General features: G+C 41.5%; 1 protein-coding gene across 2 annotated transcripts; it reads right to left on the minus strand.

The window, feature by feature from the left end:
• Nucleotides 1-28,660: 28,660 nt before the first annotated feature.
• Nucleotides 28,661-33,642, minus strand: LA1 (La protein 1). Of its 2 annotated transcripts, XR_015694684.1 has the most exons (10): nucleotides 33,475-33,642; nucleotides 32,860-32,938; nucleotides 32,631-32,780; nucleotides 32,366-32,508; nucleotides 32,021-32,166; nucleotides 29,859-30,333; nucleotides 29,471-29,618; nucleotides 29,268-29,340; nucleotides 28,940-29,195; nucleotides 28,661-28,851 (listed from the first exon to the last, which is right to left on the minus strand). XR_015694684.1 is itself a non-coding variant. In XM_087699007.1 (9 exons), the coding sequence occupies exons 1-9, from the start codon at nucleotides 33,520-33,522 to the stop codon at nucleotides 29,027-29,029; spliced, it is 1,431 nt and encodes a 476-aa protein (XP_087555133.1). In that variant the 5' UTR covers nucleotides 33,523-33,642; the 3' UTR covers nucleotides 28,839-29,026. The 2 variants fall into 2 exon arrangements, 1 of the variants encoding a protein (XP_087555133.1); XM_087699007.1 differs by having other exon boundaries at nucleotides 28,839-29,195.
• Between the last annotated feature and the right edge of the window lie 38,447 nt (nucleotides 33,643-72,089).

Raw genomic sequence — 72,089 nt, forward strand, 5'->3', positions numbered from 1 at the left:
ACATCGGACAGGTATTTCTTTTTCCCATCCTGCATAGACAAATGAATTTTTCCAATCTGCACAATCGGATGTGCAGTATCATCACCAGTCTCCACAAATCCTGGTTTTTCCATTTTCCTTGCATCCTCCATCCATTCTGCATGACCTGTCATGTGGTTTGACACACCTGAGTCAACATACCATACATCGTTGCTTTCTTCTGCACTTGTCACAGAATTATTCATGTGCTGCACCATAAACAAATGCTCATTTCTGTCATCACCCTGTCTACTAGAAAATGCATAATTTCCTTGTTGCAGTTTTCCATTCATGATGTCATTCTGCTTTTTGTAGCAGTCTTTAGCCATATGACCTATTTTACCACAATAGTAGCATTCAACATTATTGTTTGCATTTTGGCCTCTTTGCCATCCACCACGACCTCTTTGGCTCCCCCTACCTCTAGAGTTACCACGTCCTCCTCCATAGGACTGGTTTTCTTGAGTTTGCTGCATATTCTGATTTCTACCACGGCCTCCAAATCGGCCTCCTCTACCTCTGCCTCTACCTCTTCCAGCATTTGAGTAGAAGACAGATTCTTTTGAAGTTCCTCCTGAAGAAGATGCACCACCATTTCTCTGCTCCTCAGAAATTAGAAGAGCAATCAACTCCTCAAAATCAGGAAATCTTTCACGGACAGAAATGGATGTCCGAAACTGCGCATAATCCTTTCCTAGACCATTCAAGGTCACAGAAACTAAATCATCATCTTCCACTGGCGACCCAATGGAAGCAAGTGCATCTGCAATCTTCTTCACCTTCATGTGGTAGTCATTGATTCTCATATTTTCTCTTTGCACATTATGCAACTCTTGCTTGAGCTGCATCTTCCTGGCTTGCGTATTTGTGCTATACATCTTTGACAGAGTATCCCATGCCTCCTTTGGCGTACTTGCATCCTGAATATGCACAATCATAGAGTCTGAAATGCTGATAGATAGCCAGTACATAACTTTCCTGGCTCTCTCATGCCATGCTTTAAATGCCTGCATTTGCTGTTGATTGGGAACATCAGGAAGAACTGGTTCTTCTTCATTTCCTGCAACAAATTCCCAATATCCTTTTTCCATAAGGAAATTCGTCATTCTAAACTTCCATGCTTGGAAGTTGTTCTTGTCAAGCTTTTCAGTGACAATTTGTGAGAGAGAATCAGACGCCATTACAGAACACTGCAAAAAATTCTATCACTGCAAACAGCACAGCTTCAGCCTCACAAAGACAAATCTGCAAAACTAACGAAGGTGGTATTTGACCACACAGTCACTTCCTAGGGACGATTTTGCATCAACAGGCAACAAGGATGATTCTGTAACTCCCAATGTCTCTGCACACAAGCATACGATGCAATTTCTACAGAAACTTTTCACCGACCTGTAGAATAGTGGCTGCACAGCATAAAACTGGGCCTTTTCCTGAGTGCGTGCAAAAAACTTCCGCCTCCAAAACAGGCCCCGAAATGGCCTCAAATTAAAAAAACAAGGTCGCCCAGGGCTAAAGCCCTATCCCGCAGCATGTACTGCCCTCTTGCTTCACCGCGAAGGGCGTCTCAACCTGAGACAATGCACTCCTGCAATTTTCGGCTGTGCTACCTGCAGAGATCTGCTCCCAAAACAGAAAATGAAAGCAACACTGCTCCTCTTACCAGACCACCGCGAGCTTGGCTTGCTTTCTTGAGCTCCTTACCACGAACAAGGCTCTGATACCATATCAAGATTGTGGGAGAGAAGGAAGGAGTCTCACTTGTAGCTTTCTTGCTTGCACAATGGGGGAAGACACACAAGGGTGGAGGCTGAAAACAGTTTTTCTCTTCTTAGTTGTGTAAGCCAAAAGAACTCTCATACAAAGAAATAGAAGAACCCTATATATGGGTCTCAAACCAAACTCAACTAACTAAGGTGGCATACTAATTAAGCCACGAACTAGAGTAGATAAGGATAGCTATCATGTAGCTATTATTCATGGGTGGTGTACCAACCGCGTCTGCAACTGACAAGTCGGTGACATAAATACACAACGGTCACCCTGGCGTATCACGAGTGGAGCTCGATATCTCAACAAATCACACAAGACTTCCACGCCTTTTCCTTGATTAGTGGGGGGCAATTTGGGGAGAAAATTGAGCTTGCAGGTGGAGGATAATCTCATGGGAAAAGGTATAGATTTGTTGGCAAAGGGGAAAGAAAGAAAGTGTATGGACACCCTCTAGTCTGCGCACTTGAAGGCGGAGTGTTGCTTGTAGTTACACTCTTGTTTCCAACCGTTTCCAATTATCATAGCCATGGCTCTCTCTTTGACAATCTTGGTAGCCTGATAGCCCTTTGAAAGGGGCTTGAAACTCTGCAAGAGAAGAGATTTGACTAGGAAGAAGGGCTCATACATGGAAGAGGTCCTTCATGTGGATGAAAGGAGAATGAAGAGAGGTGGTAGGCCTTTGGTAATGATGATCCCCTTCTCCTTCTTGCCTTCACAAATCTCTCTCTCTCTCTCTCTCTCTCTCTCTCTCTCTCTCTCTCTCTCTCTCTCTCTCTCTCTCTCTCTCTCTCTCTCTCTCTCTCTCTCTCTCTCTCTCTCTCTCTCTCTCTCTCTCTCTCTCTCTCTCTCTCTCTCTCTCTCTCTCCCCTGCATGTTGAGCCCTTCAAGGCCTCTTATTCTCATAGTGATTGGGGGGGGGAGGAACGGCATGATATGGAGGCCCTTCCCTCCACCTGGGCAGCCAGGTTTTCCTTGCCGCGCCATGCACTTGACGTTGGGGGGAAAGAAAGAGATAATGGGGGAGTATTTGGCCACGAGGCCTCAGCCTCAGAACATGGAATGCATCAAAGCTCCCAACTATGATTTCGATAAGCTACCAATCTTTGAGGTTTAATGGATATATATCCATAAACATAGACATGAACTTTAGCAAGTTCCTAGAACATATAACCTTGTCTAAAGCCTATTGGTATACCTTCAGTTACAATTTGGTCTCTATGGAGGGATGGTATGTTAATGGCCCAATTGTATGAGCACAATTTTGAGTGCATATATGCATGTTATATAAGCATCTCCTTAATTTTTTTCCTAGGTCCTTGTAGCTTGAAATCTTTGGCTCGCACATTCTAAGTATCAAGGAATTCATTTCCATGTCTTCTCCTCTTCTCTATCTACAACATAATCCAAGTATCAATAGAGATGGCGATAGCAATCCATCTTTAGTTTTCAAGATCAATTTTTTTGTATATTGCAATTGCTCTAATAGAATAGGAAGGATATTGGGGCCTAAATCTTCCATTGAAATAGAAGATGAAGTAAAACAAAACGTTAAATGAAAAGTGAGAATAGCAAGTCCTATGCAAAATGGAGAAAGAAAATACACTTTGTTAGGTTGTTTGAGTTTTTTGGAAAAAAAGATCAAAGATACTATAATGGAGAAAAAGTATTTGGGTAAATATTCAAGAATTTCAAGAAAACGACATGGAGACTACAAGGTTGTGTGGGGCTTATAAAGAATGTCTCCATCTAGTATCTTAATTTATACGAATACCTCTTTCTTTTTGTGGTACCATAAATTTGTGCCCCAAAATTTTCTTAATTTTAAAATTTAAAAATAAAATAAAATACTCAAATTTTAGAAAACCCCATTTTACCATAATGATAGTTCTCCCTCTATTAGTTGGAAGCTTTCACTCTCTAAAACTAAAAGGCCCCCCAATTTTCCCCTAATGTCCACTCCATAGGGGAGGCATGGACTAGCCTTTCTTCTCTTTACCAAGTCTGGACCTTTGCACATCACATGACTCTCAAGATGAGGCTATGTCAACTTTTTGTAGTAGTTAGCTCCTGGACTATCAAGGACCATATTAACAAAAATGAAGAGATATGGGATAAGCTTGCATCCTCAACACATGAAAATATCATGCTTAAAACATGTCTACGTCCCACTTGATACACTTCTATCTCCAAAGTATGATGTTTTCTATACCATTCTCCTTATCTCCATTGTTTGGATCACCATGGCATGGGATCGGTGATATTGGGGCAAGGTACTCGACATAGAAAGTGTTAACAGAGTATGTCAGTTCATGTATGAGTCTGAGCATGTATTGTGGCCTAGGCACATTATGTAGATATTTTAGGCATTTTTATTATGTAGCATTTTATGCTTTATAGCATTTATTGTTGCCAATCGGCCAGCATTAATGCTGTCCAACTTGATATATTTTATGGCATTATTCATGCCTATATACTATGGGCTCCTCCTCCTCACTCAGTCAGTTCACCACCTGGAGATCCTATGGAAAGAGGAGCCAGTGCCAATGCCCACACATCCATTGACTCACTATTTTATGTGACAGTCTCGTGTCTAATATATGGATTCCATTTTCCGAGCATACATGTGAGTTCTCATCTATATTGTGTTCTTTCTTTTCTTTTCTCTTTTGTCTTTTGTTCAACAGTTTATTATAATATATGTTTATTCTTCCATTGACTGCTCCACTTCTAACAAAAAGACCAATATCAATGGAGCTAGAACACTAGTCATGCCTTTGTGACTCATCATCTTTAGGATGGGAAAATTAAAAGCAAATGAAAGGCAAGAAATAGAAGGAGAAGAAGAAGGAGGCCAAGAAGTCCAAGGGGAAGATCAAGTGCATGTGCTATAAAAAAGATACAAACCTTGAAAAATGTTGGCAGAAGCACCCCCATCTAATTCCTACAGTGAAGGATGGTAGTAAAGATACAAAGGCTACATCAATCATGACAACACAATCCATCTTCATTCATCTATTTGAAGTTAAGGGAACTACTCTAGCTTTTTCTTCATTAGAGAAGCCACCTCAGCTTGTGGAGTGAGCATCATCCCATATGACATTTTGTCAAGATTGGATCCATGCCATTCCAAAGGGAACAACATCACCATTGGTGTGGTCCTACTTCGAGAAGCAAGGAAGATTCCAAAGGAGATGGCATCATCATTGGTGACAATTGATCAATGCCACTCGAGGAGCGATGAAGATTCCCCTCATTCCAAATAGGCAAGACTGTGTAGTTGAATTCCTTTATGTTTATATTTTAACCTTCTTTGTGTGCACGGACTCATAAGGGTGGGGACCTATGTGGTCCTCACCCAATAGGAAATCACCATAGAGGGTGAGTTCTAGAAATGTGTAATGGATAGGTGACAAGACGGTGGGCTCTACAAGATGACAATCCTAACAACCATGTATTCTTTGGTTCTTGGGCTACTTTGGGATGAATTCTATGGGCATCTAGATTTTGGTTCCATTAGACAAGCATTGAGAAAGGAACTTGTCAAGGATCTACAAGATTTTCCTTCCAATAAAATACTACTTTATGCCCTAATTGTTTACGAGCAAATAGATATGCACTGCTCTATATTTTGGATTTTTTCTCAATTCTGTAAGTGGAAGGTATTTGTGGAGAAACAAGTCAACTATCTCTAAGGCTCAATGAACTCAAATTGATCTTGGAGGCAAGTTTCATTCCAAGGAATTTGACAAGTTCTGTAGGTAGCATGGAATAAAGATGGATTTTTCTCACATAAATACATTGTCAAAAAATAGTATTGCAGAGAAATAAAACCAAACCATTTTGGAGATGGATTGTTCAATACTTGAGTATGAATGGATTTCTCATACCCTCTAGGTTGAGGTAGCCTCTATCATGGTTCATATCCACAACAAGTTGCCAACTATTTGATGGGACCTGAAATGGGCCGGCACTGGCTATAGCACTAGCCCGACCTCATGCTCATGACACACAAACACCCTCACGGCCTCGCGGACCAGGAGCGTCAATCTAATACTGAAGGACAAACTGCCCTAAAGCTTAATTCCTGCGTTTATAGTTTATAGTCCAACGTTTCCCTTAAACTCCTCAGAGGGAGATCCCAAAGTACTTAGGCATAACGCCTCGTCACACACATATAGGAGGCACTTCACCGACTAATAGTCAGAGCCCCACTGCAGCTCTCCTACATCACAGGGATTGGCCCTTTGATGCACTGCTAAACATATAACACAAATGAGCACAAACTCCTCTCAAGGTACCAATATTTTACGTTCCAGGATGTACCATTCCTCACTACACTTTCCCCTTAGGACCCAACGACTAACCTACAGCTTAGGACATCCTCTCATGCTCATCGTTGGTCATAACCTAAGGAAGACAGGTGCCATGCATCCAGGAGGTTTTTCTGATACCTTTTAATTATTGTGCTTAATGCAAATCGTGTATGGCTATGTGCTCAGACAAAGAAAAATCAGCATCGTGCATGGTGCATAAAGTATTCTTTCCATGAATTTCACTAACGCGTGCTGCATTGAAAGGAGGCACCGAGCCATGTGCTCATGCTACCATCCCCTTTATTTAAATCGGTTCCTATATGCCAAGTGCAATGCATAAATCAAATCTTTTCTTTATCTTTCAGTGTTTTAGCCCCTTTTCATCCAACTCTTAGCATTTTGCATCATTGATCAGTTAGATAGGGTTTCTATGCATTTTTCCCTTTTAAAAGAACAATAAATACGCACAAAACATAAAAACGGGGACAAACCGAGGCCAACCTTGTGCTTTGCCATCGTTATACATTGCACAAACATAGATATAATTTTCCCTAATTTTTCTCAGTCCATTTTCTATTTTTCCTTATTTTTAAATCCATTTTCTCCATTTTTGGTATTTTTCTCTATTTTTCTTTAATAAATAATAACTAAAAATGAGAATTGATTGTCGGCTGTGGCCCTTAGGTTCATTGATAGCAAAAACTCAAATTTAGTTGGCGTGACATATCATATTTCTCATTTATATAGCAAAAACCCCAATTTTACCCTTAAAACGCGTGTTTTTCATGTATTTTAACACTAATTCCGGCCATGTAGCCTTATATTTTCTGATTTCCAGGTTGCAAACAGTGGGAACTCATGGAAACAATGTCAGAATGAACTTTCATCCCATATGAACAAGATTTCATAAAGCAAATAGCATAAAAAGATCAATTTTCTTCATAAAAATAGCATTACCGCTTATTTTCAGGTCTCGGTTTCTTGGTCTTGATTACAGGACTGATTTTCAGCATGCATTTAATGCTCAGCATGACCCCGCATTTCCGTCTCCAGTCCCTCTTCATCCACGGAGCAATCCGATCTTTGTCGGACGAGCATCCGCCATTCTTTCTTCTTCCCGCATGCACCACCCCTTAGAGGAGAGAGAGGGAGGAGAGAGAAAGACTGATTTTCTCTCTCTCCAACTAGGCCATCATTGTCTGCGCAAAGACCGGCGATACAAAGCGAAGGACTTGTGCATCAGCCCTGTAGCATCATTGCTATGGCTTATGTGCAGCCACCAAATCGATTTTGGGGGGGGCCGTCGGTCTGATTCACGACATGCCGCCATACATGAAATGAAAAATGGGGGGTTGGGGGGTTCCAAAGGGCACCCCCCATTAGCCACAATCCCGAAGTGTCACACGGGCGCCTTTAAAGCACTTGACGCTTAAAATTATCCTAGCTCGAGCCGCCGCCTTCGACGTTGAATATTTTTCCCTTGATATTCGTAATTTTTAGCTATTTTTAAGCACTTCTCGACATCAAAACTCCGCTCTCATTGGTGACCACGGAATAGGGCGACTCAGCCCATCGAATCCAACAGTAGATCTGCACAAAACAACCAAAGGAAGCATCAAGCTGATACAAAATAGATACAGACTAAACACAGCACAACGCTCACCCTACCCCCTGACAAAACCAAGGCATGACATCCACAAGGAGTAGACCTAGCATAATCTGATAAAAGGCCCGAAGCTAGTCATTAACCAACTGCTCCAACATGGCCAAACTAAAAAGAACTATCAAAAAGGTTGCCCTAAGTGGTGGTCTGAACTACCTACCTAACTAAGGATAACACAACTAGGAGCTCCTATTAGGCGAGGACTCCTATAGCCTTGATCAAGAAGTATTTTCTTTTAGCACATTTCTTCTTTTAGGGTTTTTATTTTCCATACTCAGGCATGTAAAAAGGAGGGAGCTGAGCGTAGTGACCCAAGGAGAACAGGGCATCGATCTCAGGTCCTGTCTCGGTACCCAAGAACCTACCAAGCCCTCGCAAGGCGACACTTAATCCTTTTCTGACGCTCACTTTTATTTTCGCTCCAACCTTCCTTAACTTTTTCTTTTTCCAGCAAGAAGCCACCCCTAGGAAGACAAGGCATCGGCCCCGGGTCTGACTCGTCCCCAGAAACCTACCAGGCCTTCGCAAGGCAATGATCAACTACTTATACAATTTCCTTTATTTTCTTTTCTATTTTTATAGGGGGTTAGAACCTCTTTTTACACACCTTTGTATATATTTATTGTCTATAAGATATTCAAGGTTTCTTTTCCTTTATCATCTTTATTTTCTTCTTCGGTAGGCTTCTCTAACTGCCTCACAACTAACAAGAACTCCTAGAACGGCTGCCTAGCAGGCTAGCAGAACAGGGTCACTAGAACTCCCTTCTAAAACAGGTCTTTCAATGCCTGGCAATGTCTTTACAGGAGGCAACGACTACTCAGACCTCCCTCAAACATACTGAACCTAAACCTGGGACTTCATGCCTTGGACGCCAGTCCCCAACAAGAAACGAAAAACCCCTTAACAAGTACACAAACACATATAACATAGCAACCACAGTACTCATAAAGGAGAGATATCACCTGGATAGGGCCACGAGAAGCTTCCACGCAACAAAAGCTCCTTCCAAGCTCTTCTTCGAACCTGTCTAGCACAAAAACTAAAACAAGAAACCATTAACTGCACCTGCACTAAACAGACAACTGGCCCTCTTGGCCTAATAACATAAAGCACTTCACCACAAAACTTAATCGGCCCTCTTGGCCTAACGAAATAAAACATTCAAAACCTCGCAAAACGGACCCTCTTGGCCTAATGAGATCAAACAGAATAACACCTATACATCCTTCCCTGGAATAGCACAGATATACAATGCTCCTTTCCAAGGAGGAACACTACAGGGCTCGTAGCCCTAAACTAAACACATAAGGTTATGACCCATCCCTCCTACATATATAGCAAGAGGCGTACGCATAACATGTTGTCTAATCAACCTATGGGTCCAGGATAATAACGGTAGATTGGTCTCGGCTACTCTTTGCACATCACCCATATCAACCATCGTCTACCATATATTGCATGCTCTGATAACATTCCCCACAAGCGACCGGGTCATGTTTCATCATTAATAACAATATCCAGACTAGGACCACAATTAAAGAAGAGGTCCTCTTCATAAGCAAGATTTGCCAAAGAATCTGCAAATTGATTCCAGTAACGTGGAATCTGTTGAAAAGACACTCTCTCAAACTCTTCAAGTAGGGTCATCGCAGTCCGATGATACATATAGAAAATGGGATTCCACACTGTGTATGTCCCATCTAGCTGATTCAGGATCAACTGGGAATCCCCTTTTACTAACAACTGATGAATACCACCTTGTTTGGCAATATGCAGTCCCATAATCAAGGCTTTATACTCTGCCATATTGTTAGTGAATCCAACCCCGAGGTAAGCAGCTAACTTCATCGTAACTCTTCGTCAGGGATCTCGGATTACTACTCCAACACTCCCTTTTTTATTAGGGCCCCTGGATGCTCCGTGAAAATATAATGTATACGTCCACAATGGGTTTACACATCCTGCCATCACGAACTCCTCTATTCGTAATTATGGTAATCAAAGTTTAGCATGTTGAGAGGATGAACTGACAGCTCCATCCCACCTTCTTCATTGAACTCAACAGGGAGGCTCATCAGCAGTCGTAAGCAGTGATGGCAGAAGACTTTGATCTCCCACACAAATGTTCTGTCTTCTTGCTCAATCACTTTGTATCCTTTGCTCCACCAGATGAGTTTCCCCTGATGGTATCTCTGCTCCAGATATGGGTGCTCCAAATAAGGAATTAACTGTCCCATCAACCAGCTTTAAGCTCTTTTGCAGGTCTCAAATCATCCCCATCATGGACCTGCAATGCATTGTCCGTATTAGCATACTTAGAAATAATAAGGTTTAATCTTATTAAGATTAACCTTATTTTTAAACTCTACTCCGCAGATCAGCTAATAGAGCCGTAGACCTATTTTTCCCCAACCTAACAATCTTGTAGGGCCCATCCCATTTAGGTTCCAGCTTCCCTGGAAACAGCTCCCTATGCGCATCATAATATAGGACTAATTGCCCTTTTTTAAAGGTATATTTCTTCGCTCTAAGGTTATGCAACTGCTTCATCCGACGTTTAGCTACCTCCCGGTGTAATAAGCTCTGCAACTTCAGCTCATCCAGGTGGGCTATGGTCGTGAAATGTTCAAAAAGGGAATCATCATTTCCCAAAGAGTGGTTAATTGCAAACTGTATGGTTGGCAATTCGATTTCAAGGGGTAACACACACTCTTCCCCATAAACCAATTTAAATGGAGTATGGCCGGTAGCTCGCTTGAACGTTGTATTGTACGCCCATACTACCACATACAACTTCATGTCCCAGTCTTGTTTCTTCTCAAAGACTATCTTAGACAAGATACCCACAAGCTGCTTATTAGTACTTTCAACTTGCCCGTTTGCTTGCGGATTATAAGGGGTTGTTTTATTATGCTTGATTTGCCAAGCTTCAGTCAAGCTTTTGATCACTTTATTCAAAAAATGGGTTCCACAGTCCGATACTAATTCCTTTGGGGGACTGAAACGGCAGATAATCTGCTCTAAAAGGAAACTTGCAGTCTCTTTTGCATTGTCCTACCTCGTCGCCCGCGCTTCTGACCATTTTGTAAAATAATCAGTGGCTACTATAATGTACCTCTTCCGGGTAGTAGACGACGGCATAATAGGACCCACAAAATCAATGTCCCACTTCTCAAATGGAAGGATAGCCATGATAGGCGTAAGTGGATGTTTCCTATTCTCTCTACTGTCATGTCTTTGACAGGTATCACATCTCTTAACATACTCAAAAGAATCTTGGAAGATAGACGACCACCAATATCCAGCTCTTAAATCTTTCTGCGCCGTCAACCGTCCCGCAAAGTGCCCTCCACATGTAGAGTCATGACACTCCTCCAAGATGAAAGGAACCTCATGAGGCATTACATATCGGCGATAGATATCATCAACACCCTGCCGATATAGTGTCCCTGTGATCAAGGAAAACTTCAATGCCTGTTGTTTGATTTTTCTCTTTTCAGACTTTGACAAACCAGCTCCAGTCTCTCCTGTTGATAGATAGTGCGTAATAGCAGTATACCAAGATGGAATAGAAGCTGTATCAATTTTAAACATTTCCTCAATATCACTTCCTTCAGCCAAAATCTCTTTCGGCTCCCCGAAATCCACAAGGCATTCCACAATACCCTGCAACCTCAGTGGCTTACTCTTAATCTCATAATCAAACTCTTGCAAAGTGATTAGCCACTTTGCCAAACGATCAGGTGGCTGCAACTTATTCATAAGCAATCTAAGCCCTTCCGCCTTTGTATAGAACACTACCTTTTCATAGAGAATGTAGTGCCTGAATTTCTTAGTCCCGAAGACCATCGCAAGACACAACTTCTCCATGTAGGTATAATTGATCTCCGAAATGCCCAATTTCCGACTAGCAAAAGCTATCGGATGATACCACTTGTCCTCCCAAATTTGGGCTAAACAGCAGAGCTGATACTATGCATGGTGGCTGCTGAAAATATGTAGAACACCTCGCCTCTTTTAGGTGCTTTTAAAACGGGTGCTTTTACTAGCTCCTGCTTCACATCCTCGAAAGCTACCTTACAAGGGTCGCTCCACTCAAATGAACAATTAAAGGATAATAAATTTGTTAATGGCAACGTTCTTTCTGTCAAGGCATTTATAAACCTCCGATAGTACCCTATCGATGACAGAAAGCTATGAACCTCTTTCGGAGTGCGTGGTGGACTCATAGCGACTATAACCTTGATCTTTTCAAGGTCAGTTGCTATCCCTACTAAACTAACCACATGGCCTAGCAATAGCCCATAAGGTACTCCAAAAACACACTTCCGTGGGTTAAGAGTGATACAAAATTGTCTGCAGCGCTCAAAGCATTTCCTTAAGATGACCAACATCATTTCCCTTACAGTGGCTGCCCCCAGGTCATCAATAAATACTTTCAAATCATCTGGGAAGATGTCACCAAAGGTCTTATCCGCTGTTTGTTGCCACAATCCAGGTGCATTGCATAAACCAAAGGCCATCACATGGTACGCAAAAGTACCAAAGACCGTAATGAAAGTTGTTTTCAACTTGTCCTCTTCTGCAATTGCCATCTGGTTATATCCCGCAAAGCAATCCATGAATGAATATATTTTCCTACCCGCTAATTGATCCAAAATCTGGTCAATAAACGGCAACGGGTAGTAATCTTTAACTGTCTGCTTATTCAGCTCTCTAAAATCCACACATAATCGAATCTGGTTATTTTTCTTCTTCCTAATAACAACTGGTAAACACCATTCTGTGTGTTGTATAGGGAAGATTAAACCATCTTTTCTTAACTTCTGTAACTCCTCAAACAGCCCGTCCCTCAATTCAAAAGGCATACACTTTACCTTCTGACGCATAGGACGACTGCCTTCTTTTACGGGAATAGTATGAACAGCCAAGCTGGGAGGAATACCTCTCAGCTCATCATAACTCCAAGTAAAGATATCGCGAAATTCTTGAATCAAGGACACATAGTCCTCCCTTTCTGCTGAACTGAGCATGGAACCTAATTTAATTGGCCGCGAATCATTCGGCGTACCAAGGTCCAACTCAATCACATCCGCATCTCTTATCCTATCTTACGGCTCTATCAGCTCATTTAGAGTTATCTGATAGATATCCTCTGTAGTGGATCCCTCTTTAGATTCGTCACTGGATGTTGTCTCACTACCAGATGGATCGTCTGTTGTCTCTGATTCAGTAGAAGATAAAGGAGCTCTCTCACTTTGAAGAGACTCGGGATAAGCATCGACTATTACTCAATTAGCACCTCGACCTAGAACCACTCGATCGGCGGGTATATCGACTTGACAATCTGTTCGTAAGATCCAAGGCCTACCTAGCAAGACTCGATAGCTAGAACGTCCTGCAAATCTTATCACCCTAAAGTCCAAGAAACATTCTACACTCGCAACTGTAACATGGACCTTAGTAACGCAACCTTCTGGTTATCTCAGACTATCATCAGCCATTCTCAGAAGGGTGGAGCTGTCTTTCTGGATGCCTAGACCCAACCTCTCCATCAATTCTGAACTCATGATATTGATGGAGGATCCAGTGTCTACAATGGCATGTTCCACTAATATTCCATCCACATAAGCTGGAACCCTAGGGCAATTCTTTTCAGCATGGTCAAACCAATCTTCCCCTACTCCCAAGGGTTCTACAATATACCCAATACGCAGGATCTTCTTAAATTCCTTGCGTACTCCTGGAGATAATTTGATTAATTGCAAGAGGTTCACATCTAGTTTGACTTCACAAAGAGAACTTGCTAAATCAAAATCATGATAAGTAGCCAATGCTCTCTTTTCTCGCCAAACCATCCTCTCTTTTGGTCTTTGGACCGGTTTGGGTGCTTCTTTCTTAGCTCTTGCCTTCTTTCTTAGCACTTCTTCATCTTTCTTAGGGTCGCCTTTTCTATCAACCAGTCTTAGCGGTCCCCCTTCCATGCTAGGACTCTGGACTTGCGTCCCCTTATCCCCTTGTTTAGGGTTTGCCTCAACCGGTTTTGCATTATCTTTATCAACCTCTTTAGCCTTTTGGCCTCTTGTCACGGCTCTTAAGTTAGAGGTTTCAGCATCATTGACTCGTATAGCCTCAATAAGACTAACTCTGTTGCCTTGTGGCAACTCTTCTACAGTTGTTTTTCCCCTCTGCAATATTTGTCTTGGTGCATCATTCTGCTGCAAGTTATTTCCTTGCGCTCTATGATTCACTGGGCCCGGCTGTTTACTCCCTTGTTGGAGGGAACTAATCTTACTCCAACAGGTAGCAACTAAATGGCCCGACTTCCCACAAATATCACATTTCACATTTTGACAGTTTCTAGGGAAGTGCTGTCCACCACACCACTTACAACTGAATCTAGAGGGTCCACCCTCTTCAAGGCATCGACTCCCTATTAGATTTTGTTGCTTCTTCAAGAAATTAACGTCAACAGCTATTTGTCGATATTGTTCGGAAATCATATCGGTATAATGCTTCATCATATCCTTGACTTCTCCAAGGACATTAGATGCACTCGACTCGTAGCCTCGGTCGTCGACCCGTCATTCCATTGGCCTAACAATCTAATTTGGCATTGGCTGTTGACCCACAGGAACAACATTCGAATTTGAAACTTGGCCTCCAACATTTGGTGGGAGCCAACTGACTTGCCATAGGCATAGTCACACTAGGAGGAGCTGGCAGTAAAGGTACATTCTGAACCATACTCCCTCTCCCAATAGGGTTAGTCATAGGCATCCCTTGACTTCCATTCGTCAATGATGGATTGCCGCTAGGTACTAAACCCCCATTAACATTCATCTGAGAGGAGTAGGCCGTTTGTAATCGTGCTTCTACTCCCTCTGCCCACGTAATAGCGATGTCTATATCTGCCAAGGCCACACTGCTCAATTGTACTTGGATATTAAAATCCAACCCATGCAAAAAGTATTGCAATTGGGCAGCCGGCGGAATGGGAATGTAAGTTTGCAACTTACGAAATACTTCCTTCAACTTCTTGGCATATGCTTTCACATTCTCGTGAGGATCTTGGCACGTTACATTCAAGACCCACAACCAATATTGGCCACCTCTTTCAGGGGCATATTCCGCTCGGAAAGCTGCATAGAATTGATCAATGGTGGTTATGGTTCCAGACTCTATGATGTGATACCATACCGCAGCCCTTCCTTTTAATGTCGTATTGAAGAACATCATGAGATGTCCCTCGTCTTGGATGCGATAATTGAACATCAATCTTTGAAATTCACAAATATGAAATTCTGCATCCTCTTCTGCTAACCCATTAAAAATGGGCAAGGGAACTCCTAAGGCTGGTAAATCTGGCGTCCCTGCAAGAATTGCAATAGGCTGTGCCATGGTGACAGTCGAATTAGCAATAGGAGCTTGAACTGACGGATTCACATCACCACTTGAAGTGGGTAGACTTGGTGGAGGAGAGGAAGAACTTACGCTTCCTCCTGCACCTAACGGAATATGTGGAGCAGTTGGGTGACTAAGACCACTGCTTCGTATATGTACTAGGCTACTCCTTTGAGGAGAATAATGGCTTACGATCTCTAACCGCCGTCTAGCCCTCTCAGCACGTTCTGCTTTCTGGATTTCAGCTTGAGGGTCCTTGTCAGAGGACGTAAACCAACTTCCTTTTGGTCCCTACAAACCCTAGATCCGAAAACCACCACTTATAGGCGACTCCTGGCAGACGCACCACTGATGGGACCTGAAATGGGCCGGCACTGGCTATAGCACTAGCCCGACCTCGTGCTTATGACACACAAACACCCTCACGGCCTCGCGGACTAGGAGCGTCAATCTAATGCTGAAGGACAAACTACCCTAAAGCTTAATTCCTGCGTTTATAGTTTATAGTCCAAAGTTTTCCTTAAACTCCTCAGAGGGAGATCCCAAAGTACTTAGGCATAACGCCTCGTCACACACATATAGGAGGCACTCCACCGACTAATAGTTGGAGCCCCACTACAGCTCTCCTACATCGCAGGGATTAGCCCTTTGATACGCTACTAAACATATAACACAAATGAGCACAAACTCCTCTCAAAGTACCAATATTTTACGTTCCAGGATGTACCATTCCTCACTACACTTTCCCCTTAGGACCCAACGACTAACCTACAGCTTAGGACATCCTCTCACGCTCATCGTTGGTCACAACCTAAGGAAGACAGGTGCCATGCATCCATGAGGTTTTTTTGATACCTTTTAATTATTATGCTTAATGCAAATCGTGTATGGCTATGTGCTCAGACAAAAGAAAAATCAGCATCGTGCATGGTGCATAAAGTATTCTTTCCATGAATTTCACTAACACGTGTTGCGTTGAAAGGAGGCACCGAGCCATCTGCTCATACTACCATCCCCTTTATTTAAACCGGTTCCTATATGCCAAGTGCAATGCATAAATCAAATCTTTTCTTTATCTTTCAGTGTTTCAGCCCCTTTTCATCCAACTCTTAGCATTTTGCATCATTGATCAGTTAGATAGGGTTTCTATGCATTTTTCCCTTTTAAAAGAACAATAAATACGCACAAAATATAGAAACGGGGACAAACCGAGGCCAACCTCGTGCTTTTCCATCGTTATACATTGCACAAACATAGATATAATTTTCCCTAATTTTTCTCAGTCCATTTTCTATTTTTTTCTATTTTTAAATCTATTTTTTCCATTTTTTGTATTTTTCTCTATTTTTCTTTAATAAATAATGACTGAAAATGAGAATTGATTGTCGACTGTGGCCCTTAGGTTCATTGACAGGAAAAACTCAGATTTAGTTGGCGTGACATATCATATTTCTCATTTATATAGCAAAAACCCCAATTTTACCCTTAAAACGCGTGTTTTTCATGTATTTTAACACTAATTCCGGCCATGTAGCCTTATATTTTTTGATTTTCAGGTTGCAAACAGTGGGAACTCATGGCAAACAATGTCAGAATGAACTTTCATCCCATATGAACAAGATTTCATAAAGCAAATAGCATAAAAAGATCAATTTTCTTCATAAAAATAGCGTTACCGCTTATTTTCAGGGCTCGATTTCTTGGTCTTGATTACAGGACTGATTTCCAGCATGCATTTAATGCTCAGCATGACCCCGCATTGCCGTCTCCAGCCCCTCTTCATCCAGGAGCAATCCAATCTTTGCCGGACGAGCATCCGCCATTCTTTCTTCTTCCCGCATGCACCACCCCTTAGAGGAGAGAGAGGGAGGAGAGAGAAAGACTGATTTTCTTTCTCTCCAACCAGGCCATCATTGTCTGCGCAAAGACCGGTGATACAAAGCGAAGGACTTGTGCATCAGCCCTGTAGCATCATTGATATGGCTTATGTACAGCCACCAAATCGATTTTGGGGGGGGGGGGGGGGGGGGGACGAAATGAAAAATGGGGGGTTGGGGGATTCCAAAGGGCACCCCCCATTAGCCACAAGATACATGTCTTTTCAAATTTGGCCAAATTTTGGCACCTCCCGTGTCCGGCGTCCAATTTGCAATCCAAATAATCCTGGGTGTCCGTCTCGGCATCCCACACTAGCCGAAAAATTCCCTGACTCACACAGGCGCACAGAAAAATTACTAAAAATCCCGAAGTGTCACACGGGCGCCTTTAAAGCACTTGACGCTTAAAATTGTCCTAGCTCGAGCCGCCGCCTTTGACGTTGAATATTTTTCCCTTGATATTCATAATTTTTATCTATTTTTAAGCACTTCTCGGCATCAAAACTCCGCTCTCACTATTTCCAGATGCTTCACACACCTTTTTTAGAGATAGAAATTTCACCTTGAATTTTAGAAAGACCAAAACCATTATTAACACTTCAACCACATGGTTAACTAGATCCATGTAGTAGCTCACATTTGGAGGAGACATAGTGGAGCATGTGAGGTAGTATATTTATTTAGGAGTCATCTTCTCTAGACCATGATTTTTCTTAAGATGGGAATTAGAGGCCTATTTGATATGAGGCTATTGGGAACCTGAGAATTAATGTGCTCACTTATAGTTCTAGGAGCCTTACACCAACCTATGGTTGTTTAATACCTTCGTTACATCTACACTACTATATGCATGGCAGAGATATGGGACTGCAACAACTTGTACAACATGTGCTTGAACCCTATCGCTGATCAAACCAAAAATGAGAGAGACTACTATGATGGCCAATATAACATGGAGCATCCATTAGTCATAATAATAGCACGTATGATTAGGAGTAAGCATCCACCTCACACCCCATCATTAGATCGGAGCTGGGGTAACTTCTAGACAATGATAGCATGGAACCACTAGCCACTCTCTCTAGGATCAAGGATGGAGTTCTATTAGAGTCATCTTGCACCTCTCTAATGATGATCTCACTATTTGGCCATTATAAATGTTCACCCATCTCTTCCATGGCATACAAGCTACTATCAAACATGTTTGCACCTCCTCTCACAAGCTATAGATAGAGATAAGTAGATGGACAAATACCCTCGTGGAGGATAGTATTTGCTAGCTTTGTGACCAAGAGCCTTAGATGAAGGAGCACCACATATGCAAATGTAGATTATACTATAACATATGACAATGATATCACTACCTTTTTTATGATGGCTTTGGACCTCTTCATTGTGAAATAGAGTATGAGGACCAAAGATGCCTAGGTCTATTCCTTTTGGAGCTTTAGAGGTGCCACACGACACTACTGCAAGACAAGAGGCCAACTCACCCAAAGAAACCACATATAGAGAGCAATGTTTAAAAAAGTTTATAGATTGAATCCTATAGACACTAGTATCCTTTTGTAAAGATAGAGCCACTCTCTAGACACCCACCATTCCACACCGCAGAGTCACATTGGATACAGCCACTTCACTTTGTCCAGCACAATGGCCCTATCTACTAAGACTAACATAAGGAGGCCACATCATTGTCAAATTAGAGCCATCATTATGAGACATCAAAGGCTTGCCACCAAGCACATTAGTCCAATGATAATCAAGGACTACATCATAGCTGATATCATGCACATGTGTTGAGATTAGCTACAACTTACAATCTCCACCACATTTCCATAAATAGTAGTGTCATATTAGGACTTCTTTTTCATTCTGTACATGAGATGGCACTTCATATGATTATACTACTCTAGTATTGTCTCGTTGTATATATATTATCTTATTTTAAACATTATTTTATAAGCTACATGTTTTACATTACCTTCACTTTGCTAAGTGTTAAGATGGCAAGCTCAACATGTACGAACACATTGATGATAGAGCATCTAGTTAGATGGGTCCACACATCTACACTTAGCACATTAGTGGTCATTATGATTCTCACATAGCCACTAACTTATTACTTATTATATTTGGTTTGTTACACCTACCTACGATTGGCATAGTCATAGTGCTAGCCAATTAGTATAGTCAATTATGCATTGTTTAACTTAGTAGGTCACTTTTCTTTCAATGATATCTTATCTATACTTTGTGCACATTGCATCGTGTGAGGAAGAAGGAAGAAAAAACTAGCAAGAAAATGTTTTGGCCTCCATCCCTTTTCTAGTATTCTTACATGAGCACTATAAGAGGTTGGTTTTGAAGGTTGAAATGAAGTAAAAGGAGCAAGGATTCAAGCAAGAAATAAGAGGCTTTCCCACTCCCACTCTCTTTCCCTTGGATAGTACTTATGGAGGCACTAAAAGCAGGGTGGAGCAAAAATCTCAAATTGGTGTGTAAGTAGAATAGTGTATATTCTACAAATAGACCCTTTAGGGCTTTCCCACTATGTTTTTGGCCATTTGAGGTCACTTTAGGCCCTCTTTTAGCTCTGCAAAGTTGTGGATGACAATTTTCGAGTATTCTGTAATTTCAGCTATGTTAGTCGTTCTCAAGTGTACAAGTTACAATTTTCAAGTCTATAAGCTCTGAGGTATCTATCAACAAAGAAAACACAAGGTTTATCTGCAAACAGGTTATATATTATATGTATTATTGAGCAATTGGTTAAAAAAGGTTTCTTAGTGTGTTGTGTGCACATTTGGTAAAAGGTTGTAGAAGACTTGCTTGTTGTCTAATACTCAATTTTGTGATAACGGTTGAGAGCAATGAAAATCCTATCATCGAGAAGCTAAATAAGAATAATTTCCCATCATGTCATGGAAGTTCCGTATGACAAACTTCCCTATTGGAAAAGGCCTCTACAAGTTCATTTCAAGTAAAGAAAAGGAACCATAGCTAAATAATTGTATATACAACTATAAAATAATTAAAGGCATAGAAAGAAAGGAATGCAAAAGACAAAAAGATAATGTATTGGTTGTCTGCAGTCCTCCCTGATAACACTATGCTGGGGTATATCAGAAATGCAGAAACTTCACACGGAGCTCAAACAACCTTTGAGAATATGTTTTTAGTAAATACAAAGGCATGGAAGATTCAACTCAAGCAAGAGTTGAATACCTTGAAGAAAGAGAATATGTCTGTAAATGAATGTTTTAAAGGTGAGAAGCATTGTAGATGCCTTAGCGGCTATTGACACCATGCATGATGATGATTTGGTTTCTTCAAGGTATTCAACTTAAGCAAGAGTTGAATACCTTAAAGAAAGGGAATATGTGTGTAAATGAGTATGTTTTAAAGGTGAGAAGATCACAGATGCCTTAATGGGCAGAAGCTGTTTCCAAATTTTGACTAATTGATCTCTCTCATAATCACTAAAGAGATCAACATGTAGGGTGAATCATCTGGAAAAAGCGATAAACATGTCCAAGCATTTTCCTCAAGTTAAAAAAGGGGATATGGTTGTTCCTCTTCAAGAGGTCATGGTATGGGGTCGTATTGGTGGTAACCAACAAAAGAGGTTAAATCAATAGTTTGATAACATGCAAATTGCAGGAGGTTGTGGTGATTCGAGAGGTAGGGGGAGCTCTAGAGGAAGAGTGGATAGCAAAATAGAGGTTCTAGCAATTCTAGCATTGTCTACTATAGCTATGGAAGAACAAGTCATACTACATCCCATTGTTTTTATGAAAATGATGACATTTACAAGGGAAATTTACAGTAAGGAAAGTACGCATTGTCTTTAACTTAGACAAAATAATGACAAAAATGAGAATTTTTAATCATGCAATATATGATGAATGATGTTACACAAAATGGGGCATGTGTGATGTATGGTATGTTAGTTCTGGTGCATCTAATCATTATGACTAGCAACACTAAGAATAGTTTGGAGAGATGTAGGATTTACAAAGTTCAAGTTATGTAGAGATGGATGATGATTCATGTCATTTGATTTCACATATTAAAAATTGTGTGTTGTCCTTCCATAATGGTTAGACAAATTATTTGTCAGATGTTTTATATGTGCCATCCATCATAAAGAATTTGGTATCTATTGCTCAAATAGTAGAGAAGGACTGCAAGTTAAATTTAATAAGAAGGATTATTTTGTTGAAGACTTTAATAATAAGTGCAAGTTGATTGCAAAAGAAAGCAAAGTTGGCCACATCTTTACTTTGGATGCTAGAATTTCTACTATAAATGCTCCTATGCATGCTAAAGGTAAAGTATAGTTGCAAACATTGAAATATGGCACAAATGTATTGGGCATGCAAATCTACAAAGGTTGAAATTAATGTAATCCAAAGGGTTGTTGCCTAGATTCAGAGTTACAGAATAGAATAAAGTTTGTGAAGCGTACAAGTCTGAAAAGTAGGCAAGGCAACCGTTTTTGTATGATAGAGATGTAAGCAAGGATATACTTGATGTGGTGCATATGGATGTTTGGGAACCTACCTAGAATGTATCCCTTAGTGGCATAAAGTATTTTGTTAATTTCATTGATGATTGCTCTAGGAATTTCAATATATATTTTATGAAGGAAAAGAGTGAAGTGTTTGAGCACTTCAAAATTTTCAAAGCTCTTGTTGAAATAGAAACAAGCTTAAAAGTTAAGTGCAATGAGTTCAATGATTTTTTGAGATCTCAAAGAATAAAGCGATTTTTTACATGCCGGTATGCCCCACAACAAAATGGGGTTGAAGAAAGGAAAAATAGACATATTATGGAAGTTGTATGGGCATTAATAGAGGTTGAAAAGAATATGCCTAAGAATTTTTTGTCTGAGAATGTTCATACTACTGTCTACATTATGAACAAGTCTCCCACAATTGCAATTCATGGTACGACTCATGAAGAATATTTTACATGTAAGAAACTTGATGTATCACATTTAAAAGCATTTGGTTGTATTACATATGTTCATGTGCCTGCTAGCAGATTCATGTTTTACCTTGGTAATACAACAATTACTTGGAGCAACAAAAAGTAACCAAGAGTTACTTTATGGAATATAGAGACTAAGTATAGAGGTGCTACTATGGCAACATGTGAGGCGGTATATGGATGCCAAAGTTATCATGTGATTTGGATTTGTAGGGAGATGATCTAGTTTTCATTCATTGTGATATCCTAGTGTTCCACGCTAGGACACAACACATTGAGATACATTACCATTTTGTGAGAGAGAAGATACTTGAATGAGAGATCGACTTGGTATATGTCAACACACAAGATCAGCTAGTTGACATCTTCACAAAGGCATTGGGTACAAAGAAGCTTTGAAATTTTTGAAGCTTACTTAGAGTTGGAGAGATGCAATTGAGCTTAATAGGGAGTGTTGAGATGGCAAGCGCAACATGTGTGGATATTGATGATGAACCGCCTGGTTAGATGGTCCCCACATCTACATGGTCATTATGATCCTCATATAATCGATTATTATATTTGGTTAGTTGCACCTACCTACAACTGGCATAGTTGCAGTGCCAATTGATTAATATAGTCAGTTACGCATTATTTGACTTAGTAAGTCACTTTAAGTTATATCTTATCTATTATCTATGTACATTGCATTGTGTGAGGAAGAAGGAAGAAAAGACCAACAAGAAAACATTTTGGCCTCCATCTCTCTTCTTGTGTTTTTAAGTGAGTTGTGTGTTCAGCGTAGTAACTCAAGCAAGTTTCCCCACCACACAATTCTTAATACTATAGAGATGATATCAGACATGGATGTACTCTAGATTATCTCATAGGCCAAATTGGCTTTATGTAGATGTGACACCTATATACATGATACTTCAGGCTCTATGATCCTGAGACCAACAAAGTGGAGATGAGTTAGGGGGTGAGTTGGGATGTTGTGTTTAATGAGGCTATGCCCTTTGACCTCCATTCGACGATGCTTCTTTAGGTGGATCTTCTTTGACTCCACCCCTCCCCCAACTTCGATGCCACCTTTACCTTCAAGCATATCTCTTCACACCCCTTCATCTTTGGCACTTCCCCCTCCCCCTTTCCTACTTAGGGGATGTTGAGTCATCAAAGGGGGAGCTTTCTTCACTGTATGAGGGGAAACCCCTTTCATAGAGAGGTGTGCCACAAGCTCTAGAGGCCTCTCAACCTCCCACAGGATGATCGGCTAGCATTACATGATTCCACAGTAGTTTCAAAATCTTAGACAAAATTCAAGAGTAACACTCTTTCCCAATTCATTGAAGGGTTCACATTGAACAATCAAGTTGCAATAGAAGCAAGGACATTCACTTTGTGTGAATTACACCCATATGACTTGGATCCTAGAGGATCGAGAGCCTACCACTATTGAGCATGCCCTAGCACAAGATGTTTGGCACTGTGTTGTGCAAGATTACCTTGATTCTATCAAGCATAATGGGACTTGGGAGTTGCTTCCTTGTCCAACCAAGAGGAATGTGATTGGTGTGAAGTGGGTCTATAAGACTAAGTGGTAATGGCATCTTGAACAAGCGCAAGGTGAGGCTTGTTGTGCTGAGGATTTTACATAGAGGGAAAGATTGGATTACTCAAAACATTCACTTTGACAACTTGTATGTCTACTGTTCAAGTTATTTTGGCTTTTGTAGCCCACCACCGTTGGCCCATTTACCATATAAACATGAAGTTCACCTTCTTGCATAGCATCCTTTAGGAGGAGATTTACGTCGATCAACCTCCAAGCTTCGGTCTACATGAAAATGAGGGCCATGTCTATCACTTCTAGAACGCTCTTGACGATCGAAAGCAATGTCCTTAGGCTTGGTGCCGACATATTGACAAGCTCTTTCTTCAAGGTGGATTTCATCAATAAAACCATGACCCTAGCCTCTACTATCGATTGGATGGTTCTTATTCATCCTCTATGTGGATGACCTTATTTTGAGACAAGTAGCCACAAAAAGGAGGCGGACTACGCACGATATCATTTGACAAGAGCTTGGTATGACAAACTTGGGCATCCTCTACTTCTTCCTCAAATTGGAGATCTATCTACTTTCACATGGTATTTTTGTTTATCCACATAAAATATCTCTAAGCTTCTCTCAACGTTTAGTATGGCTTTCTACATGCCAATTTAATGCCCCATGGATCCTAAGGCCAAGCTTTCTATTGTAGGTCATCCCCTATCAGATGGCACCCATTATAGGTGGCTTATCGGCTCACTCATTTGGTTTACCTATATGAGGCCAAATATATGTTACATGATAGCCTCGTTGTCTTCTTTTATGGAGACTCCATTATACGCTCATTGGAGAGTTGCACTACACATTTTGTGCTATTTACAAGGGACTCAATCCTACAAGATCATGTATAGAGAGGAAGCCACTCGTGCTAGTGGGAGTGGCTCTAATTGAACTAGAGATGTCAACATTCTACTTCAGGACTTGCATTCTCCCTTAGAGCAAGGGCTATCTCTTCAAGAAATAAGAAGCAAACTACCATGGCGTTATAATTGAAAGAGGCTAAGTGCCATGCACTCTTCTCTAGCACATAGGAGACAATATGGTTCCTCTCCATGTTTGTGCAGATTGGTTTTTTGCAAATAGGTCACACAATGCTATGTGTCAACAACTAGAGTGCTCTTACACTAGCAAAGAACCCCATGTTTCATGCTCACACAAAACACATCAAGGTCCAATGCCATCATGTGGAAGAGCAAATCATGGATTGCAAGCTAGCGATGGCTTACTATCCCACAAAGGACGATACAACAAAACTCTTCACGAGGGGGACCAGGGGGTGTTTTGTGGGGGGTGTGGTGGTGGTGTGCATGGGGTGTAACACTTCATGTTGTTTATCTCACCTCTTGGTTGTGAGCTCCATGTCAATAGTCCGATAGAGACAAGGGCTCTACCAATTGATGCATTTTGGTTTTGAGCATATCAATCACTTTTTTATGTTCACATTGGTTGAAATGATCCAATTCCGATGCAATTCAAAGTTGCACATGTTTTGGATGCACTCATACTTGTCAGGGTAGTTTGTGCACAGACGATATTATTTACTATAGATCAACTACATTAAATGCAACCAACTACTATGGTCATCCCATTTGGGTTGGTCAATCTATTTCAAGTTAAGGCAATTATTCATACACCCATTGTTGCCCATTCATTTAGGCATTGCTACTAGCACTCTCTCCTTAACTTGCTTCGTTCTCTTTAATCAACCTGATTCATTGCCCTCACTAATGTATATAAACTACATACAGGGACTAATCAATTCAACCTTGTATTCAACACTTATTTTCAAATCATTTCAAGCTAGTCCTTTTGCTCTCTACATTCTTTTCAAAACTCTTCCTTTCTCTTTTCATGTTCATGTATCTTTTCTGTTGTGCACTCACAAAACTATTGTTCTTCATTATTTTTACTTACTTTCTTCGAATCATCCTAGCCCCTTTGCTCACCACCAAAATCCCAACATTTTGTACTTAGTTTATTTCCAAACTTCCTTATTTTAAAATTGATATTCAAGAAATTATAAAAAAGATTTTTCCCACAAAGGTGTAAATTGAGAAGACTCAACCAACTATCAAACTCAATCTTGATGTACCCCAAACAAAACATGACTACCCGCAACATAAACTTTTTTTTTCTACCCTCAGATGTGCTAGCAACCGCAAATCACTCGATTGAAATAAGTTACAAACTAGGCAATCTCAATAATATAGACCATTTGAAAAAACTACACATTCAATTTATAGCGAATCATTTACAAGAACAATTCAATTGTGCAGAGTTCTATACTAGACAAAGCCTTCATAAAGCCATTAGGCATACTCTAAAAATACCTCCCAAGCTTACTCCTCCTCAACTCTTCAACACAACTTTTAATGCAATTCTTACTATCCTTGAACTACTACATACATTATTTCATCCTCATGAGTGCTAATCGTACTTCCAACAAGCCATGTTTCATAGTTGCTACTATTCAAAATGTTCACTAAAAGAAGTAACTCCTCATCATCCTCTACTATATTGCAACCAAACTTTTTATAATGTTGTGCCTTTTAGCATATTTTTATTAAGGTGTGGGACATCACCCACAACCCTAAAGGGGGGCATTTCATCCCATAGAATAGCACATCATGGAGCTACTCAGATGTGGGGATTGAACCTGAGACCTCCCAAAACACACCCACCCACGCCAACCGACTAGGCTACAATACATATAAACTTTTGTTTCAAGATCACTTTCTTTGGTGTAGATAACTCAAATTTCTTTTCATCCATGGGGAATTTACGGCTCATTAGCACCACTATCCACCTTCAACATGGGAAGCTTTAAATAAAGCCTATCAAAAAGCATATGAGATGCCTTTTGACTCAAGAGTCTTGATCATACTTCCACCAACTATATTTCATAGCCTTGAGTAATGCTCTTAATATCTATTTCAAAAACTGCTAATGTTGAGTCCACCAAAATAAACAACTCATATTTCTATACTACAACCACCAAATTTATGCTTTGAGCTACAATCCATCTAAACTCTAGTTTCAAGATTACTTTTTTTGTTGTATATAATTTATTTTCATCCATGGCGAATGTCAAGTGTCCACCTTCAACATGGAAAACTTTAAAGAATGCCTATCAAACATCTGTCCAAAAGCATATTAGATGCCTTTGATGGCTCATTCATCCTCAAGACCTCAAATCCAAATTAAATTTCAAGCATAAAACCCCAATTCGTTATTTCATTAGAATGATTAGTGGATATAATCTTCTCTAATCAACCACATTAACTAAAGAAGTTGATAATAGCTCATTTTGTTTGTTGGCCAAGTATGTCTCCTCAAGAATGTCTACTCATGAGCCTCCGTCCAAGAGAATATCATCAAACCTCCTCACATATTTTACTTAATAGTTGGTACTTTAAAGTCTACAACTTCATTTCATCTTGCAATAATTACCTAGCAACCTTATCATTTCTCATGTTTGGAAACTTCATCCTCAAGAATAAAATTTACCATTGTTCAACCTTAAAAGTCAAACAAAAATTTACTCCAAAACTATTTAGTGAGTGTATTCTAGCATCTTAAAGTGGTTTGGGTCCTCCTAAGCCTTATTTGGACAATTTTGGATGTCCTTTTCACCAAGAGTTCTCAGTTCTCTAATCCAAGTGCTCAATGAAGTTAAAAGTCAATAGCTTTCCGCGATTTTCCAAGAATTAAGACTCAAATTTATTCCAAACCTCATCTAGCTTCAATGTAAAATCATTTCACTTTCTTGATGAGGATCCAAGCCAATCACTTCCTAATGAGGATCCAAGCTTACCTATCACTCCTAATCACTCAAATTTGCAAGTTTCTACTTTTCTAAGACTGACCCACTTTGTTGTCTATTTCTTGATTCTCTCTCCACTCCCAGTTCATTTTGTTATTAGCCTGAGCTTTTTTCACCACTAGGACTGTTGTCTCTTCTAGGCATTCCTCTGCAACCATACAATTAAAACCACCACACTTACACATGTATGCTAGAATCAATCAGATTACCATGATATTTGTTGCTCCTTGAATCTTGCTTTGAGGTGACCTCTAGTTTGATTATATGATGGTAACTTTAGGATCTTGCCTCTGCTCACTTTGGTTGGGCAACTTTATTAAAACTATCGCTACTAGGGCAGATGGATGCTACGATTAGAGTGCTCCTGCAGGCATGCTTCATTCCGATTCCTTGCTATTAGCATCCCTCTCTCAGCCCTATGTCTCTAGATTCCCACAATAATGACATGCTCATGTTTGCCCACTTTGCTACTGCCATTTAACATTTTTCCAGGCAGCCTGTTTTGAAACTTCCTAGGTAATCTAACACCCTCATAAAGTGCATTGTAGAGAATAACCTAATTCAAATTGATTGGTTCTTGGACTCTCATCCTAGGTTGCATAGCAGCTACTAAAGGCTCCCCTCACATTAGGGTCGTGCCAATGTCCTATAGTCTAATTCTCAATCTTCTGACATATCTCACAAAACTTTCCTTACGATATAAATCCTTCAACTTTTACTTATCTTCTTATCAAGCTCACTTTTTAACTCTTCACTTGTTTCCGATCTTTCTTTGCTTCTTATGCTCTTTCTTGCTGCTATCTTCATCCTCTGAATCACTTGACTCATCTTCAGAGTCTGATCTTGAAGTACTTCCCTCATCATCATTATCAATGTCAGAATCAAACTCTTCCTCTAGTATTCATTCCTGCTGCACTCTTGGAATAGATGATGCTCAATCTCTTCACAACTCAGGCACACCAGTAAAAAGCCGAAGCCCAAAAATGACACAGCTCCAAATATCTCCCACTAGTGGGGCTCACATCCACAGGAGATCTCCTGCTTACAAGTGCAGCTTATGGACCCAAACTGGGAAGCAATTGTGATAAGAAGATTGATTGGTCACTCTGATAACCATAGCTATTTCTCCAGCTTAATCTCTCTCATCTGTAAGGAGGAAGAACTACCTTCAAAACTAAATGTAACAACAGCCCATAATTGCACGAAAGGAGGAACTTGGAACTCATCACTTAATGGACAGGCACAATGACCACAAGGTTTACCGTGTCTAGGAGCAGACAGCCTCTTGAGTAACAGTAACTGAAAAATTTGCAGAACCACACCACAAAATACATGCAGTCCTCTACAACTTTGACCTTCAAGCGCGGGGCTCCATTCTGAATCATCACTGATGGCATTCACTATGACGAATCTTAGAAAAAGACCAACTCAAGCTCAGGTGCAAAAGAAAATCAAAAGCCTCTTTATATCCATACTTATTGGAATTGCCGCACATACACATCTTGAGTCCAGGATCAAAATCTCCACAATCAGAAGTTCCCCGCATTTAACAATTCGCCTCATTATGACACTGCTGCACCTTCAGACTTGGCCTGCTTGGAAGGATGTTCAACCACATCATCCTCCTCCTCAAAGCGCTGGTGCTTTCCTAGCTTTGTTTTGCTCTCTGGCTTTGTCTGCCGATTATCATGTTGTCGCCTACCCTTTCCTCCAGACCTGTCGTTTCTACCCCTGAAAATGTTTCTCAATATCAGTCAGAAGAATTCTTGAACCAGCTCAACAGTTACAGAGAAAACTTCATACCCTCTGAACTTGTCCCGATGACCTTGGCCTCTTTCTCCAGTAAAACGGGTCCAATATTCCCTTTCAGCTTCACCTACATAGAAAAAGAGAGAGAGCCAACCATCAATCACAACCAACCTGATAACCAACAGTGGACAAATAGAATGGTGCACTTATGAACAAGAGATGCACTCTTGAAAACTGTTCCAAGGTGAATAACTTACCTTCCACAGCTTCAAGGGTCACTAAATGAGCCTTCAGAATCAGACCACCCTCTTCTGCCAAGACAGCCGCAGTGCGAGCCTTCTGTGCGGTTTCAGCATTCTCAAATCGGACAAATCCAGATGGTTGACCATAACTATATTCTACAAACTGAAACAACAGAACATGATTATTTCAGCAGACTAACCTCCTCTACATTAAATGTTTCGTACAGACCAACACTTGCAAAGGCTTCAGACCTATAAGATAAAAGTGAAGTGTGGCAGTGTTGAATAAACATGACAAAATATCATAATTAAAATCATGCATCAGACAAGCATGTTGCACTTGAGATTGGTCAAAGTTTACAATGCACTTGAGATATGAAGGTGCTAGCAACATAGTTTGCACCTTGATTGTTCCATACACTTTCAGCAGGTCTTTGATATCACGCCAGCCTATCTGATCAACATGAGCATTCCCATCATTTCTAGACACAGTTGCTGCAACATTTTCTTTGGCGTCACCAGCATCCCCATCCTTGGAAGATGCAGGACCCTCTTGACCCTCAACTGCAATGGGAGCTCCCTCTGTCTCAAGTGCATCGGGAGCTCCCTTTGTCTCGACTGCATCGGAAGCTCCCTCGGTATCAACTGCATTAGGAGCTCCCTCAGTCTTAACTGTGTCAGAAACTTCCTTGGAATCTACAGTGGTTACTTCCTTTGTCTTAACCGCAGTGCTGTCGTTCGAGCTTAATTTCTCAATAGAGAAGGCAACAACAAGACCCTTGGGAAAATTATAATTCATATCCGACTGTTTTATTTGACCAGGCTGCCTTGTTTCTTGTTCAGTTTTCTGCTTCTCTAGCTCCATATCCAATTCATTTCTGCACACAGGCACTGAAAGCATAAGCAATAGAAACCTGTCACAACTCAACTCTTTTATCCAATCTAAAGGATTCAATACAGAAATCAGAGAAATTATCTTTAAGCAACTTGAAAGAGGTCAAGAATCTAGACAATACATGTGTAGCAACACTGTCATGTCAGCCTTTGCTCTCAATATTTAAAATATTGGCAGAAAGAAACACTCCTCTGTAACCTATATCTGTCCTTTCAGCTTTTAGCCAACATAACCATTGCACCCAGCACCTTGACCCCAAACTGTTTCCCTGAGATTTACAAGCCTCCTTATCACTTCTCAGATCCTCAAGCTGTAATTAAGCAGTCACTTTTTGAAAGCATTGACAACGGAGCTCAAATTGTATTGGTCAGAGTATTTGGCCTTCCAGCATGTAAATATGTCTGAACACATCATGATTCAGACATCAGCACCATCACAAGCCTTTGCTTTTGGATTTGAGCCATATTCTTTCATCTTTGCATGTGCTGTCCACACTTTCAAAACAAAATTCTGCTTTAGCCCTTAGCTCTCATAGTTGTTGTTTAGCTTAGAAAGACACTAAACCGATTTTTAGTGCCTTGGCCTCCAGGGCTATTCAGTTTATATCTTCATTCCTCAGTTCCTCCTTTGTATTCAAGCCACTATCCCACAAGACATTGCCTTTTAGAAGACCTGACAGCTGACCTAAACTCCCTATCATGCAAGACATTAGAGCCTACAGCATATAAGTTTCTCTGGGCATTGTCAAAGAAGACAAATTCTTCCACCTTATTGGATGGCTTAGCCCGTTACATCAATTAGTAAAAGCACAACCTTACACCACCTCAAAGATTAAAAGACCATAAGAACCCATCATGAATCTACAAAACCTTCTTCAAACAACTTTTGCTGATGGGTCAACCTAAATGTCCATTGTGGTGATGGATCTAAATGCTCAAAACAATGGTGTAACTCATTGGGCATTCCTAAAAACCTCTTTTAACTCCAATGCCTGCATAACCCTACACATGCTTGGAAAGAATGTATATGCACAAGGTACTCATCTACAAAACACTTGTCTGACACAATGTCCTCTCATTATTTGTAAAATGAAAGATAACTCCATGAAGTTACATGGATGAGTAATTTCCATGGTCACATGGATGTGAGATTTCACTTGGTCATGTTTGCACCTCACCTTCTTAAAGACCCCTAGCCTAACAAGAGTGGAGTATCACATCTATATAGCAAAGCAACAATGGTACAAAAGCCTAGACTTGGCTGACAAGGCCGCATTATTTAGAATAGGTGTAGATATCCTACATCTATGATCCACCCCCACCTAGTAGTATCATCCTCGTGTCCAATTCACCTTTCACCTCTTTCTTGATCCTACCCTCTCTCTATCTAAAAAGCAAAAGCAAACGTCCACCTTTTCTTAATTTGCTAGTAAAGGAATGCCAAGGTAGGTTTCTTATTAGCTCCTTCAATGAAACTTCATCACTTTTAGCATGGTGTCTTGATCTTCCTTCTTTGTAATTTTATATTGTCAAAGATGGGGTTGTCCAATTTAAGCTTTACACCTCCTAAGCTCTTTTTCAAAAAAGAAAGCTTCAAAGCTTATTCTAAATGAGCATATTCATGAGAGGGCTTCACGCCCACGTTGGATGAAGCTAGGCAAAATTTCTTACCTTGTTTTCATCTCTAATTCCACACCATCATATGTCAATTTCATGCCCATCACCTTCTTTGCTTCCTCCTCTGAAAGAAACTCAATCACAGCATAACCGCAAAATACTCTCCCAAATGGATGGCGAGGTAACCGAACACTATTCACCTGAATATCAGTAAAGAAAGATGTTGCAAAGTTATAATACAATTACAAAAATTCAAAGGGCATCTATGTTTCAGGTAGCATACAGAGCATAAGTGTGAGATACACGTTACACTTTCAAAAAGATTGAAGATGGAACAAAAACAATAATTGATATAATTTTCCACAGTTACAAAGAATAAGAGCACTTCTACTGCATTACCTTCCCATATTCAGAGAAAAAGTTACTGAGTTCTTCCATGGTCACATTCCAACGGAGAGGGCCAGCTGCAATACTGCGAGCATCCACCTCAGCTTTGATTTCCTCAGGCTTCAACAGGGAGGTTTTTCGCCCAACTTTCTGGCCTAAAAAACGTTAAATAGGTGATACAATACCTTTTACGTAAAAACACGCACATCCCTGCTGCAAGCATCTATCTGACCCATTACAGATCAAACAACATGCATCAGAACCAACAGCATCTTACCATCATCTGAAATCCGCAAAACAGTTGACTTCCGCAACACGTCCGCTACTGCAGCTGTAATCTCCTCAGAAACCTTGTCAAGGCCAGCATCTGGCAGCCCAAGGTGAGTCCTCATGCGCTTGAAGGAGCAAATCAAAGGGAGGCTCACCACTGATAAATATGTCAAGAAAAACACCTTACAACTAGACTTGATGATGAATTCAGCCCACTATTGACCCTACAAGGATACAACCATCTTCACTTTCCTCAAGGCATTTGCGCAGAAACTTATCCCGAGGTAGGTTGCTGTCACTAAAATAGAACTCAACCTGCAAAGAATTATGACCAAAACAACTTTTGTGAGCTTAAGAACCTTACACTTCGTCAGACAACCAATAGGGAACTAACAGCATTGTGCTGGACAACCAATATTCCCAAAAACCCTGTAACTGTTCAAGACGAGTACAACCAGCACGAGTTCCAGCATCCTGCGAGATCCCATACTCTGAATTGCACGGTTGCCTCATTCCTCTCTCCTATCACACTTATCTTATGCATTTTTATGCACCTTTTTGTACCGACTGACTTCCGAGAGAATAATACAAGTAAACCCTAACACTATCTCACGCCCATTTTCGACCATTCTGCATACCTAAACTCACAGCAGAATGAACAATTCCTGTTTTTCTCGCATTCATGTTTACCTGTGTAGGCATGTGATGTCCAACTGCATGTCTGAACTCCGCCTAACTTTCCAAAGCACGAATTACTTTATGCTAGCTTAAAGATCCTACATGAAAGACATATCTAGACCATGACAGCGCACAGAAACGAACAGAGATACAAAGAGAGGTGAGAGGCTTACCTGTCGAAGGACCTCGGCGCAGGTCTTCTCATCCAAGGAGGTCCCCATGATCACTCCTGCCCCGACTACAAAACTACAGAAGTGAACGGCAGCAACACTTAAACCCTGAATCCCGCTGTAGAGTTAAGAAAGAGGATTCAGGACTAATCATGAGGAAGGTGTTTGCTCACAACCTAGAATGTCACTTTTGAAGGGTAGCTTTAGAGTAGCACATCCTATGGGGGGGGATACAACTATGTTGACATGTGCACCTCAATAAAGGAGTTTGAAGTTTTATATGCAGTTTTTGCGTGTTTGTTGTGTAGCAGTTTTATTGATGGTGTTTAGACATGCGTCGTGTTTCGAAGAAAAGTATGTTTGTAGATAAGTTTTTACATTGTTTCAAATACATGAAGGATGTCGAAAGGAGAATATATATGCATATATAGTTCGAGTCACTGATCGTGATTTTGAACATTCACATTTCTTTTGGTCGTAGGTGCCATGACCAAGTGAGAATAAGAACGAAAACACTACATTTTCCAAGGTGATATCTAGGCAAGATGAGGTCCTTGCAGGCAAGTGGTCCATCCTAAACGTCGTTGTTCTTTCAACAATACAGTTATTATTCCATAATATGATGCATGCAAACTCGTACTAATCGGCTCTTTGAAATGCATGTCGTCGACTTGGCTTGACTACATTTTTTAGCAAACTATAATATCTTTCATTCTCGTGATCTGCTTGGAGCATTGGGTCGAATGGAGAGCTTTCATGATGGAGCTCTATAATCCTTTTGATGGATTGCATATTGTTTACTGCAGCAATGAAATAGTTTTCTATAGATTCTATCCATGTTTCTACCTCAATTGGAATATCCCTCCACTTACCATCAAATTTCGGTGGCTTGTATTGCTTGAGAATAAATATCTTCTCTCGAGCTTATGTAATATTGAGGTTCGAGGTGACGTCCTGGGGATTTAAGCAATTTTCATGATTAAATTTTTCTCTAATAATAATATTCAAAAAGATATTAACTTGCTTAATCTATCTCATTAATTTAGAAAGGGAATTATGTTCTCCTCAGTCTTTCTGATAATGATCAAGGTTTACACATTAAGAGAGAGTTTTAGTCTCAATTAGAAATTATTTTGACTTATCTGTGGATCTCTGGTAACTTAGCATACCCCACTGACTGGAGTTATGGCGTGTATATCCATATTTTGATATTTTAGTGGAAAGGTCTAGATATCCTTATGATGAGGGTTACTCCTTGGAATAGCTATTCCATCGATCAAGACAAACTTAGTTGGTTTGATAATTTTGGTGATCTAGTCGATCATTAATATGAAGAATGGGGTCATGTTTAGGGTTAGCTTCAACGAATCAATCTGTATCCCACATTGCCATTTTGGATAGGAGAGATAAGAACCGTATATTCATTATAAGATAGTGAAAAAATTATTTCACCATTTGAATGCATGGTGGATATATACACGGCTTGAAATGCAAGGAATTTCTTATGACTTCATCACCTCTATTAGTTAACTCTATTTCTACTAGAGTTTAAAATTTTCATCAAACAGATAATATCTTTTCACTATTCTACCCAGGAGACAACCAGTTTTGATTATAACAATGGATAAAAATAATTCTTTATGCCAATAGGAAGGGAATACATTATTCGAGTAGCTCGAAAGCTCGTATTATTCTTGGAAGAGAATTCCCTACTACAAACTAGGCATAGCATTGCGATACATCCATTACATAGTAATTAGGATTCTTGGAATGAATATCCAAAAATCTATATTTTAGGGGAAGATCGGGTATGTTGGGGGTAAAGGCACCTTCGCCTAGCCGCCCATGTATCACTACACTGACAGTACCCGCACTTGCAAACTGCAAGCACTAGGCGCCCATCATCGTCACTTTATTATTTATTCTTTTGACAGATAAATAAAGGGGAGAGTGGTCACATATTGTGACTATTGGAGTTCTTACATTGTGAGTCTCTCTCTCTCTCTTGCTCTTGCTCTCCCGCCATAGCTCTCATGTGCAAGCTTCGATCCTTCTCACCTTTCAACTGGTATCAGAGCATGGTTGCTTGAGTATTCGAGCTTGGTCCGTGACTCCTTTAGCATTCATTGGCAGGTATTGGTGCAGAAATTGTAGATAAAGCCACTAAGGTTGAGTGGGCAGCAGCTTGAAACTATGGCTCGTGACGAATGGATGGAGCTTGATGAGTTATGTAAGTCCACGCTCATATTGTCTCTCATTGAATACGTGCATTACAATGTGGTTGAAAAAGCACAGAGTGCTTGGTAGCTTTGGGATAAGATCAAGAATCTCTATGACAAGCAAAGTCTTACAAGTCAAATGTATTGGTTGAAACAGCTCATGGATCTCTACATAAAAGAGAATGTGACCATGTCAGCTCATTTGCGCTAGTTTCATGCTATTCTTAAGAACTTGGTTTCGTAGGGCATTGATTTCAAAGAGGATGTCACTCCGTTGTTCTTGCTTGGAACTCTTAATGAGTCTTGGGATGTATTCCACACTACCTTATGTGCTTCTACCACTACTCTGAAGCTATCTGATGTTGAGAGCTCTCTTCTACAGGAAGAGATAAATGGTAAGAATTTGGATGCCTCTCGTGTGTCTTATGCCTTGATAGTTAGAGGCCGATATGATGGAAATGCAAAGAATGACTGTGGTAATGGCCGTGGACGGGATTTGCAGAAATCTCGATCCAAGTCACATGGCAAGTCGCGCAGTAAGTCTTGTGGGAGAAATGCAAATCTGACTTGTCATCATTGTGGAAAGAAGGCCACATTGTCATTTGCTCAAAGACAAGGGGAAAGAGAAAGTGCAGGAAAAGTCTTCTAATTGTAGCATAGTACTTGCTAAGTCAAGTGTTAAATTTGAAGAGATCAATGTTATGTAGCCCGAGGATAGTGATGGGGATTCTATCCTTGTAGCAGCTTCATTTAGTGCTTTGCAGATGGCAAAGATACACTCTATGTATGCACAGTGTTGGCTCTTGGACTCAGATGCGGACTCAGGTGCGTCCTTTCATGTGACACCTTGTCAAAAGTGGTTCTATTCATATCATTCTGTTTTGAGTTTTGTGTGCTTGGGCGATGACAGGTCTCTTGAGATTGTCGGCATTGGTGATGTTAGGCTGCAATTTCCTTCTGGCAGCAGTAGTTTTGTTATGCACGATGTACGTCATGTACCTGCATTGACACACAGTCTCATGTCTGTTGGACAGCTTGATGATACAGGATATCATGTATCTTTTGGAGACTTTGCATGGAAGATTACTCGTGGTAGGCTTGTGCTTGCGAGAGGTGCCAAGGCTGGTAGCCTGTACCTCTTAGTTGTTTCTAGATCTACAGTTGATTATGCTTTGTATGTGGAGTCTTTACCTCATGTATCTCTTTGGCATGCCCATTTGGGGCACATGTTCATTAAGGGAATGAAAATGCTTTTTGGTTTGCAGTACTTACCACCCCTTGACTATTCTCATTTTGGTTCTTGTGTTCATTATCTTTATGGCAAGTCGACTAGGTCTACGCATAAGAAGTCTGGTATGTCATGCATGAGTGAGCCCTTGGCTTTGGTTCATTTTGATGTTTGTGGGCCCATGCCTTGTCAGTCTATGGGTGGTGTGAAGTATTTTGTTACTTTCATAGATTATTTTTCACGTGAAGTATGGGCTTATGCCATAAAGCAGAAGTCTGATGTACTGGCAATTTTTTAGAGTTGCTTGCTTTGGCAGAAAACCAGTCTAGGGGCATAGGCTGAAATGCCTAAGGACATATAATGGGGGTGAGTATGTCTCATGTGCTTTTGAGCAGTTATGTGGTGAGAGGGGTATCAAGCATCAATTGCCCCCTACACCCCTCCCTGGAATGGTAGGGCTAAATGGATAAATAGAACCATCCAAGAGAGGGTTCACAATATGCTTAGCCCTATAGGCCTACCCCAGCACTTTTGGGCTGAGGCAGTTATGACTGTTGTGCATATCATTAATAGATCTCCTTGTAGTGCCATTGCTTTCTAGGTTGTAGAGAAGGTATGGATAGGAAAGCTTCCCTCATATGCGCAATTACGTGTCTTTGGATGTGAGACATTTTGCCATGTGCCCAAGGACAAGTGTAACAAGCTAGATGCTAAGAGTGTTAAATGCATATTCCTTGGCTATGGAGATGCAGGAGAGATGGGTTACCATTTATGGGATCTGCAGGTGCAGAAAGTCATCCGTAGCGACCATGAGATGTAGTCTTCCATGAAAACGAGATGCATAGGCACCTTGAGAAGATAGTGGAGATATGTAGGGTTATATTTCAGGAGGAGCCACGAGCTCCTGTATAGCAAGCTAAATAGCCTGCAACAGCAGTAGGTACTCATGGCCAGGGTATTGGTGTAACGTGTCCACCTGTTATCTTCAGGACACGTCTTAGCAGTCCATCAGAAGGTATATCTAGAAGGCTCTATCTGGCACTCCCATGGAATATTACAGGGTTTGCGTTCTAGGACTCTCCGCGTCTGCCACGTAGCGGAAGTATTCCGGCCGTTCCCACTTAGGACCGACCTGAATTAGGATTTTCCCTATTGGTCATTTCCTAACAGCAACTAGCGTCGAACCCGAGTGAACTACTTTACGCAGAAACGCCAGGTTCGAAGCGCATTAATGCTGCACTTGGTTCAAGGAGAATGGGAAACGAGAGGGATGCGAAGCTCAACCTCTCTGCCATAAGGCATAGTCCCATTCCGTTCCCCTAAAACAGCGTAATTCGGGATCAATTACAATTCTAGGTCAACGCTCTTGTTGTTCATGTTCCTTGACGATCTTCTGGCTATCCATCGTGATTTGAGAAAAGTTCCCGGCCAACGGGGACCATCCATCCGTAGGACGGACCTATGGCCACATCCACCGCACTTTCCTCAGGTTGTTTTAGTTATCTAATTACCTAAAACATTTAGTTGGACATGTAACAATCAGCTTCTTTAATTAGCCCGTTAGGCACTGGTTCTTTCACGTAATCATATCACTTGACATAGAAAAATAATGTCAAACAAGTTCCTTATTAACAGGTTATCATATTTATCTTTGAAATACAAAAAGTCCAACCCGTAGGCTTATCCACAATCCGCCCAAAGGCTATCCAGCAATCCACTGGGATCACCAATCCAAGATTCCACCCGTAGACTAGTATGTGGGCCTCCAGATCCAATCCCGAGTCACGTTAGCCTCTTGTGTAGGGCCCGGAAGGCGAGGGATTTACGGCCAGAGCCCCCCTAGCACCCAAGCATCCTCCTGCTCCAAGTAGCGCTCAACGGAGAGACCTCTCGCGGTGGGTTCGGTCCACCTTCCCGGCGCAGTTAACAACCCCCTTGGTTAGGGTCAGGTAGGCAGTCGAAGGTAACTGAAGCTGCCTCTCCCTTCAGGTCTTCAACCTGAACTTCAGGTCTTCAACCTGAACTTCAGGTCTTCAACCTGAAGCATTAGATATCCATTTATCCTTTAATTCATTGTTCAAACAAAGCAAAACAGTGCTCTTAAATCTGTAACAAGCACAAACATTTCCATTGGTCGTTTACTGTTGGCCAACTGCTAAGGAATGAATCCTTCCTTTCGAATGTGTCCAGCACTCGATCCAGGATGCCTTGCAACTTAGCAAGATCCCCTATATCCTGGGTTAGGGCGTACACTATTAACTTGACTTAGTCAAACCTTAAGTTCATAGATTATTCCAATTTATCGGCTGGTCTTTTGCTTCCAAGCAATTATCTTTACTCAAGAAACATACTATATTAGGATGATTATTCATCCTCTTGCAAGATAACTTGCGTAAGGACCTGCCAACCTCATTGCGGGAATTGGCCATTCCTTTGTGATCCAATCACAAGATCATACGACTTCGCACTTATTGCACAAGTGTCGCATCGAATTATGAGACTATTCTACTCATCAAATGGAGTCACGAAACAATCTGTTCCTGATTACATTAGGTTGACGTTGTCAGTCCTAGGGTTCCAAGTTCCATCTTTTTAGCATAAGATTTCTAGGGACAACCCTAGATTACTTCTCAAGTATGTTCCGTTGTCCCTACATTCGGTGAATGTGGGCAAGTATTTAGGGTATAGGAGTTTTGGTTTTAGCAATACGTGTGACTAGGTCACCTATTAAATCCTAGTGAGTTCTTTGGAATTGAATTAACTCTTTCTAAAACGAGTACTCCGCGGGTTTTGGTGTTTAGGTTTATGCCGATTTAATCTATCTATTTTTGCCGATAATTACGCTATCATTTCCATAACCATATGACTCATTGTCTATGCGTAAGTTGATTTTCAATCCTAACTTATCGATTTAAGATCAAGCATAGGTTAGGTTATAACCTAATTCCAACTAATCAAACTTGCGAACAAGATTCGCGCTAAACAAGCAACCTTTTACTAGTAATTATGCAGTTGGAAAACGATAATTGACCAATTTATGCAACTTAGGAATCATTTCATGCCTTGCAATTCCCTATGGGTTATTAGCACTTCCCATGATGACTTATTGCGAAGAAGATATGGCCTAATAATGTGACATGCAATTTTATACTTCCATGCCTAAACGGAGTGCACTATCTTAATTCCGTTTTTGTAAATATGGACTAAATGCATATCAATTTTCTAAAGCATTTAAGACGAAAAATGCATCCTATTTCCAACAATTATCCTCGGACGATTATAACAATACCAAATAAAAATTAGGAAGGAAAACCTGGACTTGTGGTGAGATGTCCACGTGGATGCTAGGGGACGATCCTCCTGCGGTTACACCTTGGGCTTTCTTAGGAGGCATCGTGAATGTAGCCTTTTTGCCTTGGGTGCGGAGTTACGATCTTATCTGTCTCCTTCGTATGCGAGCACAGAAAGGGATTTAGGTGGACTTCACGCGAAATTGGGTGGAAGAATCCCGAGGGGGGAAACAAAGGGTATGAAGGGCTTTAAGAAGGACTTTTTTTGTATGAAAAAAAAAAACTTAAGTCCACATGAAGGCCCCTTCAAGTCGAATTTCGGGGGCGGAAAAAAAAGGCTTATGGAGCTCCAAGGTTTGGGGTGAAAAGGGGATTATAGGGTTCCAAGGTTTGGGGGGAAAAGGGGCTTATAGGGTTCCAAGGCTTGGGGGGAAAAGGGGCTTATAGGGTTCCAAGGTTTGGGGGGGAAAAGGGGCATATAGGGTTCCAAGGTTTTGGGGGAAAGAGGGGCTTATAGGGGTCCAAGGTTTGGAAATTCGAGGGGGGGAAAAGGATTTTGAATAGCCCCACATGAAGTGGGGCTTATCAAGGCCTTTGGAAGCTTCCCCTCCAAAGCTTCCGGGGATTTTTGTGGAGCCACGTGGAGGGAGGTGGCTCCCCTTGCGCAGCGTGGCGACGGCTTTTATGGCAGCAACGTCCTCCTCATGCTCTCACGGCTGACTCAGGTGGCAATTTCCCCTCCCTCACCCAGCAACAGCAATAGGCGGTGGCCTTTTCTTACTCTACGGTGGCACACGGTGTGGCAATGTCATCAAGCTCTCCCTCCCTCATGATTTTTGCACCAAAACCTCCCTGGCAGCCCCCTTCCCATCGTCCCACCATCCCGAGTTAAATAGGGGGAGGGGATAAGATCCTCCCTCCCCCATGCGTCGAGCCGCATGATCCATAGTCGAGGCAAGCTCCAACCAAGGAGCTTGCCTACACATGCTATTCCCCTCTTCCTCTAGCTCGACAGTTGGCTGGAGGAGAGGGAAATTAATTAAAAAAATTTGCCTTTATCTAATTAAAAAATTTATCCCTATGATTTATCCTACCCTAAGAGGGGTTTCATATGCGAATTGCATATTATCATTTCGAAGTTGTTACATTATCTCCCCCTTGGAGGAATCAAGATGTCCTCATCTCGAGATAAGCTGGGGATATTGATGGTTGAGAGTGCCTTCATCTATCCAAGTGGCATCCTCTTCGAGATAACCTTTCCACTGGACGAGGCATTCTCTCAAGGTTCTAGATCTCAGTTGTCTCTCCCTAACATCTAAGATCTTGTCAGGCCTTAGTTCAAGGACTCCTTGACTAGGCATTACAACTTGTTGGTCATCAAGTACATGGTTAGGATTAGGTACATACTTCTTCAATAGGCTAATATGGAATACATTATGAACCTTTAGGTTCTCAGGGAGTTGCAGTTTATAAGCATTAGGTCCTAGGCATTTGAGGATCTTGTATGGTCCACAATACCTTGGACTTAGCTTCTTGCAATCTCCTAAGGATAGGGAACTCTTCTTAGGGCGTACGCGAATGAAGACCATGTCTCCTTCTTTGAAGACTCTATCTTGACGCTTCAAATCCGCATAGGCCTTCTATCTATCCTTGGCAGCTTGGATGTCCTGTCTTATTGACTTTATTTGGTCATCCATCTCTTCCAACATCTGCCTTGAAGCTTCAACCCTCAAGGTTGGATCTGAGAAGTTTAGGGGACTATGACAGTCATGACCATACAATGCTTGGAAAGGGGTCATCTAAATGCTTTGTTGGTAAGAAGCATTGTAGGCAAATTCAACTAAAGGCAAGTATTGAATCCACCTTTTCGGCTCATGACAGTAGTATGCCCTAAGCATATCCTCGATGATTTGACTGACTCGCTCTGTTTGGCCATCCGTTTGGGGATGGTAAGATGTGCTAAAGCAGACTTGAGTCCCAATGGCTTCAAAGATAGCTCTCTAGAAGTGTGATGTGAAGAGAGAATCACGATCACTAATGATTCTTCTGGGTAACCCATGTAGCTTGAATATCTCCTTGATAAACAATCTTGCAATGTCTGAGGCTTTATAGTTTGTCTTAATTGGAATAAGGTGTGCAACCTTAGTAAGCATGTCAACCACAACCATGATGGAGTTGTATCCTCCCTGAACTTGGGGTAGGCCAATAACAAAATCCATACTGATGAATTCCCATTTCATTTGGGGAATATCAAGTGGTTGCAGCTTCCCTGGCATCTTGACATGTTCGGCTTTGATACGTTGACAAGACAAACACTCGGTGACATATTTGAGAACGTCACCTTTAAGCCTCTCCCACTGGTAGCTCTTCCTAACCGTATTGAGAGTCTTGGCATAGCCAGGATGTCCTGAAAAAGGGGAATCATGAGCTTCCCACAATATCTTCTGCTTAAGTGACTGGCTTGCTAGTATACACAGCCTCGTTCTATAGTAGACAAGTCCACTATGGACAGAGAATTCATGATACTTAGCCTGCAGCTTTTGATCCTGATCCTTGTTAGAGATTTCCCTTAGCATCATTTGGTAGGCTGGATCATGGCATGCATCCTCTCTAGCTAGCTCAAGGATTGGATTGTTTGGCATAGATACTTTTGTAGCTAGAGATCTAGCTGTTGATGGATTTTGCAGGATTAGAGAATTAAGGAATGCCTTGCGACTGAGTGCATCGGTAACTACATTCTCTTTTCCTGGTCGATACTTGATTTCAAAGTCGTACTCTTCCAGCACTTCAATCCACCAATGTTGCCTCATGTTGAGCTCGTTCTGGGTAAAGATCCACTTGAGACTCATGATCAGTCCACTAGGGTAAACTTGTTACCCAACAGGTAGTGTCTCCAAAGCTTTAGAGCATGGATGACATCTAGCAATTCCAGATCATGCGTAGCATAATTCTTCTCATGACTCTTCAATTTCCTTGAAGAGTAGGCTACAGGATGGCTTTCCTGCATGAGCACCCATCCTAAGGCAAGTGTGCTAGCATCAGTTACTACCTCGAACTCCTTATTGAGGTCTGGAAGCTTTAGGATGGGTGCTAATATCAAACTTTGCTTTAGTCTATCGAAGCTAATTTGTTCGGGAGTTGACCATGCAATGGATGTTTGCTTCTTTAGTAAGTCCGTCAGAGGTGCTGCAATCAAAGCATAGTTTTTGATGAAGACCCTATACTATCCTGTCAATCTAAGAAAGCTGCGTATTTCTTTGACAGATGTTGGTATTGGCCATTCTAGCACATCTCTGACCTTTGCTGGATCCACTGAGATTCCTTCAACTGATATGATGAATCCCAGATATTCAATCTGACGCTTGAAGAATGCACACTTCTTCATTTTAGCATACAGCTTATGTGCCCTCATTGTCTCAAGGACAATCCGAAGTTGGGGTTCATGATCTTCTTCCTGTTTGGAATAGACTAGAGTGTCGTCGAAGAAGGCGAGCACGAAATCATCGAGATATGGCCTAAAGATATCCTGCATTAACCTGTTGAAGGTGGCAGGTGCATTCGTAAGCCCGAAGGACATAACTAGGAACTCAAAGTGTCCATATCTTGTATTGAAGGTCGTCTTTAGGATATCTTCTTCCTTGATCCTTATCTGTAACCTGACCTGAGATCAATCTTGGAGAAGATCTTTGCACCTTGAAGATGATCAAGAAGCTCATCTATTCTAGGAATATGGTACTTGTTCTTGACCGTTGATTGATTCAATCCTCTGTAATCAATACATAGTCGAAGTGTTCCATCTTTCTTTTTCTGGAATAGTATTGGAGCTCCCCATGGTGAACTGCTAGGACGGATGTAGCCCTGATCTAGCAGTTGCTTGAGTTGTTCCTTCAACTCAATTGCTTCTGGTATGGATATTCTATAAGATCTCTTTGCAATTGGCACAGCTCCTGGTACTAGCTTAATCTCATTATCTAATTCTCTTTGAGGCGGGACTTCTGTCAACTCTTCAGGAAATACATCTGCGTATTCCTTTAGCCAAGAAGGTCCTTCACTAGACTTTTGCTTCTGATCTAACTTGTTGAGCTTAATTAAGTAGAGAGGTAATCCTTTTCTGACTCCTTTTATGATCCGAGATGCTTTGGCCAATTGAATTTTTGGCTTCCCTGCTTCTCCTTGAGTTGTGACCAATTCCCCCTCAAAGTTTCGAAAGGAAATTTAGCCCTTTCCACAATGAATGTGGGTGTCATTAGGCTTAAGCCAATCCATTCCGAGTAGACACTCATAAATACCTAAATTCATGACTCTGAATTTGACCGAAGTCTTCTTTCCTCCCAGAAAGAATTCCACCTTAGCAGTTTTCATGGTACAAGTAATCTCACAACCATTTGCCAATTCCACAAGCAAGGTAGGTGCTTCTACTGTGGCTATTCCTAGTCTTTTTGTACAAGTTGGTGAGATAAAGGAATGTGTACTGCCACAATCAATCAAGGTCTTGAAAACTTTACCTTGATAGTCCGACGGTGTCTGAATCACCGAGAACTGGTGATTCGGGCCTTTCTTGTGAAGAGCGGCATGGACTGTCGCTCTTTCAAACTCTGCTTCCATGGTCGGATCTTCTTCTTCTTCGCACATTTGCCTATTGGCAATGCAGGAAGTTCTTCCTCTGCCTCGGGTAGCGGCTCCTTGACCACAGTCTGTTCCTTGGAAAGGTGCTTGGCGATGTCCTTCTCCAAGCTTGGGACATTGCCTCTTGAAATGACCGGGCTCGTTGCAGTGGAAACAACAGAGGTTTCGACCATTGCTTTGAGTAGGGACAAAGTTGTTGACGTTATTAGTTCTTGCTTTCTTTCTTTGTCCCTGATTCTGACCTTGAACTCTCTTCATCTAAGGCCTAAATGCTCCTCTGCTCGGGTCATTATAAGACCAAGCTTTGTTACCCCTTGGTCTAGCCTGCACCTCCTGAATTATAGGCGCAACTCGAATGAGAGCGTCCTGAAGATTTGATGGACGCATAGATTCGAGACGGGTATTTACTGGGGGATTTAAACCAGCACAAAATTTGGACACCTGTTGTGTCATGTTCATCTGTGGCGCATACTTAAGAAGTGAGACAAATTTAGAATAGTATGCGTCAAGAGTGAGTCCCATCTATTTTAGCTCATAGAACTCATTCATTTTCTGCGTGCGATATGCAAGTGGTAAGTATCTTCCCTGCACGGCTTTCTTCAGCTTCTCCCACGTAACGGATCCTTCCGCGATCCCTTGATCCCTGCACCATTGCTTCCACCAAAGTTTGGCTTCTCCGGTGAGCTTCAACTTGGTGAGCATAGCCTGATTGGCGGGTGCAGTACCGGCTGCTTCGAAGTAATCCTCCATGGATTCAATCCAAATTTCAACATCTGCTTGGACGGACCTACCTCTCCCGTCAAACTCGGGCGGCTTAATCTGCTTGAGAAGAAACTTCTTCTCCTGGATTACAGCAGTACTTGATGTAGGAGGCGAACTAGGAACCTGTACCTAGGTTTGTGCCTGGATAAAGGTTTCTTAACGTTATTACACGATACTCGTTATTGATTTATATTACATCTCCAATTCCGCTATCAACCAAGCAATCTAATCCCTTAACTTTTTATCAATTCTCAAGCACAATCAGACATTGGTAAAAAGAAGTCTTATTTGTATTTATATGGGCATAGCCCTTTCGGAATACAACATTTCTTGCAATGATAAGCCAACTGTTACATTTAGTTTGGGGAGAACAATGTTGTATTACATTTATCTATAGGAACTGTATAATAGTATGGTTTCGGGTCGTGGATCTTCAAGAATCGGTAAGTCATTGGAAGTTCAGGGTATCCTTTCATTTGGAACCCATTCTTCTCATGGCGCCCCAACACTTTAATCCTGTCGGCGGACGAGTTACTTCCTCATATACATATGAAATCATCTCAACCCTTCGACCTCAAATATGTAAAGTCGAGTTTACGTGAGCTTCCACAAAAATGAATAGCTTCACGACTTTCAGGTCTTCCAACCACTTGATCCTCTTTAGGTTGGTTTGTAGGTAAGCAAACCGATGACTATATAGTAGATTCCTGAGGCACCCGTCCATCTTCATTCCATGTACAAAGGCGATGGATTATAGATTCACTCTAGGATGTTCATCATCTCAACCCTTTGTCGATAATCAGGGGAATGCATCGCAGTCATAAACATGACATAGAACACTAAGAACCTGTTCCATGCTTCGTAATTCTGCAAGACAACATTGAAAGTAAGGAAATGTTTGGACAGCAACATTTGCAATACTTTATCTTATTAAGATTTCATAAAAACAATTCCTTGTTGGTTCGCTCTGATACCAACTATAATGTGTCCACCTGTTATCTTCAGGATACATCTTAGCAATCCATCGGAAGGTATATCTAGAAGGCTCTGTCCGGCACTCCCATGGAATGTTATGGGGTTTGCGTTCTAGGACTCCCTGTGTCTGCCACGTAGCGGAAGTATTCCGACCGTTCCCACTTAGGACCGACTTGAATTAGGGTTTTCCCTATTGGTCATTTCCTAACGGCAACTAGCGTCGAACCCGAGCGAACTACTTTACGCAAAAACGCCAGGTTCGAAGCGGATTCATGCTACACTTGGTTCAAGGAGAATGGGAAATGAGAGGGATGCGAAGCTCAACCTCTCTGCCATAAGGCATAGTCCCATTCCATTCCCCTAAAATAGCGTAATTCGGGATCAGTTATAATTCTAGGTCAACGCTCTTGTTGTTCATGTTTGTTGACGATCTTCTGGATGTCCATCGTGATTTGAGAAAAGTTCCCGGCCTATCGGGACCACCCATCCATAGAACAGACCTATGGCCACATCCACCGCACTTTCCTCGTGTTGTTTTAGTTAATAATTACCTAACACATTTAGTTGGACATGTAACAATCAGCTTCTTTAATTAGCTCGTTAGGCACTGGTTCTTTCACGTAATCATATCACTTGACATAGAAAAACAATGTCAAACAAGTTCCTTATTAACAGGTTATCATATTTATCTTTGAAATACAAAAAGTCCAGCCCGTAGGCTTATCCACAATCTGCCCGAAGGCTATCCAGCAATCCACAGGGATCACCAATCCAAGATTCCACCCGTAGACTAGTATGTGGGCCTCCAGATCCAATCTCGAGTCACGTTAGCCTCTTGTGTAGGGCCCGAAAGGCGAGGGAATTACGGCCAGAGCCCCCCTGGCACCCAAGCATCCTCCTGCTCCAAGTAGTGCTCAACGGAGAGACCTCTCGTGGTGGGTTCGGTCCACCTTCCCAGCGCGGTTAACAACCCCCTTGGTTAGGGTCAGGCAGGCAGTCGGGGGTAACTGAAGCTGCCTCTCCCTTCAGGACTTCAACCTGAAGCATTAGATATCCATTTATCCTTTAATTCATTGGTCAAACAAAGCAAAACAGTGCTCTTAAATCTGTAACAAGCACAAACATTTCCATTGGTCATTTATTGTTGGCCAACTGCTAAGGAATGAATCCTTCCTTTCGAATGCGTCCGGCACTCGATCCGAGATGACTTGCGACTTGGCAAGATCCCCTATATCCTGGGTTAGGGCGTACCCTATTAACCCAACTTGATCAAACCTTAAATTCATAGATTATTCCAATTTATCGGCTGGTCTTTTGCTTCCAAGCAATTATCTTTACTCAAGAAAGATACTATATTAGGATGATTATTCATCCTCTTGCAAGATAACTTGCGTAAGGACCTGCCAACCTCATTGCGGGAATTGGCCATTCCTTTGTGATCCAATCACAAGATCATACGACTCTGCACTTGTTGCACAAGTGTCGCATCGAATTATGAGACTATTCTACTCATCAAATGGAGTCATGAAACAATTTGTTTCTGATTACATTAGGCTGACGTTGTCAGTCCTAGGGTTCCAAGTTCCATCTTTTTAGCGTAAGATTCTTAGGGACAACCCTAGATCACTTCTCAAGTATGTTCCGATGTCCCTACATTCGGTGAATGTGGGCAAGTATTTAGGGTATAGGAGTTTCGGTTTTAGCAATACGTGTGACTAGGTCACCTATTAAATCCTAGTGAGTTCTTTGGAATTGAATTAACTCTTTCTAAAACGAGTACTCCGCGGGTTTTGGTATTTAGGTTTATGCCGATTTAATCTATCTATTTTTGGCGATAATTACGCTATCGTTTCCATAACCATATGACTCATTATCTATGCGTAAGTTGATTTTCAATCCTAACTTATCGATTTAAGATCAAGCATAGGTTAGGTTATAACCTAATTCCAACTAATCAAACGTGCGAACAAGATTCACGCTAAACAAGCAACCTTTTACTAGTAATTATGCAGTTGGAAAATGATAATTGACCAATTTATGTAACTTAGGAATCATTTCATGCCTTGCAATTCCTATGGGTTATTCGCACTTCCCATGATGACTTATTGAAAAGAAGATATGGCCTAATAATGTGACATGCAATTTTATACTTCCATGCCTAAACGGAGTGCACTATCTTAATTCCGTTTTTGTAAATATGGACTAAATGCATATCAATTTTCTAAAGCATTTAAGACGAAAAATGCATCCTATTTCCAACAATTATCCTCGCACGATTATAACAATCCCAAATAAAAATTAGGAAGGAAAACCTGGACTTGTGGTGAGATGTCCATGTGGATGCGAGGGGACGATCCTCCTGCGGTTGCACCTTGGGCTTTCTTAGGAGGCATCGCGAATGCAACCTTTTTGCCTTGGGCATGGAGTTACGATCTTATCCGTCTCCTTCGTATGCGAGCACAGGAAGGGATTTAGGTGGACTTCACGCGAAATTGGGTGGAAGAATCCCGAGGGGGGGGAAACAAAGGGTATGAAGGGCTTTAAGAAGGACTTTTTTTGTATGAAAAAAAAAACTTAAGGCCACATGAAGGCCCCTTCAAGTTGAATTTCGGAGGCGGAAAAAAAAGGCTTATGGAGCTCCAAGGTTTGGGGTGAAAAGGGGATTATAGGGTTCCAAGGTTTGGGGGGAAAAGGGGCTTATAGGGTTCCAAGGTTTGGGGGGAAAAGGGGCTTATAGGGTTTCAAGGCTTGGGAGGAAAAGGGGCTTATAGGGTTCCAAGGTTTTGGGGAAAAAAGGGGCTTATAGGGGTCCAAGGTTTGGAAATTTGAGGGGGGGGGAAAGGATTTTGAATAGGCCCACATGAAGGGGGGCTTATCAAGGCCTTTGGAAGCTTCCCCAAGAAGCTTCCAAAGCTTCCGGGGATTTTTGTGGAGCCATGTGGAGGGAGGTGGGTCCCCTTGCGCAGCGTGGCGATGGCTTTTATGGCAGCAACGTCCTCCTCATGCTCTCACGGCAGACTCAGGCGGCAATTTGCCCTCCCTCACCCACCAGCAACAGCAGGCGGCGGCCTCTTCTTACTCTATAGCGGCACACGGCGTGGCGATGTCGTCAAGCTCTCCCTCCCTCATGATTTTTGCACCAAAACCTCCCTGACAGCCTCCTTTCCATCGTCCCACCATCCCGAGTTAAATAGGGGGAGGGGATAAGATCCTCCCTTCCCCACGCGTCGAGCCGCATGATCCATAGTCTAGGCAAGCTCCAGCAAGGAGCTTGCCTACACGTGCTATTCCCCTCTTCCTCCAGTTTGACAGCAGTCGGCTGGAGGAGAGGGGAATTAATTAAAAAAATTTACCTTTATCTAATTAAAAAAATTATCCCTACGACTTATCCTACCCTAAGAGGGGTTTCATATGCGAATTGCATATTATCATTTCGGAGTTGTTACAATTGGATAGCACATTGGGCAGGCAACAAAGCTTGCAGTGTGGCATTCTACTAGAGATAGACGCCCCCTAACAAATTTCAACCCTTGATGCATTATATCTTGGTTATAGATGTAGGAGAGCCTTTCACTTATGATGAGCCTATGAGTAGGGGTGATGGTTACTCCTGGGAGAGGACTATGTAGTTTGAGATAGGCTCCTTGCATAAGAATGAGACTTGGGATTTGGTTTCCTTTCCTAGCGGCAAGAAGGCTCAGCCATGCAAATGGGTGTACAAGTTGAAGAGTAACCCTAGACACCCTAAGCTGGCTTATAAGATAAGACTAGTTGCTAAGGGTTTTAAACAAGAGCATGGAGTTGGCTTTGATGAAGTTTTTTCTCCTGTGGTTAAGATGACCACCCTCCACTTGGCTATGGGCTTAGTTGCACAACTTGACTTGGACTTGTATTAGATGGATATTAAGACGATATTTTTACATGGGGATTTGCATGATGAGATTTACATGGAGCAGCCTAAGGGCTTTGTAGAGCCTGGCAAGGAGCACCTAGTGTGCAAGTTGAAGAAAAGTATTTATGGCTTGAAGCAGACACATAGGGAATGGTAGCATAAGTTTGATGCTTTTATGCAGTCATAGGGCTACAGCTATAGTACTATGGATCCGTGCTTCTACATGAAGAAAGCCCATGATGGATATTTACTTATTTTGGTACTCTATGTGGATGACATGCTATTAATAGGGAAAGCTCATGATGAGCTAGATGCTCTTAAGGCTCGGCTCAAGAAGAGCTTTGAGATGAAGGATCTCGGACATGCCTCTCACATACTTGGTATGCGCATTAAACGTGATAGGCATTAGGGACTCGTCTACTTGCCTCAGAGGGAGTACATTCATAAAGTCCTTGAGCACTTTCACATGTAGGACGTGAAGCCTATTGGCTATCCATTGTCTTCTTATGTGAAGGTATCACAGGCCAATTGTCCACATATAGATGAGTAGAGGGCCGAGATGGCCGAGATTCCCTATGCATTTGCAGTGGGTAGTCTTATGTATGCCATGATAGCCATTTGTCTAGATATTGCCTTTGCAGTTGGTGTTGTGGCATGCTATATAGCTACACCTGGCAAGAAGCATTGGGATGCCGTCAAGGGTATCACGAGATACTTGAAGGGCAATGTAGATATGTGCATATGCTATGGTAGCCAGGATACAGGAGTCGTGGGGTACACTGACTCTGATTATGTAGGACATGCAACTAGTAGGAAGTCCAATTCTAGCTATATGTTCACCTATGCTGGAGGTATTCTCTTGGATGTCCAGGGTGCAGAAATGTATGGCTCTTTCCACCACTAAGGTCGAGTATGTTGCAACCACTGAGGCTTGTAAGGAGGCCCTAGTGTGCAGATCGGATGCTATATGCGCGTGTAGTGAATGCCGAAAGGTCCCCAAGAACAAAGAACTCTACTAAAACTCATAAAGTAAGAAGAAGGTTTTGCACGACATGAGGCAAAAAGACAAATTGGATACAATATCCTCCCCATGCCTTGTGTGAGCACTCCACAAGGCATGTATTTTTAAATTTATTAATCTCCAAGCTAAAAAATAGCCCAATTTACAATTAGCATGCTTTGACTTTTGTGTTTGCTTTTGCCCAAATAAAGAATAAAGTAATTAGGCGTCCAAAAAGTCGAGCTTTGTCCAAGTACAATTTCCAATAATGAAATATTTAAACCGAGTGCATATGTGCATACAAAATAATAAATGTTTGTCAAAGTGCTTTAATAAATAAGTATCCCTAAATAAATATTAGTGCCACACCTTTAATGATAAGGTGCACACCCATAAAAAATGATAATTTTTTCTAGGTAATCTGAATACATGCCATCGCCCAGTGCTTCCCAACACTGCCATTGCCCGCTCTACACATCAACTGAAGCATTCACAATCGTTAGAAAATAATAAAATTAAACCGACAAAAATGAATGCCTAGCAGTCTTCAACAAATAAATAAATGGGTTGGAACTCTATCCTAACCTTAATTTAATACGAGTATACTCTGAACTCATAAACGTCCATTAATTTAAATATGTATTTTGCGGAATCACTCGTTGTGGAATCACCCACGTGCACATTAAATTAATCTGACACTCAAAAAGGACAATCATCCCCGTCAACTTCTCGCACAAGGAATCCACCTTGTGTACGAGCCCCGACAATCAAATATAGTTTTACGGAATCCACCAAAAACCTCACGGAATCCATCGTGGAATTAAAAACCTCATAGAATCCACTGTGGTCTCACGAAATCCACCGTGGAATATGCCCCTCCTGGCATCAGGCCATATGGTTAGGCCGTTTGGTTCATGACCTTGGTATTGATGCTATCCCTACACTGCATTCGGATTTTATGAGTGTTATTCAGTTAGCCAAGAATCCGGTCTTTCATGCAAAGATGAAACACATTGAGGTGAGATATCACTTCATACGTGGGGTCATTGAGGACAAGTCTGTTAACCTTGTCAATATCTAGATTGACTAGAATCCTGCAAATCTGCTTACCAAAAGCCTCTCTACGGAGTGCCTTGCCTTCCTTAGGAGATTGATGGGCGTGGGATGAGATGACATCTTTTCTAATCTTGTTGTATATGTGTACATGTTGTACTATCTTTTCTTTTTCTTTTTCACTCCTTATTGGGACAGATTCGCCTTTAAGTGGGACATTGTTGAGGGTAAAGGCACCTCCGCCTAGTCACCCCTATATTACTACACTAACAGTACCCGCGTCTGCAAATTGCAAGTGGCCTGCCGCCATCATCGTCACTTTATTCTTTATTCTTTTAGTGAGAGATGAATAAAGGGAAGGCTAGTCACTCGTTGCCCGTGTATTACTACACTGACAGTACCCACGTTTGCAAGCTGTAGGTGGCGAGCACCCATCATCGTCACTTTATTCTTTATTCTTTTAGTGACAGATAAATAAAGCGAAGGTTGGTCACACATTGTGACTGTTGGAGTTCCCACATTGTGACTCTCTCTCTCTATTGCTCTCCCATGCAAGCTTTGATCCTTCTTACCTTTCAAGGTAAACCATTTTTCTTATAGTTATGGCAACTAGAGCGTCCTACAACCATGACTCTGTTAGCCAGCATAACCTTTGTAACCTCCTCATAGATGTACCGATTTAATTTGACTTGTCGCCCTTCCCAGTGAACATGTTTGAGTTTATGCTGGCCTCATAGAAGAGATAAATCTTAGCAACTTTAAGGGTTTCCATCCACCTTAACCTCTTTAAATTGTTTTTGAGGTAAGTAAGATGGTTTGCGTCAATGTAACAATACCCTCCACTTAACATCCATCATCTTTCATAATACGGAGGAAGGATTGTATATCTGATCTAATATTCACATCATCTGGTTTCTCCAATTGAAACTAGAGGAGTACATTGTTGACATTGTCCCTGTGCTAGAAATCAAGGATATATATTAACAAGAGAAGAATTCAAAACTTAAGGAAAAGATATATTATACTGTAGTTATAATTAGTTTGATATACTTGCATTGTATCCTATATCAACGTAGGCTCTGATATGAATTATAATGTGCCTGCCCGAGCCACTTCCTGATCAGCACATTCTTAGTAGCCCGTCAAGAGATATCCTAGAAAATGTCATCCGAAATTTGAAGAAATACATCGTAGTTTTCTATCTAGGCTTACTTGAGTCTACCTCACAATGGAAGTTCCAATTGTCCCCATGAGAATCGACTTGAGTTTGGGTTTTTACTATAGGTCGAATCAACTACTAACGGTTGGTTAGTGTCGACAATTTGAGTTTCCACTTCTTGTAGAATTACTCAAACTGAAGCGGACTTGCATTACACTTGGTTCAAAGAGAATGGGAGACAAAGGGGAGTGTGGCATCTCGACCCTTATGCCCATAAGAAAAATCCCATTTCAGCCCCTAAACGATGTAAGTCGGGTTTCATGATAGCTAGTGGTCATACATTTACCTATTTATGAATGCAAAATTTTCCCTTTGAGAAAAGCTCTTGGCTCATCGAGTCCACCCAATCATAGGTCTAGATCCGTCGAGATCCATCCTCCTGCTTCCCTTGATAGAGTATTTTTAATTACCTAATTACCTACCACTTTAGATTTGGCATATAAAAATAGCTTCTTTGATTATCTCTTGGCACAACTCTTTACACGCCTTTATTTCACGATACAAAAATAGTGTAAAGAAATTTCTTCTCAATAGTTCCTTTAAGAAAAATATATTCTTACAATATTTTCTATCTTGGCTAGATGTAAAGTCAACTCGAAGGCATTATTCTCACCAAGTTCAGTTCCTAGACTAGTATTGGAACTTCCAAAATACTATCTAGATTCGAAGGGTAATTGACAGTTTGTAAGAGTCTAAGGAGTTTATGACCAAAGCCCCTTGGTATCCTCACCTCCTCCTACCAATTAGAGTTTCCTATGATAAGACCTTTTGCGTCATGATTGGTTTATACTCACTAATGAGAAAATTAAAAAAAAAAACATTGGAGTAAGTTTTATCCATGCTGGCCTTGGGGGAGATTTACCACCATCCGAGAACACTACCTCAGTCGGCGTTCTATGCTCATTGGAATACTGCCTCAGTCAATGATCTGTACTCGATTATCCATCTTTTAGTCTGATGATTTTAGGAAAGATTAGTACTTAACTTACAATCACAAACATCTTATTTCAAAAGTATTATATATAAACTTTTAACAAATTTATTTCCAAGACAAATCCCCTTTTTTTCCCTAAAATAATAATATCAAGGCAAAACTTAGCGTAAGTGGCACTATCTTCCAATTATCTTCTCGGATTACCCTCCCCTTGGGATCTAGTTCGGGTTAAATTTAAACAAGAATTCTATTTTTGAGAACAACTCCCGTGATGGTCTTTTTCTTTTCTCAACAGAGTTTTGTGGCTCCTTGTCTCGCGATAATTTCAATTTAAAAAAAAACTTGGTTAGTTTTATTACAAAAAGTATTCTTTTAACAATTTCATCTCAATACTTTTTTCTTATATAGAGAATTAGCGTCCGTGTTTATCAATCACTCGTTTCGCCAGTTCAATACAAATCAAAATTTAAAATCTTTTAGGAAGTGCAATATCTTCCTTGTACTTATCCCTGGTACATCTCGTATAACCCCAGATTATCCCTTGGAATTTGCGGTTAGGAATTTCTCTAGGTTTATTTTCTTTTTATTGTATGCAAGAGATTAAAAAAAGGTCCTATTCTATGAATGTGGCAATTTGTTACCAACCCATAGGATGATGATTTATTTGTTGCCTTTAATATTTAAATTAATAATAAAATATGGTACCTGGGGATTTATGACGAGTGCTTGGTTGTTGATATTCACAGTTTTGTTTGTAATTCCGGTACTTTCCATTCCGTTTGTAGCGGTCACACCCACAACGTTATTGGTAGCTCCTGTCTCCGCAAATTTCATACTTTTCTTCTTTAGGGCCATGGTCTTTAATTAGGAGATTGTAGGGGAGAGGCAATAGAGCTTGGGGTTGTCACAATTGGATTGATGGGGGGAAATAGAGATTTACTAAAAGTTGAGAGAAAATCGAGTAGAGTCTCGATTCTACAAGGAAGTGAAGGTAGAAGAGATGGGATTCGATTCGGTAGAGTATCCTCCTTGTCTTTGCGACAAGAATTTCCTTCCTCACGCTCCTCTTACTCTTTCTCTCTTGGTTCGAGAAGAGTCTCTTCTCTTAGTTCAGGCTACCCCTCCAATGGCTCCTCATGCCCATATTTATAGTTAAATTGAAGAAGAGGGGGTTTATGGGTTGTGGCCAAGAAGAGGAGTTCTTTGTGGTAGGTATCTTGACAATCCAGCAATCTGGAAGCTTTCAAGATGTAATTTGATACTGGCGATATGATATTTGAGGTCCAGAGAGGCTGTAGAGATGCCACGACTGATTTGCTTGGCTCTTGGATGATCTTGCTCTAATCTAGGCCTCTTGTCGAACTAAGAAAAGGGGGAGATTGTTGAAGTCTTCTACTAAGATTGAGGAGGAGAATCCATGCTTTTTTTCCTACTTCCAGCTTTGCCCAATTTTGGGAAGAGAGAGAGAATAACACTATTTTTTCACGAAAAAAAAGAGGGGGGAGGAGCAGCCAATTCGTCGACTTCCTTCTTCCTCATTAGCTTTTTTTATTAAAGCTTAAGTTTTTTCCTTCTTTCTCTCTTAGTCTTCTAAGTTTTAAATGTGCTTAGTCAGTTTTTGACTTACGAGTCATGACCACTGTGTGTATGGTAATTTATGTGAAGGATATTTGCATATTTTATCAGTCCTGGAAGGTGTCGGGTTACAAAATTTGATTTTATCTATTCGAGACTCCCTCTATCTAATGGTCTAAAATCTTTAATCCTAATTACATGAAGTTGAGAAGATCGAAAATAAAAGTTGAAATATCATAGGTGCAATAGCATGTCCTTCTAGTTGTCCAAGGGTAAAAACTTTCAATAGCAAAAGTAGTCCTTGGTCCCTCATGTGTAGTTGGATGCTCCTTATCAAATCCACAAAGTAAAATCATTGGGAATCCTTACACACCATACTTATAATCAATGCCTTCTCTACATCACAATCTACATGGCCAAGCTTTACTTTTCCTTTCAATTCTTTCAAAGCCTTTCTCCACTTTGGTGCAAGCTTTTTGCAATGTCCACACCGAGGCAAAGATTTCCACCAATCAAAGATCATTGCCTTCAAGATTAGTTCATTAAAATTACTAGAGGTTAGCTCTATAGATGTACTAGGCCTTCTGTTTTGTTTCCACCAGTTTTTCTCCTAGGCTTATGATTCAACCTCTCCTTCAAGAGATGCTTTACTTGCTTGAGTCCAAATTCTGCAATTAACGTCATATCCCATGGACTTTGATAATCTATAGGTGTCTTCCCAACACCAAAATTGGAAAACTTTGAATGCCATATTCTCGTGCTAAAGATTTGTGTGTATCAACATCAATAGCTTGTAGAAATGATAGAAGAAAATGTGGTTTCATATTTGCTAATATAAAGATTGAATGTAAGTGTTGGTAGGTGGTTTGATGCATGGAGAATTGAAGAAACCATGACAATGCATACTTCAAGAAATAGCTTGAAAACACAATTCTTGAGGTGGAAAAAATGTTGTATGAGTTCTCTATGGGTTGTACACCAAGTAGGCACACATCAAAACTTGTAGATATTACTTTATGTTGATATGGCCCAAAGGAAGGAGGAGAGAAGACTACATGTCAAGTTTTCTCTTCCTTGTCTTAATTTCTAGCTCATCTAGTTATCCATTAGATTTTTCCATTTTTTAGCCCCTTTGAACAAGGTCATTTGACTCATTTGGTTTGTTGGGGTAAAATGTGTAAAAAATTACACGGTGCAGTGAACAGAATCTGAGAAAGAGATAGAGATAGAGAGTACACAACAGATAAGAGGAGAATTATAACATTTCTTTAGCTCCAAACAACTAATACATTTATGGCTCTGTCCACCCATGCGCTTCCACCGTGAAGCTTAGATGGTGATCTAGACAAAAAATAGGTGAAGAGTGTAAGGCTAGCTGGAACAACTTTGACTGGGTGAAAGATAGATGACCGATGGCTATGAAAGGGTTTAGCTTTTATAGCCCATGAAGGCGATTAGGTTGGCATGATCAACCTACCATATGAGCCTCCACTAGTTAGCCATGGAATATTCCAGGGAATATTCCCTTTATGGTCGGGCCGAGGGCGCTGCCCCTGGACCCCCACCAGGGGGGACTACCTAGTGCTACTGGCCCCTCTGGGACCCCCCCAGCAGCCAAGGGCCACTTCCGCGGCCCCCCGACCCCAAAACAGGGACCCCTTTTAACTCCCTTACCCCGCAACTCGATGCAATGTGCCTCGAATTGCTACCAGCTTAACTACTCAGTCCAACCCAAAGATTAGACCCACAATGGTCACCTTTTTGCCGTCTGATCATATAGACCTCATTTGATATACAAGTCAGGACTCAACCAATATCCAGGCTCACATTTGGCTTCTCCTCATAATCGGGGTCTTACAACTTTGAGCACCATGGATCATTGGTCGCTTCTTATGACGGTGGGGCATTGAGCATACCTAACAAAAGGACCTTGGGCCTACTCGTGTACAATGACCGCCCATATTCTTTATTTGTATATATATGAAAGTGCAATAAGGTTGTCATAACATTGTTGACAGCACCTACATTGTGTGTGCTCTTCTCTTCTGCGTCTCCTGCATCCCTTTCAATTGGTATCAGAGCCACTCCTTTGCGAGCTCTTCTCGGCATCTACACGAGGTATGAGATCTTGTTTTCTCTCATTCTTCAGTCCACACAAGTACAACAAGGTTTACAGGTTGGGGCAGCCATTGATGAGCTTCCCCCTTGAAGCTTGAAGCTTCCCGCCTTGCTTGGCTTGTTGAGGCTTTGTTTGGGCCTTCATTGGCTATTGAGCCCCCTTGTGGCTCCCTTGAGCCCCCCCTTCATGAAAAACATGATCAGCCCCCTTCAAGACTGTTTGCACCATTTTTTGGTAGGCCATGGATAGCACATGATCATTCTCTAGCTCCCCCACCCACTTGGCTACTCATTGGCACTTGATCTTGGTCCATTGGACCCCTCGGCACTTGGCATTTGACCCCGGCACTTGGCATTTGACTTGGCATTGACTTGTGGGCTGATTTGCTTTAGTCCCAAAACTGTTCACTGATAGTTTACAGCAGTGCTACATTAGTATTTTATGTTTGGGCCACATTGGCATTGTCATTGGTCGCCTGGTTGGTCCCGAATGCTCCCCAATGATGTGGGAATGTATGCCTATCATGTGAGATGGTTTTGGAGCTGATCTTGCTCAGCCATTGACTATTTTACACAATCCACAGGTAGCCCAAAACAGGGCAGCCCCCTGTCATTACATTTTAAGCTCATGCTACATGGTCATTTGATGCCCGATTATGCTCGGTTAGTGCCTACATGTCTGGGAATGTATGTCTATGAGTTGGCACTTGATTTGAGCTTGGTTTGAGCATTATTTTGCTCAATTTTGGACTGTTATTTGCTACTGGAAACTTCAGGGTTGAAGTTATTTATGCTATAGTTGGGTTATGCCTATTGGTCTCACGGGGTGTTCCCGGCTACTCGGTATGATGTCATGATGTATTTGGACTATGCCACATGTCTTGTTTATGCTCCAGAATGCTTTTGAGTTGAGATTAGAGCTCCATTTGGGTTTGACTGTCACTTCTTTGCAGCTGACATTTCATCTATGACATGGTTTATGCCTAGGCTACCCAGTATGGGTTATGATGTCTTGGTGAATGCTTTATGCTTTGGCTGTGGATGGCAGTTGTTTGAGCTTGTCTCGACATTCATTTGAGTATTCCCTTGAGCAGTTGGACATTGACTTGGCTTTTTCCATTACGACCTTGGATGCTATATGGGATTTGATGCTCTGATTATGGATCTTGGCTATTACTTGGATGCACTTACAGGTATTGAGCAGTGAACTACTCCCTTGTTTTGGCAGTTGCCTATTGAGCTGTGATTGCTCGTTTGCATTTGATATGTGGGATACTTACTGATCAATGGATTTGGATAGTGTTTGGGATTTACAGTTATGGCCGTCTTGCTTCTCTGTTGTATGGCATCTATGCTATTTGGGCTGCTATTGCCCATGTATGTCAGGGAGCAGTTGATCTTTATGGCCACCCCTATATGCACATGGTCTGCTGCTATGTATTTTACAGAGCCTCTTACCTAGATGCTTTTACACAAATATTTGGGCTTTTATTGGAGCTTGATTCTTGCAAGTTTATTTGCCACATGCCGTTCTTGGCTGGACATGTATGTCAGTACATGGTATGAGACACTGCAAAGTTATGTATACTCCTATGTTTCGGGGATGCTTATGCATTTATGGCTTCAAGGCATGCTTATGCTTTTATGGCTATGAGCTACAGTGGTTGGATATGTCATGCTTTTGTCTGCTAGGCTTGTCTGTGTGGGAGCTTTTGCATCCGTGGTTGATGCCTTTGTGTTCTCCCCTTTTGGTTTGGATGAGTCTTTGCAGTATGCTATGACGACTTCCAGCTCTTCTAGTCATGTAGACAGCCCTCTTGATGAGCTTGTTCTCTCTGATGAGAGTTCCCCTGATTCTTTGAGCTCCTTGGATGTATTGGACAGCTCTACTCATGCTATTACAAAGCAATTGTCCTCTTCTACAGGTTTTACAGGTTCTGTTTGCTTTCATCGTGGAAAGACAGGGCATGTGAAGCATGAATGCTTCAAGTGGATTAGAGAGCACAAAAGATTGCACCGCACTAGACATGAGAGCAGAGTCAGTGATACAGTAGGTGAGACCACTGTTGATAGTGGTATGGTGCATGTAGTTACCCATGATGATGCAGCTGAGCCTAGACTCCTGGCATCGTGTTACCTTGTAGATTACTTGCTCAGTGATACGGCCTATACCTTTGATTGGCTTTTAGACAGTATGGCATCTTGTCATATTACTCCACATAGAGCTTGGTTCTCTTCTTACAGGGAGGTTGACGGATGTATTTCCTTGGGCCTTGAGTAGGATTGTCATGTTATTAGTATAGGGGATATACACTTGGCTTTGCCAAATGGGTCTTCTCTTATGCTCTGTGATGTCTTGCATATACCTATGCTCAGTAAGAGCCTGATCTCTATCAGTTAGTTGCATGGTGCAAGATATTATGTCTCTCTTGGGGATACTTCATGGGAAATCCATCGTGGTTGCTTGGTATTGGCTAGAGGTGCTAGATATGGCAGTGATTATGTAGTGCATGTCTCTCATGTGGGAGATTCTATGGTTGCAGTTATGCAGATACCACATGCATTGTTATGACATTGTCGCCTAGGCCATGTACGACACACTGAGATGGATGCTTTATGTGATATGGGCTTATTGCTTGCACTTCCCCATGCTACTTGCCCTCATTGTACTCATGGTCCGTGCAGAGCCTCTTTGGCTTATGGCGATCGTGTGAGGCATGCTCCTCTAGATCTAGTCCATGTTGTAGTATATGGACCTATGCCTTCCCAGTCACTTGGTGGAGCGTCGTATTTTGTGACCTTCATGGATCATGGTACCCATCGTGTTTGGGCTTACCCTTTGGTACGGATTGAGAATGTTGTTACTATGCTTGACGGGTTTATGGATTCTGCTGGTAGCAGGCCTAGATGCTTGCAGTTGGATTATGAGAGTCATGCTATCTCTCCCAGCTTACGGATATCTTGTCAGCAGTATGGCATTGATTTCTTATGCCCCCAGTATTATGGGATTGCTCATGGCATGTGCCTGACCTTACAGGCGAATGTTGTTGCTATGCTTACCACAACTAGATTTTCTTATGGCTTTTGGGTTGAGGCCCTTATGACGGCTATCTACTTGGTTAACAGGACATTGTGCTTGACTTTGGACGGTATTACACCGCATGAGACATGGAGTGGTGTGAGACCCTCCTATGATCACTTGAGGATGTTTGGCTGTTAGGCATCTGTTAGTATGCCACATGAGCCTATGTCAAGCAGATGCATACTCCTTGGTTATGGAGACAGTGACTTTATGGCTTACAAGTTTTGGGATTTAGATGCCCAGCAGGTTCTAGCAGCCATCATGCTGTCTTTTATGAGATGTAGACACCTCTCAGGCCTCTTAATGCACGTTCAATGCGCTTTATGGCTAATTCTACACCTGTATGTCAGTCTTCCGCTTCGCTGAGGCCGCATACTATCTTGAGACCTCATCTAACTTGTGTCCGGGATGCTGGCCCTCTTTCAATGATTGAATCTGGAGAGTTTGGATGCTCTCTGTTGTCTTGTGTGCGCCACGTTGATGCTATGCACTACTCTGATGATGATGATGATGTATAGCCTTGCACTCATGAGTTGTGCTCGATTGCTCCATTGTATGGAGCTACAGGATCACTTGCCTCTTGGATGTCTTGGACTCGGAGATTCCTGACAGTTATTGCACAGCTCGCTTTCCGATTGGGCATTGGGTGAGATGTCATGATTCCTCACCTTGTCTCTTTTCTTTTGTTTTGTTTTTTCACTCCGTGGCCTATTGGCCTTTTAGTGGGAGGTTGTTGGGGTAAAAGGCCCTTGGGCCTGCCCATGTATAGTGGCCGCCCATATTCGTTATTCATATATATATGAAAGTGCAATAAGCCTGTCATAACATTGTTGACAACACTTACATTGTGTGTGCTCTTCTCTCCCGCATCTCCTGCATCCCTTTCACAGTTGTGCTACATTGTGACTCATCATCTAAGTTCTGATTTTTTTTCCTACTTCAGGCTCAATTTGCATAGATGCAAAACATTACTCCTGACCTTAGTTCCATGCCAATCAATTCACTACCCATCCACCATCTTGCTTCTCTTTGGATGGGCCAACATCTATTTTATGGACAACCAGCACCTGCTTTAATGCCTTCTCAGGTCTAAATAAGTATTAGCTTGGCAAGAGATATTTTTGGCTTCATTAGTTTTTCGATTGCTTGATTGGCCATTCTGATCATGATACATAGTAGGATTTAGAATCAATAATATAGGAGTGTTACTAGGATTTAAACAGTAAGTTAAGATAGTGCATGGACTCAAAACTCATGTTATGGGTTGAGTGCTTGTTTTTTCTTTATTTTGGAATGATGTTTGTAGACTGTGGTTGGAATATAGAGTGAGGTACTTGATGTTTTCTCATCAATTTGAGGTTGCCCTGTATAGTGTAGCTTCTTTCTAAAGGTTTCAAAATATGTTGATAGAGGTTACATCCACTATTCCTTACAATCCAAAAAGTGGTTCTATATTGGCATTTTGGGTAGAGATTACATCCACTATTCCTTGCAATCCAAAAGGTGGTTCTATGTTGGCATTTTTGGTAGTTGTACGTTTAAACTTCAATATATGGGGTTCAATGTAAATTTTTGAAATGGGAATTTTGATAAAGGTAAGTATCCTATGCAGTACAAATGTGGCCCTTTTTAAAAGGAATTAGCTGTTGTTTGTTACATGCGAATGGATTTTTGGGTTCTCACACAAATGGGTTCAGTTTACTAGCAATCTTTGGTACCTAGAATGAGGGTTCCATTGCTTAGTGTGCTAAATTATTTTATGCCAGTTGTGTGGAGGCTAGCTCCTCAAGATCAACATGTGGGAAATAGGAGGGAAGGGTCTTTTCCAGACTCAATAGCAATAGTCCCCACTACAATAGGTACAATGTGAAGTAACTAGCTATGATCAATGTGTATGCACAATTTACTTTTGAGCTATTTTCAAAGGCTTGTTTTCAACGAGTGTTTCCTAGGAGTGGCAACCATTCCATGTGATATTCCTAGATTTCAAGAATTATACCTAATGCAACTTTGCAAGGAATCAATTCCCTTGAAATCAATGCTACAAATATATCCAATGCATGGTTGATCATGCTTGCACTTACATTTGCTTCTCTAGAAGAATAGCAAGTGTGGCAACATTTTACTTTTTGTTTTTCCCATTACATTTTGTTTTCAATGTTTTGCAGAATCGTCTAACAATGTTGAGGGCTTTTTCAGTGAGTGTTTCCCAAGAGTGGCAACCGTTCCATGTGATATTCCCAGTTGCCAAGAATTGTACCTGATGCAACTTTGCAAGGATTCAATTCCCTTGAAATCAATGCAATGAATATATGCAATGCAAGGTTGATCATGCTTGCATTTTCATTTGTTTCTCTAAAACAACAACAATGAGTGGTAAGATTTTACTTTCGATTTTGCCTATTACATTTTGTTTTCAATGTTTTGCAAAATTTTCTAACAACATTGAGGGATTTTTGAACATCTTACAAATGCTTGGTGAATAGTTGTATCATCTTGTAAATGAAATAGAATGTAATCACATAGGCAAAGTCATTGGTATGCTACTCAAAATGGATTAGACAAAAGTATTACATCTTATCGAGTCACCAAAGGCATTAAAGGCAAAGGTTGATGAGGCATTGGAGTTGCTTATCCATCTTAAACATGCTTGATGTCTATTGCTAATAGTTGGGGTGATTTTTGATCATTTGTGATAAACATTTTGAGAATTAGGCCTCACTTTTTGATCTTAAAATAACCTGAACTTCGTGCTTTTGTGGTTTGAAGTATCATTTTGGCAAGTTGATTTTTGTGCTCAAGTTTCTCTACTTTTTGAACTTCTCTATTGAGCCATTTTTGTTAACAAGGCCCCAAAGTGATTCTTGAGAGCTTCTTAAAATAACCTAAACTTCGTGCTTTTGTGGTTTCAAGTATCATTTTGGCAAGTTGATTTTTGTGCTCAAGTTTCTCTACTTTTTGAACTTCTCTATTGAGCCATTTTTGTTAACAAGGCCCCAAAGTGATTCTTGAGAGCTTAGCAAGATGGGGACTTGCATATAATATTTTGATAGATGCATTGTGCTTGTTGATTGGTCCTCACTTGGGAAAGGCCCACATCATACTACACAACTACCATTTGTTGCCTCCAAGGAGTCCTTTGAATGAAACCATAATTCTAGAACATCTTGCAATCATCAACATAATAAGAGTACCATGCAAATCAATCTTGTTAAATTTCTATGATAGTCATGCCAGTGGCATGTAGTAGGCCTCATGGATCAACAAAGAAACCTTCTTCTCTATAGACAAAAATATTGTGGAAGATCTCCTTTGGTTTGAGGGAATCAAGGTGTGCCTTGTTTGTTGTCGACAATGCTAGTACTTGAGATGTAGCACGTATGTTGTAGGCAAAGGCTTTGCTATGATTTTCCAAGTGTTGTTAATACCTTCAGTAGAAGTAGAGGCTTTGGATGTAGTTTTGTGGCTAACCTAATTCAATCCTCTAGCATGACAGATCCATCTTTCAATGGATTCAAGCTTCTTGTGCACTTGTAATTACAAGAGTGTTGCTTCTAGCACAACAAATGTGGCACTTCTATTGACAAGTGCTTATATTTAGGCATTGACACTTGCATTTTTGTTAAGCTCTGCCACTAGGAGCTTATTGACACAACATGCACATGACACCATGCATTCATTTGGAAAACTTACTATTCATGGTGTTGAGTAAACTGATGCTTATCCATAGCTACACCAAGCTTTTCACTTGATGCAAGTAGACTCTTGGCTTATTCAATGTGCTTTCAATTGCAAATTTAGTTGCAAGGAACATTGGCTTCTAGCACTATGGGTAGACTAGTAGCATAATCTTTAACCTTTGCACTTACAATTGTCTCACTTAGAGAGCCAACTATGTAAGAGAGAATTTTAGGTTCTAGTTCTTCAAGGCTTTGACTATAGGTGGTAGATCACCTTCCATTTCATTACTGATTGTTTCATGACTTGTTACTTCTACAAATTAGAAAGAGTTTGGTGTAGTAACTCTACCATTTCATGAGGCTTACTTATTGTAACCAAGGTAGCTAAACCACTCATGTCATTCGAAGGCTCATCTACCTTGGTTGCTTTAAACCTTGACAATTTTGTGTCTCCACTTATTTCCTCCTCTCCTTCTTGTACGTAGGTAAACCCTTACTTTGAGCTTTCCCCTTTACTTTGAGCCCTAGCAACTAGCACAAATGTTTCAACTTCAATTGTTTCTACCTTATTGCTTGATTCCCAAGGTGGGGAAGTTATAACCTTCTCTTTATAGCTCGCACTTAAGACTTTGACGGAGACTCTATAGCCAAAGCCTCTATTCTACATACTGGATAAAAAGGAAAATTATGGTGCTGTGTGATTTGGACCAGGTACTTCTGTTGGACAGAAGGGATACATAATTCTCTTTTATGGGGAGATGACAAAGATTAACTGAAAATAAGTTAAGGAGCTTGTTTGTCAAAAGGACTACTTGTTTTGTTTGCATATCACTGTTGTAAATTATGTGAACGAACCCTGTTCCCTAAAAGGCCTAATTAAGGAGGCTAATTTGAATGTCTCACACAAATGTGGTAGGACCTAATTAGAAAACTAAAGCTACCAAGGGAAGCGGGTGGGAAGAACCCAATGGGTCTATCCTACGGCAGGGTGGTCCTAGAGAATTGGGAGATTTCTCATAAGGATTTATTGTCATTTGACTTTAGGTATTGTTAAGTTAGGACTCGATTCATGCCGTTTTAGGGGACCGGAATGGGACTATGCCTTACAGGTAGAGAGATTGAGTAGCGCATCCCTCTCGTTTCCCATTCTCTTTGAACTAAATGCAGCATGGGTCCGCTTCGGCTTGGGTATCTCTACATAAAGTAGGATTTTCAAGACCCAAAGCTAGAATGTTGTCAAGAGACCTTGACCAATAGGGACTCAAGTTTCAGGTTGATCCTAGTGGATTCGGTCAAGAACGTTCATTGTGAGGTGGACTCAGGAAACCTTAGATAAAAAACCCCTTGACGTTCCATGGGAGTGTCGGGCGGCATCACTTAGACTCATCTCTCGATGGACCGCTAAAAGAAACATGCCTAGGCAACCGATAGGTAGGCACGTTATAGTTGGTATCAAAGCAAAACTTTGTAATGATATGTGATTGATTAATGTATGGTTCACAGACATATCCTAAACAAAATAACCTAAGTGGTATGACTTGATTGTTATCCTTCTCAAGCAAATTAAGGCACCCTAGTTTAATGGAGAAGGGATAGACTTCGTAGCAGAGGCGGAGATATGGATTGAGTCGATGGATGACTATTCCTCTAGTTCGGGAACTGCCTCTACCAATCAAGCAATGATAGCCAAACTTAAAGTTAGTTGGCTAGGCTCGGATATGGTGGAAGCAATGGTGCAAAGATCAATATATTTCCAAAGCCGCTGTTACTTGGGCTCAACTGAAAGATGCTGTACACGGATGATACCTTCCATCAACCTACTAGACTTTGAGGATGAATGAATTCTTCAAGCTCAAGCAGCTGGAATTAACCCTGGAAGCTTGCTACTTGAAGTTTGTAACCCTACTAAAATACACACCCTTATGGATATTGCGCAGCAAGTATCCAAGTTTTGCCACAGTCTAAACACTCCTCTAAACCACTGTCTAGAAGCAATGGGTCCGACAGACTTGCAAGATGCATTACTTCGAGCAAAGCCAATCGTCCAAGAACTTGGATCCAGCAATTGTGACAAAGATATTTCCCAAGATCAAGGCAAGAGATGCCACATGTGCGGAGAGATAGGGCACATCCGTAGGAGATGTCCCTACCGTCAATGCTTCCATTGCAATGAGCTAGGGCACATCTAAGCAGACTGCCCTGACTTAAGTCTAGAAGACATTGAGCCTCTAGGAAAATGAAGCTACACAAGTGTAGTCTATTGATATATAGAGGAATCAGATGAAGACGAAGACCTAGAATCCACTATATCTTTCCAGGGTGATTAGAAATCCTAGAAATTCTATCGACATGTAGCACAACTTATATTGGAAACAAATCCTACTCTTGTACCTACGATTAATTGCAATAATATGAGTTGTGCTACCCGAGTCATTATGAATAGTGCAACATACGCGTGGTGGATCCTAACCCACATGCCTTAAGCCCCATCAATGCTTGTCTTTCCCAGTTCTTTTGAGATGAGGACATCTCGAGTTCTCTAAGGGGAAGAGGATGTAATGTCCCCAGCGGCCGTTGTATAAAGTGCCCCCTTGAAAAATATTAATCGATTTTTTTTAATGACATCCCCCTGTCAACGTCATCAAGAATAGATGGCAAGGGGAGGGAGGTTGACGATGATTCCAAGGGGGGGAAAGGACGAGAGGTTGGCGACAATGCTGACGCGGGTGATAGCGTGGGTCAAGTTGACGTGGACAAGGAGGTAACATGGAGGGAGCAGGCGACACCGAAGAGGATGAAGATGATGATGATGATGAGGAAAAAGAAGATGACGCCAACAAGGGGAGGGAGGCCACATGTGCCACCTCACTCCTCCCCCCTCCCACAAAAACAAACCCCAAACCCTTATAAAACCCCTTCCCCCCTCCTTAAGCAACACACGTTATTCCTCTCCCCCCCCCCCCCCCCCCACTAACTCTTTCTTCCACCATAACAACCCCCTCCCCCCTCCTCAAGCAACGCACGCTATTCCTCTCCCCCCCCCCCCCCCCCCCCCAATCGTAAGAAAAAGGGGGATCTATGAAGCCTTAGAGGAGGGAGAGGGAGAGAGGAGAAGAAGAGGAGGGAGAGAGAGAGAGAGAAGAAGAAGAAGAAGAAGAAGAAGAAGAAGAAGAAGAAGAAGAGGGAGAAGAGGGAGAAGAAGAGAGAGGGAGAGTAAGAGGAGAGAAGGAGAGAAGGAGGAGAAGAAGAAGAGAAGAAGAAGAAGAGAGGGAGAGAGAGGGAGAAAAAGAGAAAAAGAGTAAGAGAGAGGAGAGGAGGAGAAGAAGAGATAGAAAGAAGAAGAAGGAGAGAGAGAGAGAGAGAGAGAGAGAGAGAGAGAGAGAGAGAGAGAGAGAGAGAGAGAGAGAGAGAGAGAGAGAGAGAGAGAGAGAGAGAGAGAGAGATTCTTTCCCTTCCCCTCCAAAAAGAGCGGCCACACGCATCCCCTTCCCCCGTGGCTACGGACCTATACTTGTTTCGCAAGATTATCCATAACTCACAAACGGCTCCACTACTCGAGCACAAGGTGCAGAAGTCTTGCACGACTCGCAAAGATCAGGGATGGCCCCCAAGTGAAAAATGACGTGCGTGGATGGAAACCCCACAACAAGCAACAAAGCCTCGGGCAAGGACTTCACTACCCATCCAACTTCAGTACATGATGTAGAAAGAATGCTCACTTTGATTCATGCGTGAGATGCCTTAGACCTGCGCTAACCTACATGAGAAGGGATTATTGAAAAGGGTAATTTTATCGCAACAATCAAAAGATAGAGTTTACGAAGCGCATGTATCTCGGGAAGTTAGCTGCACCTAGATGTTATGCGACAAATCCATAGGTAGTATGAACGGCATACAAGGTTCCAAGGTATTGTCGACTCTCCCCTCCTGGAAATTAATAGATAAAGTATCTTACCATACTGGAAGAACGTAGAGCTTGCAGGCATGACATATCACATGGTAAGTAATCTATCCTAGAGGAAAATCAATCTCGAAACTCTAGTGCATAGTTAACACAAACAATGATCATAAGGGTTAGGACTTAGGTGCCTTGAAATCCGTCTGATAGTGGCTATGTTTATTAATCCTATTCGGGGTTGGGTTAGATGCAACAACTCTAGGGCAAGTGAAGGCTCAGGAGTAAGGAAACCCTAAGTCAATATACTTTTGTACTCATTAGGAAGAAGGTTCGGTTATCAATTAAAGTACCTGCAATGTTTGGAAAAGGATGTTGGGGGTAAAGGTGCCTCCGCCTAGCCGCCCGTGTATTACTACACTGACAGTCACCACCACTGCACAATACATGTAGCAGGCGCCCGTCACCATCACTTTATTCTTTATTCTTTTAGTGACAGTTTGAATAAAGGAAGGCCCGGACACACATTGTGACTGTTGGAGTTCCCATTTCTTGTCTCTCTCTTTCTTGCTCTTGCTCTGCCGCCATAGCTCTCGCGTGCAAGCTTCGATCCTTCTCACCTTTCAATTGGTATCAGAGCTCGGCTTCTCGACTCTTGAGCTTGGCTTGTGGCATTCTCAGCTTCCCATTGACTCCCCACTCGCATTAGGTCTCCTTCCCGGCAGTCATAGCTCATTCTCTTGAGCTCCCGTCACTCCCCGGCTTCCCGAGCTTCTTCCCAACCTATTGAGGCACCATCAGGGCATTGACATTGAGGTATTGCTTCATTATTTCAGAGATTTATTTCAGTCCACATGTCTAGGTAAATAGGCAGCCACCATTGAAGCTTTCAATCTTCATATCTCTTTGCCACTGGTTGTGGGCTGCTAGAGGCTTGTTCCAAGGCCTCTTTGGCTCATGTTTGAGCTCTCCAATCTCTCTCGACCTGCCATGTGAACCAACAGGAGCAACAGCATCATCACGTTGATCTGCGTTTGATTTTGGACAGATTTCATTCAGCCACACACTAGTTACTTCAGCTCCAGCTCCAGCTTGGAATTAAGTACTTCTTTGGGTTCCATTTCATGCTTTTTGCACATGTATTGATAGTTGGCATTGATCCTTTGAGATTAGGCATTGGTTTGGTGGTTGAAAACAATGTTTAGGACTGTTATAAATAGTCTATAGACATTTGATGCTAGTGCTGCATTCACAGTTTATGTCTATGCTTGTTTGGGCATGACTACATAACGAGTTTGATGCCTATTGCATCTCGATTGATTGGGGGATTTACTGGTGTCAAGTCTTGCCAGTGTTATGTATGTCAAGATTGTGGGAGAAAACGAAGGAGTCTCACTTGTAGCTTTCTTGCTTGCACAATGGGGGAATACACACAGAGTTGGAGGCTGAAAACAGTTTTCCTCTTCTTAGTTGTGTAAGCCAAAAAGAACTCTAGTACATAGAAATAGAAGAACCCTATATATGGGTCTCAAAACCAAACTTAACTAACTAAGGTGGCATACTAACTGAGCCACGAACTAGAGTAGATAAGGATAGCTGTCATCTAGCTATTATTCATGGGCGGTGTACCAACCGCATCTGTAACTGATAAGTCGGTGACATAAATGCACAACGGTCACCCTGGCATATCACGAGTGGAGCTCGATATCTCAATACTCCCCCTCGAGCTCAATCCCAATTCCTGCACACCAAGCATGTCTTTGAACTTGCACAGCTTCTCTGCGCCCAATGCCTTCGTGAATATGTCAGCTACCTGATCCTCTGTGCAGACATAAACTAGATCAATAAGACCTAGTAAAACCCTCTCCCGCACATAGTGATAATGCACCTCAATGTGCTTTGTTCTAGCATGATAGACTGGGTTATTTGCCAAGTGTATACTACTCATGTTGTCACAATAAATAACAACTGGTCCATCTGTAGGCTGATGCACATCATAAAGTAGCTTATGCAACCAAGCTACCCCACGTGCAGCCATTGCTGCACCCCTGTACTCAGCCTCTGTGCTCGACAAGGCAACTGTAGGCTGTTTCTTGCTGCTCCAAGTGACTGCAGCACTCCCAAAAGAGAACACATATCCACTGGTAGATCGTTTATAAAAAATACTACCAACCCAATCAACATTAGTGTATCCATGCAATTGTATCTGAACCCCAATCTCATAAAATAGTCCATACTGCAATGTGGACTTCACATATCTGAGTATGCGTCTAGCCGCATCCAAATGTGGTTTCCTTGGAGCCTGCATAAACTGACTTACCAATCCAACAGCATAGCTCAAATCTGGCCTGGTAATAGTCATATAAATCAAACTTCCTACTATGCGTCTGTACATAGTAGGGTCTTCCAGAAGCTCACCTGCATCTGCGCTCAGCTTCACATTCTGCTCCAAAGGAACTGAAATAGGCTTATAGCCTGCCATCCCATATTTGGACAGCATGTCCAATCCATACTGCCTCTACAAGAGCTGTATCCCACTTGGTGATCTAATCACCTCAATGCCCAAGAAATAATGCAGCTCTCCCAAATCCTTCATCTCAAACTTCTTCTTCAATAGCATTTTCACATGAAGGATATCTTCATCACTGTCACCTGTCATAATCAAATCATCAACATAAATGACAAGTAGCATAATACATTTCTCTATTTTTCTCACATAAAGTGAGAAATCTACCTTGGAAATCTAAAAGCCAATAGTGACAAGATACTGTCCTATCTTGTCAGACCATGCTCTAGGTGCTTGCTTCAAGCCATACAATGCTTTCTTCAACCTGCAAACAAACTCAGGATGAACAGCATGCATATAACCTGGTGGCTGCTCCATATAGACCTCTTCTTGCAAATCACCATGCAAGAAGACATTCTTTACATCCATCTGATGTAAAGACCATTCCTTTGATGCAGCCATAGCAATGACTGCTCTTACGGTTGCCATCCTTGCAACCGGACTGAATGTTTCTTCATAATCAATGCCATATGTTTGTGCATACCCCTTGACTACTAATCTTGC

Source organism: Lygodium microphyllum, chromosome 18, assembly GCF_053477565.2.
Source record: "Lygodium microphyllum isolate KBCC chromosome 18, Lygodium_microphyllum_v1.1.10, whole genome shotgun sequence".
In the NCBI taxonomy this organism is placed as follows: domain Eukaryota; kingdom Viridiplantae; phylum Streptophyta; class Polypodiopsida; order Schizaeales; family Lygodiaceae; genus Lygodium; species Lygodium microphyllum.

Coding starts and splice junctions, on each gene's coding strand:
- LA1 (XM_087699007.1), bottom strand. CDS start 33,522: ATGGGGACCTCCTTGGATGAGAAGACCTGCGCCGAGGTCCTTCGACAG. Junction 32,781..32,859: donor TGAGGAAAGTGAAGATGGTT/GTATCCTTGTAG, acceptor CATATTTATCAG/TGGTGAGCCTCCCTTTGATT. Junction 30,334..32,020: donor GAATTAGAGATGAAAACAAG/GTAAGAAATTTT, acceptor GCCTGTGTGCAG/AAATGAATTGGATATGGAGC.